Here is a 71,846-nt window from a genome sequence, read left to right as displayed (position 1 = left end):
TGTGTGGTGTGGGGTGTGTGGGGTTTGTGTAGTGCGGGGTGTGTGTGTTCATGTGTGGGGGTTGTGTGATATGTGTGTTCATGTGTAGGGTGTGTGTCTTCATGTGTGGTGTGTGTGTGGTCTATGTGATGTGTGTGTTTGTGTGTGGTGTATTTGTGTTCATGTGTGGTGAGGGTTGTGTGGGGTGTGTTTTCGTGTGTGGTGTATGTGTTGTGTGTGTTCAAGTGGGGCGTGTGTGGTGTGTGTGTGTGTTCATGCGGGGAACTGTGTGTGGTGTGTGTGTGGTGTGTGTTCATGTGTGGGGTGTGTGATGTGTGTGGTGTGTGTTCATGTGTGGCGTGTGGGGTGTATGTGTTCATGTGTGGTGTGTGGGGTGTGTGTGTTCATGTGTGGTATGTGTGGGGTGTGTGTGTTCTTGTGTGGTGTGTGTGGTGTGTGCATGTTCATGTGTAGGGTGTGTGTGTTCATGTGGGACTATGAGGAGGGTGTTTGTGTTCATGTGGGGTGAGGTATATGGTATGTGTGTTCATATGTGGGGTGTGTGTGTTCATGTGGGGGGTGTATGTAGTGTGTATGTGTTCATGTGTGGTGTGTGTGTGTTCATGTGTGGTGTATTTATGTAGGGTGTGTGGGGTGTGTGTTCATGTGTGTGGTCCATGTGGTATGTGGTGTGTGATGTGTGTTCATGTGTGGTGTGTGTGATGTGTGTGTGTTCATATGTGGTGTGTGTTCATGTGTGATGTGTGTAGTATGTGTTCGTGTGAGGGGTGTGGCATGTGTCTGTTCATGTTTGGGATGTATGTGGTGTGTGCTGTGTGTGTTCATGTGTGGTGTGTGTGTTCGTGTGTGGGGCTATGTGTGGTGTGTGGTGTGTGTTCATGTGTGGTTATGTGTGATGTGTGGTGTGTGTTCATGTGTGGTGTGTGTGTTCATGTGTGGTGTGTGTTCATGTGTGGTGTGTGTGTTCGTGTGTGGTGTGTGTGTGTTCATGTGTGGTGTGTGAGTTCATGTGTAGGGTGTATATGTTCATGTGGGGTGTGTGAAGTATGTGGTGTACATGTGTTCATGTAGGGGGTGTGAGTAGTGTGTGTGTTATGGGTGCATGTGTGATGTGTGTGTTCATGTGTGGTGTTTGTGTGTTGTGTGTGTTCATATGGGGTGAGTGTGGGGTGTGAGGTGTGTGTGTTCATGTGTTGTGTGTGGTGTGTTTGTATTCTTGTGTGATGTGTATGTGGTGTGTGTTCATGTGTGATATGTGTGTTCATTGTGGTGTGTGTGTTCATGTGGGGGTGTGTGTGGGGTGTGTGTGGTGTATGTGTTCACGTGGGGTGTATTTGCTGTGTGTGTGTTCATGTGGGGTGTATGTGTTCATGTGGGGTATGTGTGTTCATGTGGGGTATGTGTGGTGTGTGTATGGTTTGTGTCGTGTGGGGTATGTATGTTCATGTGTGGGGGTTGTGTAATGTGTTCATGTGTAGGGAGTGTGCTGTGTATGTGTTCATGTGTCGTGTGTGTGGTGTGTGTGGTGTGTGATGTGTGTTAGTGTGTGGTGTGTTTGTGTTCATGTGTGGTGTGTGTGGGTTGTGTGGGGTGTGTTTTCATGGGTGTGGTGTGGTGTGTTCAAGTGGGGGTTGTGTGTGGTGTCTCTGTGTGTTCACATGGGATTGTGTGTGGTGTGTGTGTTCATGTGGGGTGTGTGTGGTGTGTGTGTGGTGTGGGCTGTGTGAGGGGTGCGGGTTGCGGGGTGTGTGTGTTCATGTGTGGGGGTTGTGTGATGTTTGTGTTCATGTGTAGGGTATGTGTTCTGTGTGTGTGTTCATGCATATAGTGTGTCTTCATATGTCTTGTGTGGGGTGTGTGGTGTATTTGATGTGTGGGGTGTGGTATGTGTGTCCGTGTGTAGTGTGTTTGCATTCACGTGTGGTGTGTGTGGTGTGTGTGAGTAGTGTGAGATGTATTTTCGTGTATGGTGTGTTTGTTCAAGTATGGTGTGTGTGTGTTCATGTGGGGGCTGTGTAAGGTGTGTGGTGTGTGTTCATGTATGGGGTGTGTGGTGTGTGGGGTGTTGTGTGTGTTTATGTGTGCAGGGTGTGTGGTGTGTGTGTTCATGTGTGGTTTGTGTGTCCATATGTGGTGTGTGGTGTGTGTCTGGTCTGTGTAGTGTGTGTGTTCATGTGTGGTGTGTGTGCTCATGTGTGTGGGGCATGTTGTGTGTGTGTTCAGTGTGGTGTGTGTATGTTCATGTAGGGGTGGAGGGGTGTTTGTGGTGTGTGTGTTCATGCAGGGTGTGTGAGGTATGTGATGTGTTCATGTAGGGGGTGTATGTAATGTGTGTGTGTTCTTGTGTGTGTGTTTAGTGGGCATGTTCATGTGTGGTGTGTGTGTAGGGTGTGATATATGTGGTTTGTGTGTGTTCATGTGGTGTGTGTGTGATGTGTGGTGTGTGTGTTCATGAGTGAGGTGTGTGTGGTGTGTGTGTGGTGTGTGTGTTTGTGTGTGGGGCTATGTGGGGTGTGTAGTGTGTGTGTTCATGTGTGGTGTATGTGGAGTTTGTGCTCATATGTGTGGGGTTTGTGGTGTGTGTGTTCATGTGTGTGGGGTGTATGGTGTGTGGTGTGTGTGTGTTCATGTGTGGTGTGTGTGTTCATGTGCTGGGTGTGTGTGTTCATGTGTGGGGCTGTGGGGGGTGTTTGGTGTGTGTGTTCATGGGGTATGTATGGTGTGTGTGTGGGGTGTGTGGTGTGTGTGTTCATGTATGGTGTGTATGGGTTGTGTGCTTATGTGTGTGAGGTTTGTGGTGTGTGTGTGTTCATGTGTGGTGTGTGTATGGGGTGTTTGTGTTCATGTGTATGTGTGTTGTGGTGTGTGATATGTGTGCATGTTCATGTGTGGTGTGTGGGGCGTGAGGAGTGTATGTGATGTGTGTAGTGTGTGTTCATGTATGTGTGGTATGTGTGGTGTGTGTGGAGTGTGTGTGTTCGTGGGTGGGGTGTCGGGTATTTGTGTTCATGTGTAGGGTTTGTGTGATGTGTGTGGTGTGTGTGTATTAATGTGTGGTGTGTGTGGGGTGTGTGTGCTCATGTGTGTGGGGTGTGTGGGGTGTTTGTGTGTTCATGTGTGGGATGTGTGTGATGTATGAGGTGTGTGTGTGTGGTATGTGTGTTCCTGTGTGGTGTGTGAGGGTTTTGTGTGCTCGTGTGTGGGGTGTGTGGGGTGTTTGTGTGCTCATGTGTGGGGTGTGTGTGATGTGTGTGTGGTGTATGTGTGCTTATGTGTGTTGTGTGTGGTATATGTGTGTTCATGTGTGGTGTGTGTGGTGTGTATGTGCTCATATGTGGTGTGTGTGATCATGTGTAGTGTGTGTTGTGTGTCTGGGCTGTTTGTGTGTTTGTGTGTGTGATGTGTGTAAGGTGTGCATTTATGTGTGGCGTGTGTGTTCATGTGTGTGGAGTGTGTGGCATGATTGTGTGTCTATGTGTGGTGTGTGTGTGTTCATGTGTGGTGTGTGTGGTGTGTGTGTGTTCATGTGTGGTGTATGTATTTGTTCGTGTGTGGTGTGTGTGATGTGTGTGGTGGCGTGTGTGTGTTCATGTGTGGTGTGTGTGTGTTCATGTGTGGTGTATGTATTTGTTCATGTGTGTGGTGTGTGTGATGTGTGTGGTGGTGTGTGTGTGTTCATGTGTGGTGTGTTTGTTCATGTGTAGGGTGTGCATGATGTGTATGGTGTGTGTGCATTTATGTGTGGCATGTGTGTTCATGTGTGGTGTGTGTAGGGTGTATGGTGTGTGTGTTTGTGTGTGGGGAATGTGGGGGGTTTGTGGTGCATGTATTTGCAGAGCTTCCCATAGATGGAGCCAGGCCACTCTCTGTAGGCAACCAACATTTCCCAGAGGTGGATGATGCCCTCCCACAGTGCCACACCTCCCCAGTTGTGGAACTGCATTGGGTGACAGAGACTGGGCAAGAGGCCAGAAGCCTGGCCCCCTCCCCAGCAGCTCTCACATAGCAGCTGCAGAGGCTCACTCTAGCCTGTGACTTTCCAATGTTTCCCCCTTTCTGTCTGCCCCTGGCTCTGTCCTGCCTTTCTGTCTGTGTCACACACACAGACAGCAGAGGGGCCCCCAAGGAAAGCTGAGACCCCGCTGGGTACAAGGTAACACTGTGTGGTTTCCAAGCAAAGCCAGGAATTATCTAGCCCTTCCTGTTCTCGGAACTGTGCTGTTTCCTAGACAACGTATTTTGTGTAATCATGGTCAAGGCAACGTACATTTCTGCCCAGAATCAAGGTCACAGTATAATACAGATTCACCACGGCAACAGCAGACTACTCATCTGACATGGGAGATGAGATTTGCAATGAAAACCACATGCAGATTGCTAGTTGCCCAGCGACTCTGCACCACGAAATAGGTTTGACTCCAGCGGAATCTGGAATCACGTCCTTAAAAGACACAGAGCCCCTGGTAGTTCAACATATGTAACTGGCCAGCCAGAGCCAGCCAGGCACATGGCGCCACTGGTAAACAAACGTGCACATGACAGGAGCCTTTCCACCTGCCCTGGCTTCAGTAGTTTAGCTCAGTCCACAAATCCACACCAGGAACATTTCCCTCTATAAACAAGCCCTGCGATGCTCCTAGTCCATCTGAGCTCACTGTGGACCAAGGCAGGCAAATGGTAGTTCTAGAAGAAAATCTTGTCATTTAGGATTTGATCTTTTTCCTAATTTCTCAGCCCAAGATCAATTGCTGGTGACCCCCTAGCTCTCACACCTCTCTTCTCTGGCCCCCTGAAATCAGAGAGAGGCAGCAGGGCCTCCTCTATTTCGGTAAGCTTGGGCTTGGGGCCATTATGCGGTCTGTGGGTCTGAGTCCCCAAGGCCTCTGGCTTGGGCTGAAGGAGAGAAGTAGGAACTGGGGCCCTCCAGCCTGTGGGGTGAGGTCTTCATGAAGGTGAATATCTGAACCGTCTCCCCTGGGACTCCTCCAACCCCGCTGTTGCTCCCCAGGAGAAAAGGCCTTTGGTGCCTGCCTGAGGCCTTGAAAGTCAGTTTTAGGTCCCCCTCCCAGACAATGGCAGGTGATGGGTCTCTGGGGGGCCCAGGGGACAGAGAAAGAGTGAGAGTGACTGCACTGTATTCATGTCACCAGTATCCAGCCAGAAAGGAGTCCGAGATCACCTGGGGAGGTCACTCTTACCTTCTGCTGATGCCCAGAGGAGCTAGGTGACATATTTTGTCAAAAGAATCAAATAGCCCGGCGCACATCCCCATTGGGCGCCTGGTGCCCTCACAGGCCACCTCTGTCTCACCCTCTGGCCTGAAGGCCGCCCTCAGTGGCCCCTTGAAGGTCAGCTGACCTCTTTTCCACCTGCTTTGGTGGCTTCTATTGCAGAGCCCCGAGGCCTCGAGTTTGAGAACTGGGAGGATGGTCAGTGCTGACAAGGACAGCTATCATGGGTGACAGCTCGGCCAACAGAAACATGCTCTAACTCAGAGTCCTGTGACTTAGGCCGGGGCTGCCTGTCTGTGCATGGCTGCCCAGCAAGGGCTGCAGGCAGCTTCTCTGGCCATGTGGGCCAGGGATTACAGCCCGCCTGCCAGGAAACCCTCTCAGCTCCACTGCTTTGGTTACCAACTTTCCTAAACTTACAATCTGTTTGCATCTCATGGTTCAAGGAAATGCCAGAAGCGCTTTGTAGCAGATGCAGTGCTGGGCACTTTTCCTCACCTCACTTCATTTCCTCTTTATAAGCCATTCCCTTTGCTGATTCCTCGAGGGCTGGGTCCTGGGACACACTGGTAAGCTGGGTGGGTGTGGCTCCAGAGAGCCCAGGGGACACATGGAGGTGGCCATCAAAAGAGAACGGACTGGGAGAAGTGCTGTGAAGTGACCCAGCAGGACAAAGATGACTGGCGGCTGGGCTCGAGGAAGGGACTCTGAGTAGGTGACCCTAAATCTGAAACCTGAGCGAGGCAAGAGATTGCTCTACAGAAGAGGGGCTCATGGGCCACGGCCTCGTGCAGCAGGCAGGATTGAAATGGTTAGGAAACGGAGGCTCACAATGGTGAGTGTCATGAGTGGCTCTGACGTGTTGGAGTTTGTGACAGATCCCTGCTATCCTCAGAGCTCCTGTCACCAGCAAGATTACTTCAGACCCCACTTCTTTCCTGGCATGATGCCCATCTCTCTCTTGAGGCCATGAGCTTCATGAGGGTTCTCAAGGCACCCCAGCCCTTAGCCTCTGCCTCTGTGCAGTAGGTGTTAATGACACAACCATGCGTGGAGCACCCACTTGGGATGGCCCTGGGTTAGGAGCTCGGGGCACAGACATAGAACTCAGTTTGGCCAAGGAGATGGAAAACTCCCTCTAGACCCCACCCTCTGCACCCGGGTGACCCCAGTGATCCCTCCACCTTACCTCCCGGCCCTTGGAGGTGGGCACTCAGCAGTGCTCTTCCCACTACTCCCTCCCGGCCCTGCATTCTTGCCTGGGCTCCCCTCCTCCCCCAGGCTTCCCACTGTGCCCCTGCCCTTGGTCCTTGCGTCTGCCTTCTCCTCCACCTCCTGCCTTGGGCGAGGCTGGCATGCGTCCAAGGCCATGGCCCCACGTACCACAGTGGGAAGGCGAAGGGGCCAGCACCCCCTCTGCCCTGCGATGTCATGTCCAGCACTGCACTCTTCCCCTTTAGGCCTGCCCCATCTAGTCATGCTTGTCTGGAGTGTCCATGCTGTTGTTTATCCCCCTGGGTCCCCTACTCTCATGGATGCAACCTGGACCTGCCCCCGACCTCCCACTCCCAAGCACCCTCTCTCAGTGGAAGCCTCTTCCTCCTTCCTCTACATCCCCATGACCTTGATGGGAGAGAGCAACAGCCCCTGTCCCCGCCTACCTTGGCCCCAACCTCTTCCAGGCCTCCTTTCTTCACCATGCAGACTCCAGGACTGCCCCTCAACCACCCCTTCAGCACTTCCCGCCACCCCTTGTTCCCCTGCCTTCAACGTGGCCGCTCCATGAAACCGCAACTGAGGACCTACAGGCAGAGGATGAAAGCAAATGCGCCCATCCCCCACCCCCATTCACTGAGTCCCCACTGTGTGCCAGGGCAGGCACTATGCTGGGTGCTGGGGTACAGCAGTGAGCCAAGATCTGCCAGCCTCCTGCCCTTGTGGATACAGTGGTCTAGACATTAAAAAGTAACTTCCCAGTTATTTGACAATTACAAATGGTGACAGTGATGTATAGGCCAATGCCAGGTGTTCTGAGAGCAGAAAAGGAGTTCTGCTGTCATCTAGGAGGAGAAAGGGCAGAGGAGAGTCCCTGGAGGAAGGGACATTTGCACTATAATCTGCAGGGGTCCCATCTGCATTTGGGGTAGCTGCTTACCCCACCCTGTGTCACCCTTGCTGGCAGGGCCCCTATCTTGGGGCCACATGCTCAGCCCTCCCACCAGGGGCTGAATTGCCATTGTAAGGGGATTAGTTAGGCATTGCTGTGGGAGAGATTACCGCAAACTTAGCAGCTGTCACCAACACTCCTTTCTGTGGGTCAGAAGCTCTGGGCGTGAAGTGGCTGGGTCTGAGGCTCAGGGTCTCACAGGCTGCACTCCTATCTGGAGGTTCTGGGGAATAACCCACTTTCAAGTTCATGAAGGTTATTGGCCAAATTCAGCTCCTTGTGGCTATCGGACTGAGGTCCCGTTTCTTGCTGGCTGTCAACAGGGGCCACTCTGGGCTTCCCCATCTTCAAAGCTGGCAGAAGAGCTGCTGTCTCATTCAACCCCTTTCACGCCTGGACTCCCCAACTTCTCTATCTCTGGCCTCTAGACCCAGATTTCCAGGGCTCATGTGATTATGTCAGGCCTACTGAAGAGAGCTTCCCTTTCTTAAAGTCACCTGTGCCATGTACTATAACCCGATCATAGGGGTGATGGTCCCTCAGATTCACCACCTGGGGTGTCACATGGGACTTGTACCCCAGGGGATGGGGAATTGGGGGCTATCTTAGAATTCTGCTTACCACTGGAAGCCTCCTGTGGGGGTCTCATTCCATTTGCTGGTGGGTGGTTTAGGCAGGGTAGGGGTGGATCCACAGTTTATGGAGCCTAAAGTTTATGAATTTGGAGGGACCTCTTTAAGGAAAAGAATATAAAATTACAAATACAAAATCTCTGGGACCCCTCCCAGGCCCTGAGAAGAAGTCTGTGCAGTGAAGGGCCCTAAGCTCATATAGGGGGCTGTGGTGGAAGCAGAAGTCCCAAATCAGTTTCACTAGGCCACAGTTAAGATGCCAGCAGGGCCACACCCTCTCAGGAGGCTCCACGGGAGAATCCTGTTCACACCTTCTCCAGTTCACACGTCCAACACCTCTAGCCAAATTCCTTAGCTCACGGACACTTCCTCCATAATTAAAACAATTTTTGTGGGTACATACGTAGTAGGTGTATATATTTATGGGGTACATGAGATGTTTTGATACAAGCATGCAATGTGAAATAAGCACATCATGGAGAATGGGGTATCCATCCCCTCAAGCATTTATCCTTTGAGTTATAAACAATCCAATTACACTCTAAGTTATTTTAAAATGTACAATTAAGTTATTATTGACTATAGTCACCCTATTGTCCTAGCAAATAGTAGGTCTTATTTATTCTTTCTATTTTTTGTACCCATTAACGATCCCCACCTCCCCATCCAGCCCCTCACTGACCCTTCCCAGCCTCTGGTAGCCATCCTGCTACTCTCTATCTCCATGAGTTCAATTTTTTTGATTTTTAGATCCCATAAGTAAGTGGGAACGTGTGCTGTTTGTCTTTCTGTACCTGGCTTATTTCACCTAACATAATGACCTCCAGTTCCATCCATGTTGTTGCAAATGACAAGATCTCTTTCTTTTTTATGGCTTAATAGTACTCCATTGTATATGCATACCACATTTTCTTTATCCATTCTTTTGTGTTGATGGACACTTAGGTTGCTACCAAATTTTGGCTATTGTGGACAGTGCTGCCATGAACATGGGTGTGCAGATATCTCTTCGATATACTGATTTCCTTTCTTGTGGGTATATACCCAGCTGTAGGATTGCTGGATCATATGGTAGCTCAATTTTTCGTTTTTTGGAGGAACCTCCAAACTATTCTCCATAGTGGTTGTACTAATTTACATTCCCACCAACAGCGTACGAACAGTGTACTTTTCTCTACATCCTTATCAGCATTTGTTATTGCCTGTCTTTTGGATATAAGCCATTTTAACTGGGGTGAGGTGATATCACATTGTAGTTTTGATTTGCATTCCCCTGATGATTAACGATGTTGACATCTTTTCATATGCCTGTGTGTCATTTTATATTTTCCCTTGTGAAATGTCTATTCAAATCTTTTCCCCTTTTTTGATTAGATTATTAGATTTTTTTCCTGTAGAGTTTTTTGAGATCCTTATGTATTGCAAACATTTTCTCCCATTCTGTGGGTTGTCTCTTCACTTTTTTGACTGTTCCCTCTGTCTTTAAAGCCAGCAGCACCTTCTAACCTCTCTGTGTTCCATCACTTAGTCTTCTCTCTTTTATAAGGATGCGTGTGACTGTTTGGTCCACCTAGCTATCTACCCAGATAATCCACACTCATCTCCCCATCTCAAGGCCCTTAACTAAATCCCATCTGCAAAGTCTCTTTTTGCCATATAAGGTCACATTCACAGGTTCCAGGGATGAGGATGTGGACATCTTTTGGGGGCCATCGCATGTCCAGTGGACTTGGCCACATGGACCCTGAGCCTTACATGAGGGACAGAAGCCTGAGAGCACAGCCAGGGGTGAGTTTTCCCCTCTGGAAAATTCTGCTCTCTGCAGGGATCTACAGCACAATCTCAATGGAATGTCAGAACTAAGCCTAGAGGCTTTAATCCCTGCAACGGCCAAGTCCCATGTATCCAGGACTTAATTATGCTTATTTGGGAACAGGAAGGATTGGAAAGGCCCTGGCCCAGCTGGGAATCACTGAGCCCAAATTGGAGCCCACGGAGGGCAAGGCCTGCTACAGCTGCCTAGAAGGGGTGACATGGCAGATGGATCTGACCATCAGGAACTACCCTGGGGCCCAGCCAGTTAGGGGTTGAGGGAGCACTCTCATAACTGCCCTGTTTCCTATTTCATTTGCTTTCTCTGCTTATTTTGTATGAGTACACATTAAGCCATGTTGGCTTCAATATGAAATCAAGGCCACTCCTTGGTCTCCAAAGGGCTGCACACCCCAGGCCAGGTGGCTCAGACATGAGGATCTCTTTCCCACCTCCTCTCCAGCCACCTGGCTGACTTGACTTTGCCATAGGTCTCCTGACTGGGCTGGCCCTCTCTCCTCTGGACCACCCCAACTGCCTTCTCCCAGCTTGCCTGGCAGGCCAGAGTCTCCAAACCCCTCTGCCTGCAGCCACTGAGAGCCCTGGATGCTGCAAGCCATATCTGCCCTCTTGGGCTTAAAGCCACCCTGGGGAACGGGGCATGCTTCCAGAGGGCCATGCTTTGCAGGGGTGGCAGAGCTGGCCTGACTCCTCCACAGCCTCACCTGCCCCCTCCTTTGTGTGCACAGAAGCCACCAGGGTGACACACGTATGTGCCTTGGACACATGCCATCCTTGCCTATCTCAGCATTTGCTCATGCTTCTTTGATCAAAACCTTCATTTCCTTCAGGATGCTGCCTGATTCTACCTCTTGCAGGCAGCCTTCCTCATAATATCAGCCTTTCTCCCTACCAAAAGTTCTCACTGGGCTGGGCTGCTCTGGCAAGTAGACATCCCACTCTGCCTGGTACACTATGGGCTTTAGTGTCCTGTGGCTGCCAGAACAAAGCATCATAAACTGGGTGGCTCACAACAAAGGAAGTGGATCCTCTCCCAGTCCTAGAGGCCAGAAGTTCAAAATCCAGGTGTCTCAGGGCCACACTCCCCCCAGAGGCTCTAGGGAAGGCTCCTTCCTGCCTCTCCCAGCTCCAGAAGGCTCCAGGCATCCTGAGCTTGATGGCTGCCTCACTCCAGCCTCTGCTGTATGTCTTTCTCTTCTTCTGTCACTTACAAGGCCCCTTGTCATTGAATTAGGGCTCACGCTAATCCAGAATGACCTAATTTCGACATCCCTACCTTAATTATATCTGCAAAGACCCTTTTCCCAAAGGCGGTAGTCTCTTCTTCTCCTCTGTTTTACTTTCTGTGGTTTCAGTGACTTGTGGTCCAAATATATTAAATGGAAAATTCCAGAAATAATTAAAAGTTTTAAATTGTGCACCACTCTGAGTAGCATGATAAAGTCTCGTTCCGTCCTGTCCAGCATGTGAATCCTCCCTTTGTACAGTGGCTCCACGCTGTCAACGCCTCTTAGTAGCCACTTGCCAATTAGCCACTTAGTAGCCACCTTCGTTCTCAGAATGACTCTCCCGGTATCACAGTGCTTGTGTTCAAGTTACCCTTCTTTTACTTAATAATGGCCCTAAAATACATGTTGATGTTGCTAAGAGCTGCAGTAAGAACAAATCTTCCATCCATGAAACTGTGAAGAAGGAATAAGAAATTCGTGCTAGTTTTTGAAGCTGCAGAAATTATGGCTGGATAAAAGGGAGGACTCACGCTCCGGGTAGGATGGAGCAGGCTTGAGGTTTCATCATGCTACTCAGAAGGGAGCGCCATTTAAAATGGTTTATTTAATTGAATTGTTTATTTCTGGAAGTTTCCACTTAATATTTTTGGGCTGAGGTTGGCCACGGGTACTGAAACTGTGGAGAGTGAAACTGCAGATAAGCAGGGGACTACCACCCAGGCATGCTCAGGACCCCTGTGGAAAATCTCTCTCTCTGAGGACAAACTCTCAGACTGCAAGCATAAAACACACCACAAGTCCAGTGCCCTGAAAGAGAGTCCTGGGAAATTCCAAATAAAGAAAGGAGGACTAGCACCCATAGAAGAAAATTAGGAGGTCACAGAACAAAGATAGGCAGATAAGAAAGCCAAGGTGAAATCTTAGAAAGTAAAAATGCTCATTGAAATAAAATCTTAATAGATGAGTGAAACACCAGAGTGGACAGAGCTGAAAATTGGGATTCACTCAGATTTGGGAGTGGATGGATTTGTTCCAGTTGCCATAACAAAATACCACAGACTTGGGGGCTTCAACAACTGAAATGGATCCAGGTTATTGGCAAGGTGGGTTCCTTCCGGGGGCTGTGAGAGCAGGATGTGTTCCAAGCCTCTTTCCTTGGCTTGTAGATGGCCGTCTTCTCCCTGTGTCTCTTCACATCATCTTCCCTCTGGGTGTATCATCTGTGCCCCAATTTCCTTGTTATGTTCTTATAAGGACATGACTCATATTGGATACTGGTCCACTCTGATGATTTTAACTTGATTACCCATAAGGTCACTTCGGTATTTGTCACTTTGTCTCAAATCCTTTTAATCTATTTCTTCATTATTTCTTGTGCTAAGAAAAGTCCTTGCTTTCACCTTTTATGTCCCTTAATACATTATCTGTTGTGTTTTTGTGTTCCTTCCAATTTAGTTTTCATTTTTAACATTTAAAAATCTTGTTTCTAATTCTTTCCTGAGTCCTATCACCTAATTTCCGAGTTTTGCTAATTCTGATTTATGTTTTTCTTTCATGTCTTGCATTACTTTCTTAATTTCTTTCTGCTTGTTTGGGAAATCGTAATTCTAGTTTGGATTTGTTTTGAGGACATAGCTTTCTGGTGTGCTTGCTGTCTTTCCAGATAGGAATCTGTTCTTTTCAGATAGATAGGAATCTGTTCTTTATTTGCTTTTTTTTCTTACAGTACAGCTTTTTTTTTTCCCCAAACAGCTTTCATTATAAGAAAAGGTATGGGATTTTACCACGGTAGTTTTCATGTGAAATTATTTTTCTTTAACTTTCAGAAGGAGGCATGGTTCAGGATAGCTTTTCTAACTTCACCCATCTCCCTCTTTCTTTCATTGTTTTCTTTTAATGATCAAAAATGTGGTGGTGTGCCTTCTGAAGCTTCTGGTTCAATTCCTCCAGCTGACCTTGAGCTAGATCTCCTCTTTCTTTTGGCTCTGCTCTCTGTGTTTTCCTTGATTTCAGCTTCTCTCCAGCAGTTTCCCCCAGTGTGGGGCTCTATCCTAGAAGGGAGCCCTGTCTGGCAGGTTTCAGGTACTCACAGAGGCCAGACCTTACTGAGGGCCCCCTTTGTTCACTTTCCATTGCCTTCAGCAAAACCCCTCCTAGGTTGAGCTGCTGTTCTCAAATTGGCCTGCCTGGTTTTCCAATGAGCACCTGTTGACTACTTTGGTGTCCTCTGTTCTCAAGTCAGTCACCTGTCCGTTTGTTACCTGGGCTTAATATGATCGTGGCATTGTAGTTATGTTAATAGAGTATGTCTTATAGGCCCACACTTGCAATCTATGAGAGAAATCATAGGATGTCTGGACTTTGCTTCAAAATAATTCGGGAAATTCTGGGAAGATGGCAGTGGCATGAATCTTTAATCTCCCCAAATCCTCACATAAAGCAGAACCCTGCACTCAGGCTGCTCTGTGGATTTTGTGGCTCTTGGTGGTTTGCACCCACCGACTTGTATTTTGGAGCTCATTAGGAAGACCTTTCCACTTGCACTGTTGTAAATGTTGTCTTTGGAGTTTTGATTCTGCCACCGGTTCTGTTTTATGCGAGGATTTGGGGAGATTAGAGAGCTATGCCACTGCCATCTTCCCAGAATTTCCTGAAGTATTTTGAGGCAAAGTCCAGACATCCTATAATGACATGATCACACTAAGAATTAGTGATAATTTTTAATTATTGTCACATAGCCAGTCAGTATTCAAGCTCTCCATTGTCACATATTTCCTTTATAGTTTGCTTGGATAAGAAGCCATCTGAGGTTCATACACTGATTGATAATGGTTTTATGTTTTTGTTTGTTTGTTTGTTTTTTTGATAGAGTCTTGCTCTGTTTCCTAGGCTGTCATCCAGGTTCACTGCAGCCTTCATCTCCCAGGCTCAAGCCATCCTCCCACCTCAGCCTCCTGAGTAGCTGGGACCACAGGCATGTGTCATCACACCTGGCTAATTAAAAAAAAAATTTGTTTTAGAGATGGAATCTCGCTATGTTGCCCAGGCTGGTCTTGAATTCCTGGGCTCAACTGATCCTCCTGTGTTGGTCTCCCAAAGTGCTGGGATTACAGGAGTGAGCCACTGTGCCTGGCCTGGTTTTAAGTGTCTTTTAATCTACAGGTTCTCCCTCTGTCTCTTGCTTTCCCCTTGCAATGTATTTGTTGAATAAAACAGTGTTATTCGTACTGTGGCATTCCCCACAGTCTGGATATTAATGGCTGCAGCCCTGTAGGGTAGTAAACTCTGTATTTTCTGTATTGGTAGTTGGATTCAGAAGGTTAATCAGATGTGAGTTCATTTTTTTTCCAAGACTAATTCATATGCAGTGTCGGAAGACTTTAACACACCTCTGTCGGTAATTGGTAGATCAAGCAAACACAATACAATTTAGGATATGGTTTTGAGTAGGAACTGGCCGCTTAACCTAATGGGCATATGTGGAACATCACACCCAACTGCAGACTGCACATTCTCTTGGGCACACATGGAATATTCATGAAAACCAACCACAAACTGGAACTTAAAGCAAATCTTACCATGTTTCAAAGGGTTAAAATCATTCAGAGTGTGATCTCTGACCACAGTGTCATTAAGCTAGAAACCCAAGAGAAAGGGAAAATAAACAGCAGACCCTGACATTTGGAAGCTGGCCTGGCCCTTGCAGGGAGGCCATGCTGTTCTCCTATTGGACATAAACAATCTCGCAGAATACCAACCCCAGACAAGGTTACTTGGAGACCATGAGAAAATGAGACAAAGCAAGGCCACTTCATTATTTTGTCTAAGTGCAGATAAAAACAAGGTTAACATGCAACCCACAAAATACCAAATGTCCTCCTCCTGCTTGGCTAGTGTGGGTGACTGCTGCTTCTTTACAAATTACGGCTTTAGCTTTGTTCTAGCCTGCCCTCCCCAGAGAAAAGATTTACTAAGATACCCAATCATAGACTTGTCCTCACTCTCTGACAGTGCTTAGAGAAAATCCCGGCTTCTTCGGAACCTCCTCAAAATACCCCACAAAAGTCCAAATCTAATAGGTTTTTTTCTAAAGTACTTTCTCTGAGATGGCGCACATCTCCCTCACTGCAGAGAGGAAGAAGCTCACTGTATATAACTAGAAAAATCCCCACATGTTTAGAAAAGAAGAAATGCACATTGAAATCACCCAGGGCTCAAGGACAGTAACATGGGAATTAATAAATATTTTATTGAATGATAAAACATGCTACACGTCTGTAACAGCTGTCTGACAGGAAACGAATGTCACATGCAGACTGAGTAATTTGAGGAGAGTTCAAGAAATGGATTGAGGTGGCTTTGTAATGTGTCAACTTGGCTAGCCTGAACTATGTTTTCCAGAATTCCCTTTCCTATAGGTTTTGGTGAGATGGGCAACATTAGAGATTCTGATGGGAGATTTGGAGAACAGAAGGGAAACAAACATGTAACTAAGTTCTCATAACTAGAAGATAGAAGGAACAAAAAATAAGAAAAATACATAGACTACAATAGAAAAATGGGCCAAAGTCTTGAACAGACAATTCTTCACAACATATGAAAAGTGCCCGACTTCATTTGTCATTTCAGAACTGTAAGTTAATATTAGCGGGAGATACCATTACATACCCACCCGATTGGCAGAAACCAAAAAGTATCACAGTTGCAAGCTGGCGAAGCTGTGCAGCAATGGAAACTTCCCACACTGCTGGTGGAGTGTGCTTTGGGAAAAGAGTTGGCATCCCGTAGTAATATTGAAGACACACTTCCCCTATGACCCAGCAGTTCCACTGCTAAGTATACAAACTCTAGAGACACTTGTGTATGTGGGCGCCAGAAAGCAAGTGTAGATGGTTGCAATACTTTGAATGGTGCCCCCCACTCCACAACAAAAATAATATATGCCCATGTCCTAATCCCTAGGCACCATGAATGAGATCTTATTTGGGAAGATGGTCTTTGTGGATGTAATTAAGTTAAGGATCTCGAGATTACATCATCCTTGGTTATCCACGTGGGCCCTAAACCCAATGAGAAGTGTCCTTATAAAAGAAAGGCACGAGGCCATTTGAGAGAGGCTTTGTGAATATGGAAGTAGAAAGTGGAGTGATGTGGCCTCAAGCCTGGAGCACCAGAAGCTGGAGGAAGAAGCAAGAAAGAGAATCTCTCCTCAAACCCTCAGGGGAAGTGTGGCTCTGCTGATGGCTTGATCTTGGATTTCCGGCTTCCAGAACTGTGGGAGAATCCATTTTTGTTATTGTAAGTCGACCACTTTGTGGTACTTTGTTGCAGCAGCCACAGGAAAATTGTACAATGGTTCATCACAGCATTTGGTGGCTGAAAATAAAACAAATACTCAGCAGGGGTGGGATGGATAAATACATCATGGTAATGTTGTACAGTGGAATACTCTACCGGGATGCAAAGGAATACACTTTATGTATGCTATAGTAAGGATGGATTTTAAAGACACAGTGATGCATGAAAAAAGCAAGACACGCAAAAAACATACATTACAGTTACATTTATGTAAAGTTCAAAAACAGCAAAGTGGAATCATATGATTTATGGATGGATGTGTGCTTCAGTGGCAAAACTCTGATGCAAAGCAAGGAAGATTACGAAAAATTTAGTAAGAAGGCGATTGCCAGGGACACACTCTGGGCTGGGGTGGCGGCCAAGGCTCTAGCCCTTGATCTGGGGTCCAGGGGGTTAGCTGCGTATGTTCACTTTATAACTGTAGAGTTTTAAAGTGCAGAAAATGCATGTAAAAATATATATGATTTACACAGTCCTCTGTATCTAGGCTGTATTTCACAGTCTGAAAAGTTGGGACATTAGAAAGCAGAATTCAAACAATGATTATTTGCAGATTATCTATTATATATATGTCTCTGCATCAGGAAAAATCTAAGGGAATCTACTAAAAAAGTTACAAAGAGTAGGGCTGGGCGCGGTGGCTTACGCCTGTAATCCCAGCACTTTGGGAGGCTGAGGCGGGGGATCACAAGTTCAGGAGATCGAGACCATCCTGGCTAACACAGTGAAACCCCGTCTCTACTAAAAATAGAAAAAAAATAGCCAGGTGTGGTGGCACACGCCTGTAATCCCAGCTACTCGGGAGGCTGAGGCAGGAGAATGGCATGAACCCGGGAGGCAGAGCTTGCAGCGAGCCAAGATTGCACCACTGCACTCCAGCCTGAGGGACGGAGTGAGACTCTGTCTCAAAACAAACAACAACAACAACAACAGCAACAAAAACAAATTAAAAAAAAAAATGTTAGGAAGAGTAAGGAGAATTCAGTAAGTTGTATTGGTACAAAATCATTGAGACAAACAATAAGTTAGAACATATAATAAAAGAAAAGACGCCATTTAATAAAAACAATAAAATACCTTGAAATAAATTTAACAAGAAATGTGCAAGATCTATGTAAAGAAATTTTAAAATGCTCCTCAGGGCCATCAAAAAAGGCCTGAGTGAATGGAGTGGTCTATTATATTCTCAGATAGAAAAAGTGAACTTCATAAAGAAGCAAAATTTCCCTACATTAATCTCTAAATTAAAGATGATCCCACACACACAACCACAGAAAATTTCGGAATTCGTCAAGATGATTCTAACATTGGTGTAGAAAACTAAAGGAGTAAAATTAGCCAGAAGTATTCTGAAAAGGAAGACTAATGAAAGGGGCAGTAGTCCTACCAATATAATGCTTATTATAACATAATAATATATGTTTGATGTAATATTTAATATAATACTTATAACAATATATGTTTGATGTAATATTTAATAGAATACTTATATGTGTGAGGTAATATTTAATATAATACTATAACAATAATATATGTTTGATGTAATATTTAATAGAATACTTATAACAAATATATGTTTGATGTAATATTTAACACTTATAACAATAATATATGTTTGATGTAATATTTAATGCAATACTTATATGTGTGAGGTAATATTTAATATAATACTTACTATAACATAATAATATGTTTGATGTAACATTTAATATAATATTTATTATAACAATATATGCTTGATGTAATATTTAATATAATACTTATAACATATGTTTGATGTAATATTTAATATAATACTTATTATAACATAATATATGTTTGATGTAATATTTAATATAATACTTATAGCATAATAATATATGTATGATGTAATATTTAATACAATACTTATATGTGTGAGGTAATATTTAATATAATACTATAACATAATAATATATGTTTGATGTAACATTTAATATAATACTTATTATAACATAATACATGCTTGATGTAATATTTAATATAATATAATATATGTTTGATGTAATATTTAATATACTTATAACATGTTTGATGTAATATTTAATATAATATTTATAACATAATATATGTTTGATGTAATATTTAATACAATACTTATAACATATGTGTGAGGTAATATTTAATATAATACTTACTATAACATAATAATATATGTTTGACATAATATTTAATAATAATTATATTAAAATACAAATTGAGAGTAATTTAAAAGAACAGTGTAATACTAATATATGAATAGAAGACAGAACAATAGAAAAAACAGAAAGTCTAAAATACATCCAAATACAAACGAGGAATTTAGAATATGATAGAAATGTTATTTCAGTTCCTTGGGGAAAGATGGGTTATTCAATAAATGGTGTAGGGACAAGTAGGTGGCCATCTGGGAAAAATGTGAAGTTGAATCCCACCTCATAATGTGCAACCAACTAAATTCTGGATGGATCAGATTTAAAGATTAAAAAAAAGGCTATAAAAATATTGGAAGAAAATATGGGACATTTAAAATATGTTGGAAGAGAGAAGGCCTTTTAAAGTATGATAGAAGCCAAAACAGACAAGCTTGATTAATTCAGTACATAAAAACAAAAAGTTTCTTCAATACAAAACTTCCTACCAGCAAAGTCCAGGGCAAATGTTGAACCGGGAAAATTATTCGCAATTCCTGTTGGAGACAAGGAGGCTAGTTTTCCTATTATTTAATAGCTCCTACAAAATAGTAAGAAAAATGACAACAACACAAGCAAAACAGGCATAAACTAGGAATACGGTTCACTGGAGAGAAATACAAATGACTTCCAAATAAGAGAAATCCAAATCAGAATTGCCTGCTTTCATTTATCAGACTGGTGAAAATAGAAAAGTTTGATAGCACCCAATGTTGGCAAGAGTGTGGGCAAATAGGCACTGTCCTATTGTGTCTGGAATTGGTGGGTTCTTGGTCTCACTGACTTCAAGAATGAAGCCACGGACCCTCGCGGTGAGTGTTACAGCTCTTAAAGCAGTGCGTCTGGAGTTGTTCGTTCCCCCCGGTGGTCTCACTAGCTTCAGGAGTGAAGCTGCAGATCTTCGCGGTGAGTGTTACAGCTCATAAAAGCAGCGTGGACCCAAAGAGTGAGCAGTAGCAAGATTTATTATAAAGAGTGAAAGAACAAAGCTTGCACAGTGTGGAAGGGGACCCGAGCGGGTTGCCACTGATGGCTCCGGCAGCCTGCTTTTATTCTCTTATCTGGCCCCACCCACATCCTGCTGATTGGTAGAGTCAAGTGGCCTGTTTTGACAGGGCGCTGATTGGTGCATTTACAATCCCTGAGCTAGATACAAAGGTTCTCCATGTCCCCATCAGATTAGTTAGATACAGAGTTTCGACACACAGGTTCTCTAAGGCCCCACCAGAGCAGCTAGATACAGAGTATCGATTGGTGCACTCACAAACCTTGAGCTAAACACGGGGTGCTGATTGGTGTGTTTACAAACCTTGAGCTAGATACAGAGTGCCGATTGGTGTATTTACAATCCCTGAGCTAGACATAAAGGTTCTCCAAGGCCCCACCAGAGCAGCTAGATACAGAGTATCGATTGGTGCACTCACAAACCTTGAGCTAAACACAGGGTGCTGATTGGTGTGTTTACAAACCTTGAGCTAGATACAGAGTGCCGATTGGTGTGTTTACAATCCCTGAGCTAGACATAAAGGTTCTCCAAGGCCCCACCAGAGCAGCTAGCTACAGAGTGTCGATTGGTGCACTCACAAACCTTGAGCTGAATACAGGGTGCTGATTGGTGTGTTTACAATCCTTGAGCTAGATACAGAGTGCCGATTGGTGTGTTTACAATCCCTGGGCTAGATATAAAGACTCTCCACGTCCTCACCAGACTCAGGAGCCCAGCTGGCTTCACCTAGTGGATCCTGCACCCGGGGCTGCAGGTAGAGTTGCCTGCTAGTCCTGCGCCGTGTGCTTGCACTCCTCAGCCCTTGGGTGGTCCAGGGGACTGGGCGCCGTGGAGCAGGGGGCGGCGCTCGTCGGGGAGGCTCGGGCTGCATGGGAACCCACGGAGGTGGGGGAAGGCTCTGGCATGGCGGGCTGCAGTCCGGAGGCCTGCCCCGCGGGAAGGCAGCTAAGGCCCCGTGAGAAATCGAGGGCAGCGCCGGTGGGCTGGCACTGCTGGGGGACCCAGTATGCCCTCCGCAGTCGCTAGCCCGGGTGCTAAGTCCCTCATTGCCCGGGCCGGCAGGGCCGGCCGGCTGCTCCGAGTGCAGGGCCCGCCAAGCTCACGCCCACCCGAACTCCAGCTGGCCCGCAAGCGCCGCACGCAACCCCGGTTCCCGCTCGCGCCTCTCCCTCCACACCTCCCTGCAAGCTGAGGGAGTGGGCTCCGGCCTTGGCCAGCCCAGAAAGGGGCTCCCACAGTGCAGCGGTGGGCTGAAGGGCTCCTCAAGTGCCACCAAAATGGTAGCCCAGACAGAGGAGGTGCCGAGAGCAAGCGAGGGCTGTGAGGACTGCCAGCACGCTGTCACCTCTCACTATGTTACTTTTGGGAGTTGGACCTGGTACGACTTCTGTGGGGGTAATTTGACAACATCTATCAAAATTACAAATTGTGTACCTTTTGACCCAGCAATTGCACAGGCAGGAATTGATTCTACAGATATATTTTTGTGAAGAGATAAAAGAATACTAGATGGACATTAAAGAGAATGAAGAAATCAGGTGCTGATATAAACCATCTCCAACACACATTGTTAATTTAAGAAAGAAAAGCAAAGCACAGTGTGAGTAGCATGCTAGCATTTGTATAAAACAGGAATGTGCATGTTTGTGTGTGTGTGTGTGCATGTACATGCATAGAAGGTCAATGGATAATTGTTGAAGTTGGGTGGTGGGTACGTGGAGGTTCATTATACCATTTGCTATTTATGTGTATGTCTGAAATTGCCCGTTATAAAAAGTTGAAAATATACTTAAAATGATGACAGTAAAAAGAATATCTCTGGAAGAATAAACAAAAACTGGGTAATACTGGTTGCCTCCACAGGCAATGTATTAATTAGGAATTGTGTTCAATGGAGTAACAGAAAACCAGCAATGGGGATTTAAACACAAAAGAGTTTATTTTTTCCACGTATGGAGACATATGGAAGTAGGCAGTTGCTGGCTTTGGTTAGTTGCTTGAGGATGTCAAGAGAGATCTTTACGATTTTCTTGGCTTTTTTTTTCTATCTGCACCAACTAGGCTGCTGAAGCTCCAGCCATCAAGTATGTGTTCTAGGTTAGGAGAAATAGAAAGTATGGGGACCAAACGGAGCAGCTCCTGGTAATTCAGCTCACTGTCAGGAACTTTCTAGAAGCTCCACCCAATGACTTCCACTCTCATTTTACTGGCCACCCCTATCTGCAAGGAAGGATGGGAAATGTAGATTTGAAACTTGCAACACTACTACTCCCAACAAACTCAGGGTCTTTTTACAAAACAAATAATGAGAAGGGTCAAAATAAATGGATTTTAAAAATGCCGGGAAAATACTAACAGAGAGAAAGCAGGTAGAACAATACTACTATCATGTAAAATGGAGCCCAAAGCAAAAAGCTTTCTCAGGGACAAATATGACTATTCCTATATGTAAAAGACACAAGCTTAAAGGCTTGGTGCCCAATATAGTTTCATAATATGTGAAACAAAAACTTGATAGAAGTTCAAAAAAAATTGACAAGTTCATAGTCAGAGTGAAAGAGACTTACTATGCTTCTCTCAGGAACTGACAGACCAAGGAAACAACAAAATAAATAAGAATATAGAGGATCTGAATAACTCAAGTCAGGAGCTTGACGTAAGGTGCACAGTGTGTATAACTGCATCTGACAATCAGATAACACAGATTTTCTTCTCAAAAGTATATGAAACATTATCCAAGACTGACTATATATTTGGTCACAAAGAAAATCTCAAGTTCAAAGGCAGAAACCATATTTATTGAATCCAAAGCACTAAAATAAGAAATTAGTAACCAAAGGAAAGCCCCCAATACTGAAAATAATGATTAATAAAATAAATGAATTGCAAAAAGCCCAGAATAGTTGAAAAGACCAATATTTAAAAATGCACAAATTCATGGAGATATTGGTCAGGAGAAAAGAAGGTGAAAAAACAAATAAATATGATAAGAAACATGACAGGGTGTAAACTTCAGATGCAGAGTCAATTTTTCTAAAACTTGTAAGAGAATACTATATATAGGCCGGATGCAATGGAGACTGAGGTGGGCGGATCACCTGAGGTCAGGAGTTAGAGACCAGCCTGGGCAACATGGAGAAACCCCATCTCTACTAAAAATACAAAATTAGTCAGGCATGGTGGCACATGCCTGTAATCCCAGCTACTCAGGAGGCTGAGACAGGAGAATCACTTGAACCCAGGAGGTGGAGGTTGCAGTGAACCGAGATTGTGCTACTGCATTCCAGCGTGGGTGACAGAGCAAGACTCTGTCTCACACACAAAAAAAGAATACTATATATAGTTTTATGTTAATACATTAGAAAATATAGATAAAATAGAAAATTTTCTAGGAAAATATAAATTATAATAATTGGTCAAGAAGTAGAAAATCAGAATAAACCAATATCCGTAGAAGAAATGTAAAGATAGTCAAAGATCTATGCTTCAATATTGCATCAGGCCCAGGTGGTTATATGGTTAAATTCTGCTAAATCTGAATTGAAATAGGTAATTCCCATATTGTACAAACCCTTCCCTGCATTGAAAAAGATAGAAAGCATCCAAACCCATTTTATGAGGCTATTGCAATCCCGATACCAAAATTGGAATAAGAATACAGTAAAAGCACTGTGTAGATCAATCTTCTTCATGAACAAAAACACAAAGATACCTCATATCCATGAGGACATTACAAGGATCCTTTATCATGTCAAATTACAGGTTCCCTCCAAGAATGCAAAGACAAATCAATATTAACAGAGTTATTAATGTAATTCACTTCATTACTGGTTAAAGGGAAAACATAATATATTATCTCAACTGATGTAGGAAAAGCATTTGATAAAATTCAGCACCTATTCACAGCATCCTTGCCAACTTTCCGTAATGGACTCAGCCTGATCAATGCGAGACAAGAAAGAAATACAGAGTATAAATGTTGGACGAGAAAAGACTGTAATTATTCAGCTATGTTGTGCTCATTTTCTAAAGAATCTAAAAGAAGCACCTGACAAATCTTTAGTGTTCACATGAGATGTTTTCACAAGCTCTACCTTTCTAGGAATGACCAATTAACCAATATACTATTTTTAAAAACCTTGTAATCCCCAGAGCAATGCAAACTATAAAATCATTTGAACTTAAAAGGTATAAAAATGCATAAGACTGATATAAAGAAAAATATAAAAACTCACTACAGGACATAAAAGCAGCCTGAATAAATGATAAGATATGTCATGTTATTGGATAGAAAGATTCAACTTTGAAAGACGTCTGCTCTTCTGAAATTAATCTATAACTTTAATGCAACCCCAATCATAATCCTCAAAGGATTTCAATAGAACCTGTGAGGCAAATCTTAAATCAATTTGGAAGAGAAAGGTACAAGATTGGCAAAAAATCTTAAAAGAAAGAGCCTACTAGATATCAAAACTTATAAAGCAATAGTTAAAACAGTAGAGTATTGAAGCAAGAATCAGCATATTAATTGATAGGACAACAGAAATTCCAGAAACACACCCATGAAAATTTGGCTATTTAGAATTCATTCATTCATTCATTCATTCATTCATCCATCCATTCAGTTGACAAATCATGATGTGCCAGACATTATTTTAGGGGTGAGGAAAACAAAGCCTCTGCCCTCACGGAAGCATGGAGCTTACTTTCTATGTGATGAACTTGGCATTTCAAATAATCGGGGGAAGAATGGTGTTGGGACAATTGGCTATTCATGTAAGGAAAACAAAATAATAGATTCTAACTATATATCATAGAAAAGACAATATTCCTGAGTGATTAATAAAAAGTCTAAACATAAAAAACAAAACTATAAAAAACTATACAAGCAAATTTATGAAAACAAGACTAGAGGATAAAGAAGATGTTATTAAGTAAGGCACAAAATGCACACACCATAAAAGAAAAGCCTGATACATTTGAGGACATAACTGTGAAAAATATAACTTCTACAGGACAATAAATGCACCATTAACTAAGTTAAAAATAACACTGCGGGGCCGGGCGCGGTGGCTCATGCCTGTAATCCCAACACTTTGGGAGGCTGAGGCGGGCGGATCACGAGGTCAGGAGATCGAGACCATCCTGGCTAACGTGGTGAAACCCCGTCTCTACTAAAAATACAAAAAATTAGCTGGGCGTGATGGTGGGTGCCTGTAGTCCCAGCTACTCAGGAGGCTGAGGCAGGAGAATGGCGTGAACCCTGGAGGTGGAGCTTGCAGTGAGCCGAGATTGCGCCACTGCACTCCAGCCTGGGCAACAGAGCGAGACTCTGTCTCAAAAAAAACCAAAAGAAAACAAACAAACAAAAAAACACCGTGGAAGAAGCATCTACAACGTACATAACAGACAAAGGATTACTATCAAGCATATAAAAAGAACTGCATGTCCATAGGGAAATCAGCAAAGAGTATGAAAGAGCAGTTTACAGAAGATGCCATTGAATGGTCTGTAATAGTAAAAAGATGTTCAACCTGACTGCACTAGTAATCAGCGAAGTGCAAATGATAAGGAAGTACCTGCCATTTTTGCCTATTGGTTTTGGCTAGGGTAGGGGGACATGGGAACTCTTGTCACTTGGTACAGGCTTTTTTGGAGGGAAAGTTGCCAGAATCTACTTTTAAAATGCCTGTACCTTTTGAACCCAGTAAATGCCACTTCTGGAGATCTGTGGGTGAGACTGCTCATTGTCTCTCTGGCCCAACGGCTATTATTCCTGGGTGCTAGGCTGCTCAGTGAGACGAGATTACCCAGCATCCCTTGGGGTGAGTGTGGTGCCCACTCCCCACTCAAGCTCCTCCTCAAGTGGAGCTGCTATAGCAGGGTCCCTGAACCACTGTGCACCCACAAATTGTCTGTTAATGGTGGGTCCATGACCAGCGTTAACTTTTAAACAAATCTATAAATTTGGAAAGGAAAAAGGAGACTTTACTTCTTTTTAAGGGTTACAGCTTGCAAGGTGGTCATCCTGCAGGCTGGGAAGCATGCCTCTGGCCAAGACAAGAGACAGGCACTTTGAAGGAGGAGGGGTTGGGCTAGGATCTTGGTGCTGGACAGGTTAGCTAAACATACATATTCAACAGGTTACAGGAAGAGCTATGAATATTCATAAAGGGGGTCCTGACACATGTGTACTGAACAAACATGCATGTAACATATGACCCATGTTCACTTTGGGGTGGAGACTCAACATTTAAATGTATTACAGTTAGGTCCTATACATCCAAAGGTCTTTTCAGGACATGAAGTCACTCAAGCATGAAATCTCTGTAAACTGGCAAGAACAAGCATGTGGCTGCTGGTCTTATCAGGAGAAAGTTACTGACATCGATCTCTTGTCCAATCAAAGCTGTAGTTATGCCTGGTGGAACAGAGGTTCAGTTAGTCCATGTCTGAAGCTGACTGAGCTGCAATTGTTTATAATCTTGCTTATTTCAAGGCCAGTGCTTGTTTAGCTGCTAGAGAAAAAGAAAAAGCTTGTGGCAGTGAGAGCACAGTTCATTCTGTAAGTGCAGGGGTGTGGGACTTAACCTTTGCGTGGCATGGCCTTAGGTCCTGTTTATAATTTCGCATCTAATTGTCATCAAGAGTGTGTTCTGTCAGTCTTATGATCTCTATTTTAACACCAATGCAGGTTAGTTGTTGTGTTTAATCTCCAAAAGGGAGGGGGTACAATGAGGCATGTCTGACATCCTGTCTCGTCATGGCTGTGAACTCATTTTTAAGGTTTTCTAATGTCCCCCTGGCCAAGAGGGGATCTGTTCAGTCAGCTGGGGGCTTAGGATTTTATTTTTAGTTTACATTGGGTTAGTACAGATATTAAGGCTTTTATAGTAACAGAATATCACCATGGCATCTTTATTGCAAGTTAAAAAATATTTCATTCCACAATTGAATGAAATAAACTGGCTTTTCACCATAGATAGTTTGAGAAGTGCTGTCCTAGAGAAGAGAGGAAAAAGGCAATGTGAGGAGCTGGGGTCTCTGAGTGACTGTGTGGAGCAGAGCTGCCCCATCAACCAGGACTACGTGGCTCAGACTTCCATGAGAAACGATCCTCAATTTTCTCTAAGCTACTGCTTTATTGCAGGTCTCTTTGTTGAAGCAATCTAGTGTCACTCTACCTAACTCAGCATCTGTCATACAGCTCACACCTGTGCACAAGAGATCTGAGCAAGGCTCTTGCAGCATTGTTTCTATTAGCAAAACCCTGGAAAATACCTGAATATTCACCAAGAAGGGGAAGGGTCAAATAAACCTTACTATGCTCATGCTATGAAATACTGACCTGTAGTTAACAACACTCTCCCAACATTCTCCCATGCTTAGTTAAGTGAAGAAAGTAAGTTGCATGATAAGCAGCTGGCATGATAAACTGTCTATTGTGTGTGTACATATATGCAGGTAAATATGCAGAAAAACATCAGGACAGATCTTCTCAGAAAGGGGGGTGCGATTGAGAGGGGCCAGAGAGTGACTACATGGGGTTTTTATTTTATTTGTATTTGTTTAATATTTTAAAATGAGATTATATTCATGTTTTGTTTGTGTAATTAAAAATGAATATAAAATAGACAATAGTCATATTTTTTTTCTGAGACACAGTCTCATTCTGCCACTCAGGATGGAGTGCAGTGGTGCAGTCATAGCTCACTGCAACCTCTGCCTCTCAGGCTCAAGTGATCCTCCCACCTCAGCCTCCTGAGTAGCTGGGACTATGGGTGCGTGCCATCATGCCCAGCTATTTTTTTTTTTGTATTTTTGGTAGAGATGGGGTTTTGTCATGTTGCCCAGGCTGGTCTCAAACTCCTGAGCTCAAGTGATCTGCCCACCTCAGCCTCCCAAAGTGTTAGCATTACAGGAGTGAGCCACTGTGCCCGGCCTGTTCATACATTTTTAATAATAACACAGAACAGGATAAAAAATCTCACTTGATGATTTGGCACACCAGCGTTTGTAGCATTGAATGAAGGAATTTTAAGAATGGAATTTAGTTTTTACTTGTTTGACTCCATTTAAGTCATAAGTGTCTTCAGAAAGAGCACCATGGGGAATTCTCATCTTGCAAGAAAAAAAAGGAGAATCTCCAGAAGGAAAAACTCCAAAGCTGTGTACAATTGTGTCTCTGATAAATTGTCTCGAATCCCAAGAAATAAAGAATATAAAAATATAAAGAAAAAAATAAAGCATCGGAGAAAAATGTGGTTCTCAAACACGTTTTAAAAAACTTATTTATTTATTTATTTTTGAGACAGTATGTCACTCGGTCTCTCAGGCTGGAGTGCAGTCAAACACATTTTTATCTCAACTAAACAAACTTCAAGCCAGTCTTTACAGAATGCTTTAGGAAAACAATTGCTGAAAAATTTAAAGGAAATCTTGTGACTATGACTGCTATAGATGCTGGTAGTTTTCAGTAGTTAAGGGCAAAGGGTTTTTGAGATTTGACTCAACTGTTAATCCTAGGAGCCAGGTTCCTTCTGGAAAACACACCACTGAAGCCTTTCTTCTGGAATCCAGTTGGCTGCTCCAGGAGCATCAGGTGTCATGCTGCGGCCAGCAGGAAGTGGGTAAGAGCCCAATACAGGGACCCCAGGAGTCTGCTTTGGGCACCAGAGGGCCAGCTCTGAAAGTGAGGATGAAGATGGATCATTACATTATAATAACGGTTAGGTTTGGAGATTGTAATACTCTGTTTTCACCCTGCTGATAAAGACATACCAAAGACTGGGCAATTTACAAAAGGAGGAGGTTTAATGGACTTACAGTTCCACGTGGCTAGGGAGGCCTCACAATCATGGTGCAAGGTGAAAGCCATGTCTCACATGGCAGCAGACAAGAGAAGAGAGCTTGTGCAGGGAAATACCCCTTTAAAAACTATCAGATCTTGTGAGACTTATTCACTATCACGAGAACAGCACAGGAAAGACCTGCCCCCATGGTAATTGAATAATTACCTCCTGCTGAGTCCCTGCCACAACATGTGGGAATTCAAGATGAGATTTGGGTGGGGACACAGCCAAACCATAGCATTCTGCCCTCTCCCCTCCCAAATCTCATGTCCTCACATTTCAAAGTGAATCATGCCTTCCCAACAGTCCCCCAAAGTCTTAACTCATTTCAGTATTAACTCAAAAGTCCACAGTCCAAAGTCTCATCTGAGACAAGGCAAGTCCCTTCCACTTATGAGCCTGTAAAATCAAAAGCAAATTAGTTACTTCCTAGATACAACGGGGGTTCAGGCATTGAGTAAATACAGCTGATCCAAATGAAAGAAATTGGCCAGAACAAAGGGGCTACAGGCCCCATGCAAGCCTGAAATCCAGCAGGGCAGTCAAATCTTAAAACTCCAAAATGATCTCTTTTGACTCCATGTCTCATGTCTAGGTCATGCTGATGCAAGAGGTGGGCTCCCACGGACTTGGGCAGCTCCACTCCTGTGGCTTTGCAGGATACAGTTTCTCTCCTGGCTGCTTTCACAGGCTGGTGTTGAGTGTCTGCAGCTTTTCCAGGTGCACAGTGCAAGCCATCAGTGGATCTACCATTCTGGGGTGTGGAGGATGGTGGTCCTATTCTCACAGCTCCACTAGGTGGTGCCCCAGTAGAGACTCTGTGTGGAGGCTCTGACCCCACATTTCCCTTCCATACTGCCCTAGCAGAGTTCTCCATGAGGGCCCCACTCCTGCAGCAAACTTCTGCCTGGGCATCCAGGCATTTCCATACATCCTCTGAAATCTAGGTGGAGGTTCCCAAACCTCAATTTTTTTTTTTAAGATGGTGTCTTGCTCTGTCACCCAGGCTGGAGTGCAGTGGCATGATCTTGGCTCATTGCAACCTCCACCTTCTGGGTTCAAGTGATTCTCCAACCTCAACCTCCTGGGTAGCTGGGATTACAGGCTTGCACCACCACGTCCAGCTAATTTTTGTATTTTTAGTAGAAACAGGGTTTCTCCATGTTGGCCAGGCTGGTCTCCAACTCCTGACCTCAAGTGATCTACCCACGTTGGCCTCCCAAAGTATTGGGATTACAGGTGTGAGCCACCATGCCTGGCCCCAAACCTCAATTCTTGACTTCTGTGCATTCGCAGGCTCAACACCACATGGAAGTTCTCAAGGCTTGGGGTTTCCACCCTCTGAAGCAATAGCCCGAGCTATACTTTGGCCCCTTTTAGTCACAACTGGAGTGGTTAGGGCACAGGGCACCAAGTCCCTAGGCTTCACACAGCAGAGGGACCCAGGGCCTGGCCCACAAAACCATTTTTTCCTTCTAGCCCTCCAGGCCTGTGATGGGAAGGGCTGCCACAAAAGTCTCTGAAACACCCTGGAAGCATTTTCTCCAATGTCTTGGTGATTAACATTTGGCTTCTTTTTACTTATGCAAATTTCTGCAGCCAGCTTGAATTTCTCCTCAGAAAAGGGAATTTTCTTTTCTATCACATTGACAGGCTGCCAATTTTTCTAACTTTTATGCTCTGTTTCCCTTTTAAAACTGAATGCCTTTAACAGCACTCAAGTCATATCTTGAATGCTTTGCTACTTAGAAATTTCTTCCACCAGATATCCTAAATCATCTCTCTCAAATTCAAAGTTCCACAAATCTCTAGGGCAGGGGCAAAATGCTGCCAGTCTCTTTGCTAAAACATAACGAGAGTCACCTTTACTCCAATTCCCAACAAGTTTCTCATCCCCATCTGAGACCACCTCAGTCTGGATTTCATTGTTCATATAATAATTACCAGCATTTTGATCAAAGCAATTCGACAAGTCTCTAGGGAGTTTCAAACTTTCCCACATTTTTCTGTCCTCTTCTGAGCCCTTCAAAATTTGGAATCCAACCTCTGCCTTTTACCCAGTTCCAAAGTCACTTCCACATTTTTCTGTGCAGGAAATGCGTGAGGGGAGAAGAAAAGATACACACACAATACCTTTAAGGGTAAACAACCTTTATCCCATGTAAATGGCAATGCAGATATAATAAGCAAGTGATATAATAATAAGCAAATGATATAATAAGCAGATTGATACAATAAGCAAATTGCAATGGGAAGGGGAGAAGGGAATATATATATTTACACTCACCAGATTGTGGAGGATTCACCACCAGACTGGGAAGCAACATCCTGGGCTCCAGAGTTGGCCAGTCATCTGTGCACAGACAAGGAGAGGTCTCATGAAGCTTTGGTGCAGTCTGGGACCCTAGCTCTTTTTGTAACGAGTTGTTTGGCATGAGGCCCAGTCACGAGGGCCCTTCACAACTGGGCTCAAGAAACACGAATAGGTCAACTTGTTTTTGCGATTGTCTGTTGTTTTTCAATGTATAGGAATAGATTGAAATGGAGATTTCTCTGACACAGCAGTGGATGAACGTCTCAAGGGGCTCACACAACCTGTTCCGGGACTTGGTGACCATTGTTTGTGTCCATGTTCAATTGAGTTCAAATTTAATATTTAACTTTTCATCCATACACATTTTTGGGTATCTTTTCAGCAGTACCCCACTCTACTGGCACCAATTTACTGTTTTAGTCTGTTTTCATGCTGCCGATAAAGACATTCCCAAGACTGGGCAATTTACAAAAGAAGGAGGTTTAATGGACTTACAGTTCCACGTGGCTGGGGAGGCCTCACAATCGTGGTGGAATGTGAAAGGCACATCTCACATGGCAGCAAACAAGAGAAGAGAGCTTGTGCGGGGAAACGCCCCTTTTAAAAACCATCAGATCTTGTGAGACTTACTCACTATCCTGAGAACAGCATGGGAAAGACCTGCCCCCATGATAATTGAATTGAACCTCTCACTGGGTCCCTCCCACAACATGTGGGAATTCAAGACGAGATTTGGGTGGGGACACAGCCAAACCATACCAGAGATAAATTTCAGAATTATTACTGAATCTTGGAAGTTCATTCCCCGATGGTGAAATCTGGGCTTTGGCCTTGGTCATTGGCATTTGTTGCCCTTCTCAAGTGGGCTTGGTGCCCTGAGGCTTCTTGAGGTTCAGGGTCAACACCCCCAATCTCCACCATTTGGCCCCTCCCATTTGGCAGCTCCTGACCTTGGGGACCTTCTGAGCCATGGTGGAGGCCTCATCCATCCCCATTCTCCAGGCACCTGCCACTCACCTGCCACCTCCAACCAGGAGGTCAGCACCTTTGTGTGGTGGCCACCCACATGCCTGGGAGGGACTTTGATCTGGAGGGTCTCCTGCTGTCAGGCCTTGCCTAGGGCTCCGCTCCCTCCCTCCAGCCCTTGAGCCCTCCACCTTCCTCAGGTGGGGACCTCCCTATGTCTCTCTCCAGGTGTGTAAAGCCCGAGGACACCCTGGGGAGTTGGGGAGTGGAGGGCCCCCTGCTGCCCAGGTCCCTAGGCCCCCCCAACCTGCATGAGCTGCAGAATCCTCCAAGTGCACCAGTTCCCCAGCTCTGTGTATTTGCCTGCCAGTTCCTTGTCTGCCTCCCTGAGCTGCTCTGCCAGGTTCAGCAGCATCATGGACAATGCCATGGGCTCTGTGGCCGGGGCCCCCTGGAGCTGGGGCTGGCCCAGTCCTGACGAGTCCTCCCACACCCAGTAGACGATCTGATCCATCATCTCCACCACTTCCATCTGGGGGTGCAGGAGGTGAGGGGAGGCCCAGGCTTAGGCTACATTCTGTCCCACCTGTCCCATCCCCAAGGACATGGCCCTGGGTGGGAGAGCCAATTCCTCTCATGAATTCCAAAGACATCTTCATCCAGGGCCCCAGTGTCCAGTGGGGTCCAGGGAGATCTGCCCCACCTTACCTAGGGGGCTCCCAGTCTGGGGTTGCAGCCCCTCCCAGGCTGTGGGGTCAGGGTCTGGCAGCACAGGGAGCCCAGGGAGGAGGGAGGGGCCTCTTCCCGGTTGGGGGCAGGGTGTGGTTAGGGCCCTCTCTGTCTGGACCCCTGTGGCATCCAGCAGGTGGGTGTTCAAAGGTGAAGGAGACTTCTGTGGGGGAAGGGAGACACCTGTAGACACCAATGACGAACAGCTCAATAAGGGGTGGTGGTGCCAGAAGCCCCTGGACTGTAGAGGCCCAGAGGAAACACCTCAGGAGTGCAGAATTTACGATAGGGAAGAAAGGGATGAACAGACTTAAACTTGTGGGGGAAGCTGGCTTGTTGGAGGAGATGGGGCAGAGGACTGGGATGGACAGAGAATTAGCAGCACAGTATCCCAGGAGTGATGTAGCCCAGCCAGCTCACAGCACCCTGAGGTGCCGGCCCCACCCACCTTTGAAAGTGCTGAAGTGACAGGCCGACCTTACAGTAAAGAACTCTCTGTAGCACGGTGGGGCCTGCTGGGCTCGGGTGAGGATCACCCCATTGGAGCTGCCTTCCTCCCCCAGAGGTCAACAGGTGCAGAGTGGAACATGGACTGGTTCCAGAAAGGCAAGGCAAGGCAAGGTAAAGAGGCAGGGATGCCAGTGAGGCTGATGGAGCAGGGCTGGGGCAAGGATGGAGAGGTGCCAGAGAGGAATGTATTAATAAAACCCCATAGCATCTGAGGAGGGAGTGGGGGGATTTATCCACTAATGTTGTATGTATTTGGCTTGGTAGTTGTTGTGTAACCTGCCTCCACTCAAGTGCACAAATCCTACCCAGGAGCACAGCTTGGTGAACATTTACATAGGCCCCACTTGTGGTGACATTTTGGCTGCATGTCTGTTTCTCTCTGGCACTCTGTCCTTGAGGGCAGGGACCTTGTCACTTGCTTTTACATCTCTGGGGCCCAGCACAGAGCAGGTGCTCAATAAATACTTGTTGAATAAAGGTCAGAAAAGGGATGACAGAGCAGAGAGTTTTTCTGACACATCTTGCCCGAAAAAAATTTGAGGCCATGTTTTTTATTGTGCAGGGAGCTTTTGAATGAAATGCATTTTAGCCCAGAAGGTGCATCACGTCTACTGGAGACTAGTGAGGGTGGACAAAGACACAGCTCTGGAAGCTTCAGGAAAATAGGCTGGGAGAGTATTGGGGAGGGGAAGCTAAAATGCAGTGTCCTTCCTGTAATGAGAGGTAGGCTGGGGCAGAGAGCTGTGATGGGGAATTTGGGCTAGAGGAATCAGGGCTGCAGACACTGGCCCAGAGATTAGGGTTTTGGGACTGTGAATCTCAGGCCAGCAAGAGACTTCTAGGGTGTAGCACATGATCTTTCCACTAATCTTGGATTTTTTAATGTTCCACCAGGGAGGAGAGCCAAAAGGCACATCCCGTTTCCTCAGATGCCTTCTTGTTTGCTCTACAGAGGGTGGTGTTGGAAGAGCTACAGTGCTGAGGGGAACTACGAGAGAGGCAGGAGAGAATATTCTCAATCCTCCACTAGGGGATTATAGGATCCCCAGAGAAAACCCCATGCTGTCCCCTCCTGCCTTGGGTGCAGTGTCAACTGTCCAAATGGACCCATGCACATCTGAGGCTTGTCAGAACAGCTTGCACACATTTTAAGAAAAAACAAACAGGTAGAATTCTCAGTAACAAGCACATAATGATGTTTTTCCAGCAACTAAGTGACTTGCAAGCGGCAAGGGCTGGGCCAGGCCGGGTCAGGCATTGGCTGGGGTTGGATGCACCGGGAGGTGGCTGCCTTGCTAAGTAGGAAGCAACCCTCAAGGGGGGCGGTATCGCTCCACCCACCCAGAGCTGCACCTGGGGTAGGAGAATCGACAGTTGTGATGAGCATGGGCCCCTGCCAGAAGCCAGGGAGACTGGGGCAGTGGAGAGAGTCACGTTGTCTCCTCCTGTTGGCTCCCATCGGGACGTGCATCCCGGAGCCCGAGGGATGGGATGTCCTTCTGCCGTTGGGCTGCTGCCTCCACAGCTGAGCCGTTGGCATTTAGAAGGGCCAGGAAACTGGGGCCTGCTCCTGCCCCTGACTTCTCTGAGGCAGTGGTCACCAGGCAGAGGGCCAGCCACAGGCCACCAAGAGGACTGAACTCCTGCTCCCAACCCTACGCAGCCTAGCGATGATTCTCAAGTCCCAAAGCCATGTTATCCCATTCCCAGTCCCTGAGGGAGGAGCTGAGGATCTGGCCTTGTCTTCTGCTCCCACCTGGAATTCCGATTTGGGGAGCCCTAGCTGCGGTGAGGGGGGGCTGAGTGAAAGACCCCTTTCTGCCAAGGGAGAGCTCAGAGTTCCAGGCAAACCAGCCTCCCCATCAGGGTGCTTCCTCTTCCCTCCAAGTGCCCAGCAAGCACTGGAATAACCATTCCCAGCAGGGGCCACAACAGCACCTGGACCCCAGGAGGGGGCAGTTTCCAAGTGCAAGGACAAGTATAGAACCCCATGGCATGGAGAAAGGAGCAAGGGAAGTGGTAAATGAAGCTTTGACAAAAGAAGTCAAGGAAGACCAATGCCATTTAACATATATTTATTGAAATCTACTTGATGCAAGGCACTGTGCTAGATTTGGTAGGGGATCAGACACGAAAGGCCACCCCTGTCTTCTAAGAGCTCACAATTTAATGGGTGGGTGAGGGCTGAGGAGGAGGGGGTGAAGCCAAGTCCACAAACAGCTCTAGTGCAAGACTGATTATAGTGAGTGCCAGAAAACAGACAAGGTAATGAGATGGGGGGAATGAGAAAAAAGTGCCAACAACCAACGGAAATACAGACTGGGGTGGGACATAGCTATTGTTCTCAGAGATACGCAAATGACATTGAGGGCCAAGTTTAAAGAGACAGTTTCTGCTTTTCAAAGTAAACATCCAAAGTGATGCAATGAGAACTACAGAATGTAAGTACATGAGTAAGAGAGAAGTTAGCAATCCCCCCATCTGATGGACATGCTGGAAATCGTGAAACACTTCAAAAATAAGAGAACAGGGTGCACTGTGACTTCACTCATTTTATGGCCCGCACGTGGTGGGTTCCGTAAAGGAACAATATACCTAGACATAAAATCACAGGTTAAATTCACTGAGACTAGAAGGCATCAACTTTCACCCATCTTAGAGAACAGAGAACACACGTTTGAACAGGTATTCACGCAGTCAGGTGCAACTTGGCCAGGAAGCAGCCAAGTGGCAAAACAATAGAAAAGAGTAGAGACCCACTCAAGCTGGCTCAAGTCAAGGAGTCTGTAGTGGGGACGCACGTGGACCAGTGAGGGCTGCTGCCAGAAATCCAAGAACATACCATGGCCAGGCCTTCCTCCCAGCAGGCGCCAAGCTCCTCACTCCTCTGAGTACTGTGCTGCTCCCCACACCTTCTGATGCCTAGAAGCTTCTGTTTCCTTGTTTGCATTTCAGATCTGGAAGGCCTGGTGGTGTCCGTGGTCCATCGTGTTCTGCCAGCTCTATGCTCTGATGATTGCTTGCTGCCCTTGGGTCAGGTGTTCAGTTCTGGCTGAATTAATAGGGCCTAGAAGGGGGGTGGCAAATCACATGGTACACAACTAGGCCACAACCCAGGGCTGCAGGTAGGGCAGGCGCTGTGCCAGTTCTAGCACAAAATCAAGCACATGGAATGCAATACCACTCGAGAAACATGCCCGCTGCAATCGGGTAGGGACTATTCTGGAAATGCAAGAGTGGGGTGACACAGCTAATGGACACAGCTCATTGTAATAAGCAGCAAAAATGGTAAACAATTACTTTCTTTTGAAAATTTTCACAAGTATTCAAAACTCAAATAAAAGCAATGGAGGATTTCTTTTTTCAAATGGTAGGAAAATAACACATTTTTTTTTTTCTTTTTCCATGCCAGGCGGGTAATGTGCCGACATAGTAACAAGGTTTGAAGGAGGCACATCTCACGCACGTGCGTGGAAACCCAATTGTCACGTGTATGAACTACAAAAGGATCGGGAAAAGAACACATTCCCTCGCAATAGGAATACATGAGATTAGAAAGAAAACCGGAATGAGGTAGATGCGTGAATGCACAGACAAGGATATGTGACAGGAAGCTGGGTGACATTTTGCATCTGACATAGCAGTACACCTAGAGAGTCCAAGGAAATCCACCCCCAAGTTACCAGAGGCGAGAAATGAACTTGGCGAAATTACAGGACACACGTTAAAGCCACAGACTGCATTGAAAGAGAACACGGGTTTCACTGCAAACACCATGAACAGCTGTTCTGTCAACCTTGATGGCAAAGACCAGATCTTTAGTGTTAACTCTAAAAGAGCATTTGTTTGAGAGAAAATTATAGAACTGAAGATGGGAAAGACTCAAGGACGGCAGGAAGGGATGCCAAGACACCACATCCCAGCTGGGAGCAGTGACAACTTTATGCTACGTTCTAAGTTAATGCTGCATTCAATAGGATCCCTTCATAAAAGGGATCTACTTCAATGGGATCCCTCATGAAACCCAACAAACGATGAATGAACGGGCAAGACATGGCAGAGTACTTCTAGGTAAAGGTGCCAGACTTGCCCCTGGTAGAGGTCAACCTTATCAAATGACAGCTGTACAAAACACATCCTAACAACTCGAAAAGAGAAAACGGATCAGAGAAGAAAGTAGTGATTTCAGACACAGATTCACAACTACTGCAAGAACTGAGGCCCACAGGGCAAAAGGAATCACTATGTAACAAGTGCTTTTGGCTCCTCTCCAGCCTGGGGGTCAGGGTGGAGATGTCGCATAGTGCCACTGTGGTGGCCTGGGTCCATTTGAGAGGACCTTCTGGCCAAGGTCACAGGGGTCATTGTAGGACCTTGCTTCCCAGGTTGGGGGCCTCAGAAGCCCTTCCAAGTTGTGTCTGCTAGGAAGCTCTGCCTCAGCCTTGGTGGGCCCACGAGAAGGGCACACTTCCTTGCCAGGCCCTCTTAGTGTCCCTGTCCCCAGCCACAGCTGCTGGGAAGTCACAGCACAGCCCTGGTGGGGCTGGCTTCTATCTGTGGCTTCTGTGGGCCACTGGAGGGGCAGGTTCCTCGCTAGCCCTTGCTGCTGTTCCTCTTGGGGGAGCCCGCTGGAAATGGTAGCTGACACCCAGGAGGACCAGCTTCTACTTCTATGCCACACAGGCTTTCAGAAGGGTTCCACTGCCCTCCAAACCTTTGCTTTAGTGCTCCTCCTGGGCATGGCTGTTGCAAGTCATAGCCCAGGGCAGTGCTGCCAGCTTCTATCAGCATAACGCGCAAGCCATCAGAGGGGCAGGGTTTCTCTCCGAGCCTCTGCTCTGTTGCCCTCGCTTAGGTGTGGCTATAGGAAGTGATGCCAGAACACATGGGTGAATTTTCTCCTAGCTGCCCACAGCAGAAGCCTATGAACCAATCTCTTTCTAGTTCTAGAGTCACCGGCTGAAAGGAGGATGTGGTCTAGGCGAGTCTTCTTGTGTCCAAGGAGATGTTTCTTGGGTGAATCTGCTGCTCAGTCACTGAATCCACTCCGAGCATTGCCAAGGCTCCCAGGAGCTCAAAGGATGGCTGGGCTGCTTGCTCCCAGACCAAGTTTGGATCGCTCCATTGATCTAGGTGAGGCCAAGCCCTGCTGCTGCTGGCGGGGTCTATATTGATGAGCAGTCACAGAGTTCTGGCTAATCTATGATGGGAGCATCTCCAGTGTGCCGCAGTGGCCAGGTTGGATAGTCAAGTGGTGCCCACAGATAGACACGGAGTCTGCATCTCGGATGAAGAAAGAGCCTGCTTCTCTGGCCCATTTCCATCCAGCCTGCCCATCTGGTGTACTCACCTGCTGATGGGCAGGGGTTGCAGCTTTTTGTTTGTAATTAAAATTCTAGAGAAAATGTCATCATATCTAGCTACAGACGCAATGAAAGTTATGACTGAGTAGACAAAAAATGAATGCTTGGATATGTAAAAATTAAAAGCTTTCACAACAAAAACATAATAAAACTGCTACAAAGAGCAAAGCAATAAAATTGGACAAGAGAACATCACCATCAATATAGAAAGAACTGCTACGTAAAGTTAATATATCCGAAGGTAAGTTGATAACTAGTCAAAGGAGATGAACAGACAATTTGCATGCAAAAAACAGAAACAGCATTTAAGTCATCGCATAAGAGAAAGATGAGACTGGTGGTCAGGAGGCCTGGGGTCTATCCCCAGTTCTGGAATTGACAAGCCACAGAATGACGGCAATAACTATGACAATGACAGCAGATGGCCTTCACTGAGTGTGTACCTCCGTGCCAGGTTGGTGGTCCTGGCACTCTGCAGGCACGATGGCAGTCCTCGTGATAACCTTCAGAGGTAGGTGCTGTGATCACCCCCATTTTATAGAGCAAGAAACGGAAGGCTGGAGAAGTACCATCTAGGCCTGATACCAGGAGAGGCTCGTTTCCAAAAGGAGGCGTCACCCTGCACTTGAGTCCTTGAGATGTATCTCTTCTTAGGGGCATGCTCTCAACTATTTTATTTTGAACAAAATAGTGCTGCTTGAGGACAAGACCCATTAGTTCAAAACAACCTCAATCGATGCTAGTTTTGGATATGTATGGGGACACCAAATTGAAATGGTTTAAGAAAAAAAGATACATTTAATCCAGATTCAGTAACTGTTACTAGGCGTTTGGCCTCACAATGACATTTTGGGTGCTTTAAAAGAAAAGACGTTTAAAGGTTGTTTGAAAAAGTATGACCTCAAGTGGTTATGTTGTAGAGTCACAGGACAGATTAAAAAACGACAAGAGAAATCGTCCTAATGTTCTGCAAATATGGTCTTCTGGCTTGGGAGAAAATTTCTAATGAGAGCCTCATGAAGGGATCGTCACTGAGCTACCGTGCAGAGCTCGGATGGAAGTGACTGGGTGTGTCTTGAAACTGTCTGATGACTCAAACAGGGTTCCCATGTTGGTGAAGACGGTGAGGAGTCAGAGTAAAATGATTTCGTGAAAGGGAGGGTGGCAAAAATGGGGTATTTTCTAAATTAATATATTATTTTATATAATATGTGATTTACAGTATGTATGTATAACTAAATTAATAAATTAAATATTTTAAGACATTTGAGTGTTCTATTTACATCCCTAAAAATTTATAAATTCAAGTAGGCCAAAAATCATGAGGGCAACGTTCTCTTCAGGAAAGCTGGGATCACATTATAAGGACGCCATCGTGGAATAGCTCTGTGTGTTTCTCTGGGGCGGGGGGAGCTTGGAGTTGATGACCTCTAAGCCCCTCCCTACCCCACATCCAGATTTGTCCTCTCTCATTCTTGGATTCAAGGCATGTGGACTGAAATACCTTGATGGTACTTCCTACCAGTTAAACTAGCCAAACTAAGTTAAATGGTACAAGCTACTCTTGATGGGCATAACGTAACACTTATAAATTGCTGGTGGCAGTATAAATCGGTCTCAACCTTTTGGAAGACAAAATATATAAGCGCTACAAAACTGTTCATCTCCTTTGACTCTGCCATCCCCTCTGGGGACTCCGTCCCTGTCCCGCGGGACCACGGGGCGTTTCTACTCGTGGTGGGTTGGCTGATGCTTCTGCAGTGCGGAGCGCCTCTTGAACACGCGGCCACACTGGCTGCATTCGCAGCGCCGCGCCCCGCTGTGGATCCGCCGGTGGCGACTGAGGCCGGAGCTCCGGCGGAAGGCCTTGCCGCATTTGTCGCACTCATAGGGTTTCAGTCCGCTGTGGATGCGCCGGTGCTTGATGAGGTCAGAGGGCCCGCGGAAGGCCTTGCCGCACTCGCCGCACGCGTAGGGCCGCTCGCCACTGTGGATGCGTGCGTGCTCCAGGAGGCTGGAGCTCTGGCGGAAGGCCTTGCCGCATTGGCCGCAGGCGTAGGGCTTCTCGCCCGTGTGGATCCGCCGGTGCTTGGTAAGCTCCGAGCTCCTTCGGAAGAGCTTGCCGCAGTGGGGACACCCATATGGCTTGGCCCCACTGTGGATGCGCTGGTGCTCGGCCAGCCCGTTGACCCCTCGGAAGGACTTGCCGCAGTCGTCGCAGTCGAAGGGCAGGTGGCCAGTGTGCATGCGCTGGTGCTTGAGAAGCTCCTGGCGATCCAGGAAATCCCTGCTGCACGCCTTGCAGGCGAAAGGCTTTTCCGAAGTGTGAAGTTTCTGATGTCGGAAGAGGTGGGTGTTGACTTTGAAGGACCGCCCGCACTCCTCGCAATCAAAGGGCTTCTCTCTGCTGTGGACCCTCAGATGCTGACTCAGGCCTGCATTCTTCTTAAACCGTTTTCCGCACTCCTCGCACTCGAAGGGCTTCGCCTCCCTCTCCATCTGCTCCCTCTTCTCTGCGGCGTTCTCCAGGGCCCTACTGGGGCCGGGCCGGGGCTCCGCAGCTACGTGGCTTTTCCTGTGCTCATTAAACTCCGCCACCCCCCTAAAGACCTTCCCACAGTCGCCACATTCCCAGCCCTTCTCCTCACTGTGGACTCTCTGGTGCTGGACAAGCAGGACTTTAAGCCGAAAGGTGTCCCCACACTCTTTACAAGCAAAATGATGTTCTATGGGCAGATTCTGTGGGCTCCCTCTCTTCCCGTCAGAGTCCCCGTGCTGTCTGAATTCAGGACTGGGACCACTGGCCCTTGGGGAGCTTGTGGATGCCATCTCCTGTGGCTGGGCGTCTTCCCCCTTCATCTGGTGTCGGGTCGCGGAGGTGCTTTCTGAAACGATAAACACAAGGCAGTGTAGTCTGCAGAGGACGAAGGAGGGAAGGGCCTCTCCTTCGTCAAGAATCTTTTTCTTTCTGAGACAGCCACTGAGCACGGGGCCTGGGCCCGGAAGCCACCAGAAGCAAGGACTGCAGAAGCCAGGGGCAGAGGGACCTCATTCTGGACACTCTCTACCCCAGTGGTGCTGAGGAGGTCACCCCTTCTGTGACCAGAGAGCAGCCATACACATCCCCAAAGGCTCAGCTGGGACCCCCAACCCTAACCTCAACCCCAAGAGCTCAGCTGGGATCCCCAAACATAACTTGAATCTCCAAAGGGCCCTGCTGATCCTCAACCTAACCTCACCGTCAAGAGCTCAGCTGGGGCCCCAAACCCTAACTAGAACCCCAAAAGCTCAGCTGGGACCCCCAACCCTAACTTTAACTCCAAGAGCTCAGCTGGGATCTCCAAACATAACCCGAATCTCCAAAGGGCCCTGCTGATCCTCTCAACCCTAACCTCACCATCAAGAGCTCAGCTGGGGCCCCAAGCCCTAACCAGAACCCCAAAAGCTCAACTGAGCCCTCCCAACCTTAACTTCAACTCCAAGAGCTCAGCTGGGCCCCCCAATCCTAACTTCAACTCCAAGAACTCAGCAGGGCTCCCAAACTTAACCTCAACCCCAAGAGCTCAGCTGGGGTCCTAACTTTAACCCGAATGCCCAGAGAGCCCAGCTGATCCTCTCAATCCTAACCTCAACCCCAGGAGCTCAAATGGGCCCCTCTACTCCTAACCTCAACCTCAAAAGTTCAGCTGGACCCCCTAACCCTAACCTCAACCCCAAGAGCTCAGCTGGGTCCTTCAACCCTAACCCGAACCCAAGAGCTCAGCTGGAACCCCCCAACTCTAACTCAAAACCTCCAAGAGGCCAGCTGATCCTCTCAACCCTAACCTCAACCCCAAAAGCTCAGCTGGGCCCCCAACCCTAACCCAAACCCCTGAGAGCTCAGCTGTTTCTCTCAACCCTAACCTCAAGCCCAAGAGCTCAGCAGGGCCCTCAAACCCTAACCTCAACCCCAAGAGCTCAGCTGGGACCCCCAACCCTAACCTGAAGCCTAACAGCTCAGCTGGGCCCTCCAACCCTAACCCAAGCCCCATAGCAGCTTGGTTGGGTCTCCCCCAATTTCCTCACATTTCTTTTTCACTCACCAGAGTACTTAGCGGGGTCAGTGTTGGGCAATGGGTCTGATACCAATAGCACTTGTCCTTGTGCCAGGTGAGGGACCAAGGCAGGATTCAAAACAGGAACACCTGCTCATGGGAAAGGAGATTGGTTACGGCGACAGCCAGAGATGACATGAGAATAGTGGAGGAACACAGGCAAGGCCTTTGAAGGGGAACCCCCTTCAATCTTCAAAGACCAGGCTTTAGGCAAGTCATTCATTCAGTTCAAAGGTGTTTCCCAAGGTCAGGCTCCTTCCAGGAGCTTGAGGAAGGCAGGCTCTGGGCCCACCTGGGGGAGGCTCTGTGGAGTATCAAGTGGCCACCCTGAGGAGGTGATCCTCACCCTGCCTTCTCCCTGTCCGCCCACTCAGAGCTCACACATTTAACTTCATGCTCTTCCCAGACACGTGGACTTCCACAGCTCCCAAATCTGACTCCCAACAGTCTCTCCTCCTAAAACCTCCTCCCCACTGCACACATGCAGACCCCTAATGGGTGAACAAGATCTTGATCACGTCAACCTTTCTCATAAATAAACTCAAACCAAATGGCCATGCAATTTGCATAATTTGTGCATTAAAATGAAAAGGGCATTCTACATTGCAGTGGCAGTGTTCTAATTTCTTTCCCAATAAAAGACTGAGAGGGGTTCTTTCTATGCCAAGAGGAGTTGGGGGAGCTCATACTACTTTGACATATCAGGTGTGGCAGACCCATTGTGTTTCCCCACAACCCAAGGAGAAGGTGAGCTTCTGTGGGGGTAGCCACGTGCCCCCTGCCCCACTCCAAGAAGGTGGTGAATTTGAGGAAGGGCTGGGACATCCTTACCCACAGAGGTCACGTTCCCATAATATTCCAGTGCCCTCTGTTCAGGGTCCAGCTTAAACCACTCCCTTGTGGTGAGGTACCATGCCACATCATCAAATGTCACCAAATCCTGAAAGAATTCCCAGGGCTAATCAGTCTTTCCATCTATTTTAGAATGAGCAAGGGCAGCGCCAGTAATGCCAGGGACAAGAGGTGAGGGTCTGGAGTGGGTGTCTGTTGCTAACATGGAGGCCTAACCACAGCTCCAGTTAGTCCTGAAAAGAGAACCTGATCAAGCGCTAGGATCCCTGGGCCATGGACCTGGCCTCTCGTCTTTCCAAGGGACCTCCATTCAATCACTTTCCTGGATGGAAACTCAGCTTCCCCACCTGGATGATTGGAACTCCAAGCCCAGTGGATATCCAATCCTTGGTAGCCTCCAGAAGAGAAGCAGAGGGAGGGCAGGAAGGCAGCAGCTGGGGTTCATACCCTGCTGTGTGTCATGCTGGGGCAAGAGACAGAGGCTGAGGCCAGATTCAGGGAGCGGTGAGAGAATCCCAAGCAAGGCAGAGGGAAGCACAGCTCACCTGGGCCTCTGGCATCTCAAGAGGGACTGCCAGGACCTGGTTTCCTGGGGCTCCATCCTGGGGAGGGTAAGACCTTGGGGAGTAGGTGGAACTAAAGAAAGTGAAAAAGGCCATGAGTGACGACAGCCCTGTCCCTGGGAAGAGACTGGTGATTTCCTCTTCCTTGGTTTCTCATCTTGTTGAGTCTTCTCTCACATGCTGGCTGAATGACGAGCCAGGGCACGGAGATGCCTGAGAAAACACACCTTGAACAATGGGGAAAGTAGCCTGGCAAAGAATGAACAGAGGCAGGCCAGAGGGAGCCAAGACAAGACCAGCAGATGCCAGCCCAGGCACAGCTAGGAGAAGACAGACCTAGACAGAGAGCCAAGGGCCGGGAGACTGGCAAGCCTAGAAGTCCATGCTGATGCTGTACAGGAAGGAGGCACACCAAGGTCATCAGAAGAAATAACCAGGAAATGAGAGACCCTTTCCAACTTTGTAGAGGCAACAAAAAACCGGATCAAGATGCCGGAGGGAAGAGAGCAGGAATGGGGGCTTCTAGACCAGCAGTGAGGCCCTTAAAAGCCACAGGCCACTGACACAAGGAGCCCGGTGACAGCGAGACAGGTACACATGACAGCAGTTCTCTAATGTGTTCAACCAAATGAAAAGTGGAACAAAACAGCTGGAAAAATAAGCCTCAAAGAAAAGATCTTCAAACACTAAACTGTTAAGTAAAAGAGCTGAATGATTTGTACAAATTATCTTCTTCTTCCAAATTGCAAAATATGTGAAAGATTCAACCACCGACATCCATGCCTCACAGGCCTCCCACTTCAGTGAATTCTAAGAAACAGCTACACAGTTCCTGTTGTGATGACAATTCAATTCAATTCAACTCATAATTCAGTGAAAAGGAAGGCTTTTTACACTGGCTCAAGGCCCACAAAATCCAGCTACTCCAGAAAGACTCTTATATAAAATTAAAGATGTTATGTTAAAAAGAATGGACAGAAACTTCCACGTTTGGCTGCAATGGAGTAACAAGGAACAGATTTCACATCCTGCCATAAATAAGTAGAAAAAAATGGAGAAAATATATGTGAAACAAGTTTTCGGACACTGGACAGCAGGAAGCACAGAATCATGATCCCCAAGAGAAGAGAAACAGATGACGGGAGCCCTATCATTGCCCCAGCTCTCTGCCTGGAGGCAATTTCCAGATCGAGACTGTGTGCTGGGGTGGGCGAGAACCAAATAGAGCTTAGTGGCTTCGCCAAGTTGAGGAGACACAGGCCAGCATTCAGAGCAGCTGAGGCAGCTGGAAGTTGCAGAGCAGAGTTCCAGAAAGGAGTTAGTTATGCAGTAAAAAGAGCTTCAAAAAATCTGTATAAGCCTCCCCTTGAGTCTTTCCTGACTACTAGGCCATGCATGCATAGAGTGAAACTCCAAAAGCCCAAGAAAAGGGTGACCAGGAAGCTGTAAGCTGAACAATTCTCAGGACACACAAAGGTAGGGAGACCTTCAAGGTCTGACCAACCAGTATAGAGAGTCCTCTGTGATCACCTGGGACATGCGGTAAAGAATCCAGAGGCCTTAGTAGTAGGGCTGATCTATTCCTAGAGCCAAAGCTACACAAGACCTGTCTCAAAGAAAGCTTAAAAATAGGCCTCAAAGGGATCATACTGATCCACAAGTAACTACCACCCCAAATCCAGACACTCAATAATATAATCTTTATAATACCCAACATCCAATCAGAAGTTACTGAAATGCCAAGAAGCACAGAAATGTGGCCAGGACAAGGAGAATAATCAGTTAATAAAAACACACAGAAATGACCAGTGACGACTCACAGACAAGGATAACAGCGAGTTTAATGATGTACAAGCATTAAAAGAAAAACAGTAATATAGTGAGAGAAACAGAAGATATAAAAAGAACCAAATGGAACTTCTGGAGGTGAGAACTATAATATTTAAAGTGAAAATTTTACTAGATGTGATTAACAGCAGATTAGATACCACACAAAAAAAATTAGAGAACTTGATGACATAGCAATAGAAATGATCTCAAATGAAGCTCAGAGAGAAAAAGAGTTTTTAAAAACAAACAGCATCTCAATGACCTGGGGTAAGAGAAAGTGGTCTAACACCTATATAACTGGAACCTGAGAAGGTGAGGAAAAGTGGGGGGAGGGATAAAAAATACAGTGGAAGAAATAATGGCAGGGCAGTTTTCCAAATTTGATGAAAACTATAAGCTCACACATCCAAGAAAGTCAATCAACCCCTAGCAAGACTTTAAAAGACCCATAATAATCAGACTGCTGAAAAACCAGTGATAAAGAGAAAGTCTTCAAATAGCCAGAGGAAAGAAATGATGTTGCTGTGTGGAGAGGAGCAAAGAGTAATTACTAACTTATTATCAGAGAATGTGCAAGTCAGAAAACCAGTGCATGACATTTTTAAAGTGCTAAAAGAAAAACAAAACTGTCAACTTAGAATTCTATATTCAAGGAAAATTTCCTTCCAAAATGAAGGCAAAATAAAGTTTGTTTTCAGATAAAAGCTAAGAGAATTCATCACCAGCAGATCTCTATTATAGGAAATACTAAAGGAAATCTTTCGGGTTGAAGGAAAATGATAGTAGGTGGAAAGATGCATCTACACAAAGGCATGAAGAACACCAGGAATGTAAATATGTGGGGAAATATACAATGCTTTTACCCACCTCACTTTTAAATCTTTTAAAAAAATTAATCAATCATTTAAAGCAAAAATAATAAAAAGCTAGTGTGGGGTTTATAACATCAAAAGTAAAACATATGATTGCGTGTTCTGGCAAGTCCTCCAAGACTCTGATACATGCTAATAAGCCAACAGCAGAGATCAAATATGTACTAAAAATAATCTAAAAGAAGAAAGGTAAAGAAAAAGAGGGGAAAAAAGAATGGAAGAGGCAAATAAAAACAAATAGCAAGATGGCAAACTTAAACCCAACCACGTGGATAGTTAAGGTAAGTGTAAATGGACTAAACACTTGGATCAAAAGGCAGAGATTGTCAGGCTGTAATAAAAACAAGACATACTGTCTACAAGAAACTTTAAATATAAAGACACGGATAAGTTAAAAGTAAATGGATGGAGAATGGAAAACATGATACTATAACCAACAGAAAGAGTCTAAAAAATCCCAATGTCATAAAAAAGTGGGGGAAAGAATGAATGACAGATGTGGCTAAGAGCTCTGGAGACACTACCAGAGTCCTAGAACTCAGCAGGAAGAAAACTGGAGGGTTTCAATATAAAATCAACAGGTGCCAACGTAGGATGATGTGCTGCAGATGACAAAAATGTGAATCCTTTGTAGATGATACAGGCAGACATAGTTACTTCTCCCTTGAAAACCTAAAGAGGGTAAGGGAAGGGGAGGAGATGGCTAAGTATATATTTGCATTTTAGGAGAAAAAAGGAAAAAAGTGAGAGTGACTTGTAGCTAGAATAAGCACATCTCTAATGTGTATGTGACCACATGAGGTTGGAGTTGGGGAGAGTCAAGGTCTAGAAAGATCTGCTTTCTTTTTCTGTAATGTGAGAATTTTTAGTAACCAAGCTGAATTTTGTTGGTATCAGAAAAGCATAACAATTGTAAAATATTTTGGTTTTAAAAGACTTTGAGTAAGAAAGCTGCTCAGCATGTGAGAAGCCAAGGGCTGAGGCCAAGGAGTCAATGGGGAGCAGCCCTTCCGCTTGGGTAAAAAACCCAGCATTTCCTGGGATCCCTACACAGCAAGCCAAGTGCAGGGGAGAAGGGCTGGCAGGAATTTGTGGGCGGTCCATGAAGGGCAATGACCAGAAAGCCTAGAGACAGGCCCATGGGGTTGTGACTTCCTGGGCTCCTCCCTGCAAGCTATCAGCACCTAAGAAGTGCAGGCAGAAGGCCTCATCTAGCCCCAGAGTCCAAGGCAGCCCCATTTCCATCTTTAACTGGCTGTCTGGCACAGGGGCTTCCCCAGTATGAGATCGTGTTCATCCTCAGGTGCTCAGCAGCCACACCCTCTCTGTCCCACTGTCACCTGGGCAGGGCCCTGCTGGTCCGTTGGATTCCTCTGGTATGCATTCGATGTCTGATTTGACTTTGGCTTCCAGTACAAAATGAACTGGTCATGAATTACTTACACAATTCATTTAAAAAAATTCACTTCCAATTGACATTGACGTTTGGCTGCCAAATGGAATGTAGAGGGGGATATTGTGGATACACCTTTTGAGAAAGAGGACCTGTTAGTGACCTCTTCTCGCTGACCTCAGGCCAGAGACCTAAGAACTTAGCCTTCTGACAACGCCCTGGCCCAGCCCCCCAATTCCTTATCTTGCCCTGCCACTTCGCAGTGACATCCAGACACACTGGCCTTCATTCAGTCCTCGATAGGCCAAGACTGTGGCCTTCAAGGCCTCTGAAACTGCTGAGAGTACCATGGGCTTCTCATGGATGGCTCCTTCTGAGAATTCGGGCCTCAACTCTATTTTTATTTTTCTGAGACAGGGTCTCACTCTGTCACCCAGGCTGGAGTGTAGTGGTGCCATCACAGTTCACTGCATCCTCAACCTCCCAAGCTCAAGTGACCCTCCTGCCTCAGCCTCCTGAGTAGCTGGGACTACAGCTGCGTGCCACCATGCCCAGCTAATTTTTTAAATTAAAAAAAAAAATTGTAGAGATGGAGTCTCACTGTGCTGCCTAGACTGTCTCGAACTTCTGGGCTCAAGCCATCTTCCCACCTCAACCTCCAAATGCTGACTACAGGTGCGGGTGAGGCTTAGTGTCATCTAGGCCTAATGGTATATATGGGTGTCTGGCTGCTGCCTTTAAACCATCCTGTTAACATGACCTCACTGCACGAGACATGTCATTCCTCTCTCTCTTTCTTCATCTCTCTCTGTCTCTTACACACACACACACACACACAGTCCTCCCAAGCCACCCACATTTAATTGAGTGAATCCTCCTGAAGTGTTCAATTTAATTGGGCAAATCCTACTGAAGTGTTTTTACTTAATTGGCATGATTAACTGTTGAAATCCTGGAGCCACAACCCCCAAATGAATTGTTAATAATCCTTTCCTGTGCAGCAACAGGAGTGCCCCTTCCTGTAGCAGCTCACGCAGGGGACTTAGCCTGAGAGTACTTTAGCTCTCAGTGGCTGCGTGATCACCACCCACAGTGACAGAGCCCCTGGACATGGAGATCATTTAAAAGGTACTCATAAAAATGGGAGGAAAGAAGTGGGCCCTGCTTCCACAAAAGGAAACGAAACTCTGCATAATTAATCAATCAAGTATATCACGTAAAAGAGCTGCATGAGAAGCAAAGGAAGATCATTAAAAAAAGATAACACATTAATCCCTACTGCAGTTCAAAATAAAATTATCATCAATCCTAGAGACAATCAGATCATTTAGGGTACATGTTGCACAACTCTTCTATTTTAAAATGGTGGAACTAATCAGGAAAAGAAGCTGGATGCTGTGACAAAAGTGACAAACACAGGTGTCCACTGCCTTCTGACAGTGGATCTTGGGGAATCAAGGTCGAAGGAATTCCAGACAGAACATGCAAATCATTGTAATGCACACCCAATGGACACACAGGGTAATGCTGACCTTGAAGTAAGGCACTTTCACTCACAGCACAAAAGCATGTCCTGAATCTCATAGGGTGCACTCCTACATACAACTGGGAAATATGAAAGCTCAAAAAAATACTGTGGGAAAACACATTTCCAACCCTTAACGTAAGTGGTATTACTCTCCTTCTTTCAATGGGATCTGAAGATAGTCTAAAGACTATAAACTCCCAGCAAAGGCCCCGACAAGGTCAGCTGTGAATTGCACACTGGACCTAGGCAAGCGCCATTACACTGCAGCTGTTTAACAAACATCTACTAGAATAAATGGAAAATAGTGATGTCAATGATCATTTGAAAAACATGAGAGCTCAGTGAGTGAACAAATCTTCCTGCTAACGTGCTTTAGATCACGATGTAAATTTTAACCGACTTATTTAAATCAAATTTACGGCATGGAAGCAGAAAATACTAAGAGACTCAAAATAATCATTCCACTTTGATGTGGAAGAACAGAAATGAAGAGTTGAACTCAACAGAGACAAAAAACAACCCACGTCACAAAATGTAGTAATAATGAGATGTTTTCTGGTTGCCTTTGGATTAAGGACATCCCTGCCTCACTGCTGGATGTTTGGCTACTGGCTAACGGTAGCTTCTGAGCCTAAAGACCAGCGTTCAACTGATTTTATCGCACAAATAGCCAAGCAACATTCTCTAACAGGTGCGCTGTCCTTCCCTGGGCAGGGGAAAGGCAGCAAGGCCACCCAAATAAGGCTCCTCTGGAAGGTTCCAGAAGCTTCCAAGGGGTGCCAGAAACACCTGGACTCTCTGAAGCATCTAAATAAAGACCTGGAGCAGAATGTCCTCAGGCCCTAAAGCTTGAGTTTACCCAGAAGACAACAGGTGGCTTGTGTTCTGTTCAGTTCTAGGCCAGAGCAACGGGTGTCTTCAAAGGTTTCCACTCACGAGAGATCCAATTCAGATGGATGCCTTCAGCTCCCTCTCCCATCCAAAAGGGAGATTAGACTCCACATTCTCTTTCCTGAATATCTTTTCTCCTGTGAGTTGTGTTGCTTGGATTGAGAGAACTGTCTCTGGGCAAAGACAGTTCAGCAACACTGGCACGGATGAAAATATAAGTGCTTCTGGAACCAAAATGATACTCCTCACCATGTTGTAACCCCACCTATAGGGTCTTCTGATAGCATGCCCAGCATCAAGGCCAGCAGACACCATGCATAAACACCCAGACTTACCCAAAAGAGACACACACGGATGACTCATCATGCCTCAGAACTACTCCAAGGGATCAGCCTGGCAGGTAAGGCCCCACCTGTTGGATTGCAATAATTCAGGTGAACAGAAGCAGACCTGTGTGCACCTCCCAGGAAACTGTCCCCCACATTTTGGGGGATGTACTGAACTGGGCCAGATACAGGGTTCAACTGAATATATACTGCCACGATCTGGATCCATCCCAGCCAGGCTAGGATGCAACCCTTGAGCCAAGCCCTGGGCCACACTGAGCCTGGCCTTCATGTTCTTTCCACCTGACAGGCCAGGAGGCGGAAGTGAAGGCCCCATGTAGGCCCACCCCGTCCCGTCCCAAAGCAGCAAACAGGCTGCTACTCGAAGTAGCAGAATCCTGAAGGGCCTAAAGAGAGGGCGTCTCACCAGGAAAGTCTCTCTCTCTTGGGGTATTTGTGTCTGTGTGTGCCTTTTTCTGTATGTGTGGGTGGGAAGGCATCTGTTTCCTCTCACTTTGCCTGGGCACCTGTCTCTTTCTGTTTGGGTTTCTATCTTATTTCCTTTCTATAAAAAGCCAGAAGGTAGACCAGAAGGGGATTTTGTAGTGTTTGTTGTACTTAATTGAGGAAAGCTTTGTGTTCCCATTTCCCCAAGAAGATTCATGGCATCTTACTAAAAATCGAAATAAATTGTAAGTATAGCTTCCTTCAGGTAACACCGCCTGGATACAAAGGATTTGAAATTGGGGGTGGCGTGGGATGCTATGCAAATTGCAAAGGGCCCAGGGCCATCCAAGGAGCCCAGGCAGGTTTGGGTAAGGGCTGGATCACTGGGTGAGAAAGTTGGTGTGGAGTTCACTAAGAACTCATGTGGGAGTGTCGCAGGTTTGGGAGAGACCAAAGAGTCTGCATTTTTCAACAAGCACCCTAGGAGATTATGATGCAGAGCTGCACCTCCTTAACACTGGGCCTGTCTAGAATCTGGAGGTTCCCGGATTCTCCAACTCTCAGAATCTCTGTCACTGACAGGATTCCTGCCCAGGAACCTGCTGAAATGGGAGCCCACTATCTCTGAGTCTGTGCTGATGGTTAGAAGAGAATTCACATGTTCTAGTAGATTTCCAAGGGGTCCCTCACAGACAGAAGGCTACAAATCACTGCTCAATAGGGTTCTATATATAAAACCCAGTGTCTGACCGAGTTCAGTACATCCCCCTAGTAACATTTTGGGGGGATGTACTGAACTGGGCCAGACACTGTGCAAGTGGCTTCTACTTGAAGGTCCAATGTTGCGGGGTGGGGGGACGGTGAGGGTGGGGAGGGGCTGAGGCAGCATTAGTACCTAGGGGAGGTGCTGTTCCAGCAATCCCATCTGAAATTCTCTTGTAAAGGAAAAATGTCGGGCTGAGGTTGAAGAGGAAATGTTTCATTGACCAAGGAGACTGGAGGGGGCCGCATGCCCAGCTACGCCAAGGCTGGCTGGAGGGCTTCAGTTGGAACAAGGTGGCAGGGTGGGACCTCTGGGAAGTGGGCCACGAATGGGGGCAGGGGATTGTTTTAAAGGGACCATGGACTTTGGGCGGCAGGTGAGTGGGGGGGGGTGTGTGGAAAAGATATGTAATTAATCACCCAAATATAGACTGGAGGAGCCAGCAAAGGAGTTTAAGGGGGCGGGGGCACTGAAGTGGGAGATGGCGGCCCCCAGCAGGGCGACAGAAAAAGACTGGTTCAGACAGAGGGCCTTGAGCTCGGCTCACCGCCCCCTTTCCCCTGCCTCTCCACAGCTCTCTCTCTAGGCTACTTACCTGCCCCCATTCTCCCCGCCAAGCTGAGGCTTAACCGCAACCCTCCCCCGCCCCACTCAAAAGGAAAGGAGGGACTCCCCAGCGGGAACTGTTCCCACCTGGCCCACCCTCCCAGCTCCCAGACTGCGGCTCAGCCCCTCCCCTAGACCAGGGAAAAGTCCTTTAACCCCCACCCCTACAATGCCCCCTCCAGATCGGGCCCCTAGGCGCTAGGGGCAGGGGTCCTTTCTCTCAGGCCCTGAGCGGTTCCCATCTCCTAGCGACCCCAAAGAACAGAGCAGGCCTCTGCACTTTAGCGATTCCCACCCGGGACCGCCGCCCCCCGCCCGCCTCGGGAAGGCCTTCGGGCCTCTTGGTACTCGTCATCCGGGACCCGTTCCCTGCTCTGGCCCGCCCAAGGCCGAGCAGCTCTCCAACCGCCCAGAGACGCCCCCTCCCTCCACCGTGCACTCTTCTGCGGCCCGCACACTCGCTCCAGCCCCGCACACGGTCCTGCGCCCCCTGCACATCCTCTCGCGGCCCTGCACGCTCACTCAGGCCCGCACGTCCTCCTGCCGCCCCTACGATCACCTCCGCCCTGCGGCCCCTCCAGCGCCCCCCGCACATCCTCCCGCGGCCCGCACACTCACCCAGGCCCGGCGGCGGCCGACGCGCGGCCCTCGGTGGAGCGGCGCTGGCGCGGCCCAGGCAGGCCTGGCGTGGCAGGAAGCGCCACGGAGCCGCCCGTGCCCAGCCGAGCTAACAGCCCCGCGGCGCGTTTCCGGAGCCGTGAGCGCCGCCGAGGGTTCTGAGGGAGCGAGGCCCCGCCCCGGCCCCAGTCTCGTCCCCGATTGGCCCGGAAAAGGGGGGCGTGGCTGAAAGGGGGCGGGGTTTGGGCGGGGCGGACTGGGCAGGCAAGTCTGATCAGCCTGCGGGGGAGCGGCGCGCGCGGGCTGGACGCTTGGGTGGAGGTGGGGAGGAGTGGAATGAGCGTGCGAATGAATGAATGAACGAGCGAACAAATCGACCAGCAGACGAAGGAAGGAACGAAGGAACGGAAGGGACCTCTCCCCCTTGGGCGTCTTCAAGATGGTGGTGGGGAGAGTGAGGAGTCGGGAACTGAGGGCGAAGACCAGGAAAGCCACTATTCTGTATGAATGGAATCAGATCGTATGTACTATTGTGTGTCTGGATTCTTTCATTCAACGCGAGGTTTTTAAGATTTATCTATGTTGTTGAATGTGCTATTGCTGAGTAGTATGCTATTGTTTGGATATATCAGAGTTGGTTTGTTCATTCACCAGGTTATGATCTGGGCTGTTTCCAGTTTGGGTGATTATAAATAAAGCTACTATGAATATTCATGTACACATCTTTGTGTGGACATATGCTTTCATTTTTCTTGGGCAAATACCTAAGAGATGAATTGCCACATCATAGGATAGTTTTATGTTTTATAAGAAACTGCCAGAATGTATTCCAAAGTGGTTGTGCAATTTACATTCCCACCAGAAATGTATGCAAGCTCCTTTTCTTTCCCATCCTCATCAACATTTGAGGTTGTCAGCCTTTATTTTTAGCCATTTGAGAGGGCGGGAAGTGGTATCTCATTGTTATTTCAATTATCATCTCCCTGATGACTAATTATGTTGAGTACGCGTTTATGTGCTCACTGGCCATTTCTATATCTTTCTTTGTAAAGTGTCTGTTCAAGTAGTTTGCCCAATGTTATGTGCAGTATATATATGTATATATATGTGTGTGTATATATATAGAGAGAGAGAGACAAAAGAGAAAGCTAGCCCATTATGTGCAATGTGTGTGTATATATGTGTGTGTGTGTATGTATGTATATATATATACACACACATTTAGTTCCTGAGAAATTTTATGTTTTCAACTTTCATTTTAGATTTAGGGGGTACATGTGCAGGCTTGTTGCCTGGGTATAGTGTGTGATGTTGAGGTTTGGGGTACGAATGATCCTGTCATCCAAGTACTGAACATAGTACCCAATAGTTAGTTTTTAAACCCTTGACCCCTCCCTCCCTCCCTGACCCCTCTTGTAGTTCCCGTTGTCTGTTGTTCCCATCTTTATGTCCACAAGTACCCGATGTTTAGCTCCCACTTATAAATGAGAATGTGTGGCATTTGGTTTTATGTTCCTGCATTAATTCACTTAGGATAACAGCCTCTAGCTGCATCCATGTTGCTGCAAAGGACATGATTTCATTCTTTTTTTTATGGCTGCATAGCATTCTGTGGTGAATGCCTACCACATTTTCTTTATCCAGTCCACCACCGATGATCACCTAGGTTGATTCCACGTCTTTGCTATCGTGAATAGTGCTGTGATGACCATATAGGTGCGTGTGTCTTGGTGGTAGAATGATCTATTTTCCTTTGAGTATATACCCAGTACTGGGATTGCTGGGTCAAATGGTAGCTCTGTTATAAGTTGTTTGAGAAATCTCCAAACTGCTTTCCACAGTGGCTGAAATAATTTACATTCCCATCAGCAGTGTATAAGTATCCCCTTTTCTCCACAGTTTCTCCAGCATCTCTTATTTTTTGACTTTTAAATAATGGCCATTCTCACTGGAGTGAGATAGTGTCCCATCGTGGTTTTGATTTGCATTTCTCTGATGATTAGTGATGACAGCATTTTTTTCATATGTTTTTTGGCCACTTGTATGTCTTCTTTTGAGAAGTGTCTGTTCATGTCTTTTGCCCATTTTTTGATGGGGTTATATTCTGGATATTAGACTTTTGTCAGGTGATTTTCTCCCATTCTGTAGGTTGACTGTTTACACTGAGATATATTTGACAGACAATAAACTGTGAATTTGTCATGTTTCAGCTAAACAACTTGATAAGCTTTCACACACACACACACACACACACACACACGTATGAAACCATCACCACAATCAAGGCAATAAGGATTTCCATCACCTTCAAAGTTTCCTCATGCCCATGACTATCCCTTTCTCCTCTCCTGTCCCCAGGCAACCAATGATCTGCATTCTGTCACTATAGGGTATTTTCTAGAGTTTTATATAATAAAATGTTATAATAAGTCTTCTTTTGTGTTTGGTTCCTTTCACTCAACAAAATTATTTGGAAATTGTCTTAGTCCATTTGCACTGCCATGACAAAATGCCTGAGACTGGATGTTGTGGCTTGAATGTATCCCTTCCAAAATTCAGGTGTTGCCAATGTGATATTATTAAGAGGTAAGGCATTGTCATTGTCTACTTCATATAGTATTAAATGGACGGAAGGAAGAAGAGAGAGAGACCCAGATCTATTAAAAGGTGATTAGGCCAGAGGGCTACTCCCTTGGAATGGAATTAAGGCCCTTATAAAAGAGGCTTCATGCAGCATCTGGTTAGCTTGCTGTTTTGCGTCTGCCTTCCACCATATGAGGACATGGTAAGAAGGCCCTCACCACACACCAAACTCTGAGATGATCATTAGCATTTTTAGCAATAAAATATTTTAAAATTAAGATGAGTACTTTTTTTCAGACATAATACTATTGTACACTTAATAGGCTATAGCTTTTGTATGCACTGGGAAACCAAAACACTTGGGTAACTGGCTTATTGTGATTTTTGCTTTATTGCCCTGGTCTGGAACAGAAGGCATACTATCTCGGAGGTATGCCTGTATCTATTTCTCTTTCACTGAGCTTTGCTATTTGTATCTTTCAAGAAATTTGCCCATTTCATGTAAGTTGCCAAATTTATTAATATAAAATTGTACACAATGTTCTATTATTATCTGCAGTGATAACACCACCCTGATTCCTAATATTGGTAATCTGTGTGTTTTATTTGTTTCTTAATCTGTGTTTCTCTTCTTTCTTCTGTCCATTTAATACCATATAAAGTAGACAATGACAATCATTTTTATATTAACCATTCTCTGTTTGGGGCATTGCCCCATCCCACGAAGTAGAGTTTGCCTCCCACTCTAGATCCCAAAGATGGTTAGTATTCACTCTCCCAGCTTCCTTTGTAGCTACAGCGTGGGCACCTAACTCAGGCTCCACCAGTCACATGAATCCACCACCCACTGAGTCTGAGACCCGAGGTGGGAAGAAGCAGGGTCCCCACAGATTTCACTCAGGCTGGGCTGCTGGTGGCAGGCGTCGTGCCACCCATTCCCTGAGAAGCACTGGTAGCCGTGGTTCTCTTGGCAGCATCCTGAGTCTTGCAATGTCCGCCCAGTCATTGGTGGGAGCCACAGGGGAGCCTGAACTGCTGAGCACTGAGGTGAGGTTTGTCATCTTGTTCCTCTCTGCAAAGGTGAGTTTCTTGCTTGTCCGCATGTGAGTGTGGGCCACAGAGGATGCTATGCTGGGTGGCTAAAACTCAGAGACCCAGAGAGCAGATTTTAGGGTGGCCATGGCAGAGGGAAAGCAGGAGGGGCAATACCTGGGAGCAGAGAAGCACCGTGTTGACGAGCTCCATGTTTGGCCTGTACACTCTGCCCAAATCTCAGGTTGACCCTGGAGCTATGCATGCACAGGGCTGAGTCCAAGAAAAGAACTGAGCAGAGGTTTCAGCTGATGCCCAATACCAAGGAAACGGAGTCTGGAGATTGCAGTTGGTACCCAATACAGAGGAGACTTCATGTGAGTTTAGCTAGTTTAGTTGTCTACTAAGACAACAAGCCACCACCACCACCACCACAACAACAACAATAACAAACAAAGACCCATCTTTGGAGAAATATAACAGAAACCAAGAAGCCAAATCTACTAGAATTCATTATGGACAGTGTCCAGGATATAATGCTAGATTGCTAAAAGAAACAAGAATTGTTCTGATACTCAAGGAAAAAAGCATCCAAGGGAAACTCACCCTGGGCTGACCATAGTCAAGAACATAAAGCATGCTCATAATGATTTTTATATTGATATATGTGCTTCTTCATTAACAAGTAAAACAGCAGTACTTAAAAGTTCTTTACCAATGTCATAAATTGATGAAATGTTATTTCCAGCAAATGTGTCTAGCTATTGGCAATAACTGTAATGTGATATGAAAATATTTATTTCTGTCGGTGACAAAGTCACATGTACTGCCGATACTGTTGTGGTTTGTTGCCTACATTCATAATTGAAGGAAACACTAAAGTTTAGTTATTTTAGTAAAAATAAGGATGCATTTTTCCCCATATGATTCATAGATCCTTTGAGATCTTAACACCAGGTTAAGGTCTTAAGACCATAGATATTGATTTCTCCCTGATAGTACCAAAAAACATGCCTGGCACATAGTAGATGCTTCATAAATATTTCTCAAATAAATGAATGCATCTGTGTTACAATCTAGTGATTGAGGGGTTAAAATTAATTCTCTAGTTTTTCATATCCATTAAAACAATAAATTGATAATAAAGGCTATTATTTGATGATTGTTTGCTGTGTGCCAGACATTGTTTTATAAATATTATCTCATCTAATTCTTACAATAGTCCTGAGGCAGGTCCTACTATTACTTCTGTTTCATGGTTATGGAAATTGAGCCAAACAGAGTTTAAATAATTTGTTCAATGCCACATGGCTGGCCTTAGAACTTTGCTCTGTCTGAGTCCAGAGCCTGCGTCCTTAAAGTATAAAGGTAAAACTTGCTCTGAATGTCTCAGGCTTGGCTTCTGGCCCTCAGTTTCAACAAATTCTTTTCTGGTCTCCTTCACTGACTAAGGCTCAGAACAACTCTGTTTCACCCACATCCTCTTAGGCTACCTGTGGTGCCATCTGGGGATATCAGCTCCTCACCCAGTGATATGGTTTGGCTGTGTCCCCACCCGAATCTCATCTTGAATTGTAGCTCCATAATTCTAACGTGTTGTAGGAGGGACCTGGTGGGAGATAATTAAATCATGGAGGCAGTTTTCCCCATACTGTTCTCATGGTAGTGAATAAGTCCCATGAGATCTGATGTTTTATAAGGGACTTCCCCTTTTGCTTGATTCTCATTTTCTTTCTTACCTGCTGCCATGTAAGATGTGCCTTTCACCCCCTGCCATGATTGTGAGGCCTCCCAGCCACGTGGAACTGTGAGTCCATCAAACCTCCTTTTCTTTATAAATTACCTAGTCTCGGGTATGTCTTTATCAGCAGCATGAAAACAGACTAATACACCCAGCTTCACACAACCACCTTAAGGCTAAATGCCATCAGGTTTGGCTCTCTGGGACCAACTTCTGCTTTCTAAATCTCAATGTCCACCTGCTCACTGGACACCTCTCCCTGATGTTCTTCAAGCCATTTGATGATTGTTTGCTACGTTTTTGATATGTACCTCTATCTTTCCTCCTCTATCCTAATGCAAGGTGTACCTTCCCTGTGAGGACTTTCCTGACCCTTTCCAGGTATGACCTGCCCACTTGGTATCCCCCTGTACTCTGTACATACCCTATCACTATCCCCAGTAAATTGTATTACTAAATTTGTTTACATGCCTGCCTCTTCTTACCATTCTGGCAGCTCCTTAAGAACAGAGACTATTTCTAATTTGTCTCTAAATTTCTAGGACTTAGAATAATGCCTGACACAGTAGGTGCACTGTAAATCCTTGTTGAATGGGTGGATCTATGAATAAATTAATGAATGAATTATATACACCAACCTACTTATCACTTTGGCTGTTGTGTTTATTATGATTTACACAAAGCCAATTGTGTAGTGTAGAAATGTAAATGTTATGTGTAAAATGTAAAAGATAAAAGTGTAAAAATGTAAAATATATACAAACATGGCCCAAGAGAATAACAATGAAGTTTTAAATAGGAAATTTTAGTAGAGAAAAAGAAACTATTGAAAAGAACCAATTGGGGGAGTGGCCAAGATGGCTGACTAGAAGCAGGTAGTATGTGTGGCTCTCACAGAGAGGAACAAAAGGGGTGAGTAAATACACCACCTTCAACTGAAACATCCAGGTACTTGCATTGGGATTAATGAAGGAAACAACTTGACCCACAGAGAACGAAGAAAACAAGATAGAACAATGGCCCACCTGGGAGCAATACGGAGCCAGGGGATCCTCCCCTACCCAGGAAAGTGGTTACTGAATGAGCGACCCTAGGAAACCACGCTTCTCCCACAGATCTTTGCAACACGCGGGTCAGCAGATCTCCTTGTGAACCCACTCCACCAGGGCCTTTCAGTTTTCAGTCTGACAGACAGAGCCACGTGGAGTCTTGGCAGAGCAGCCACTCAGGCATGTGTGGAGAACCTGGAACCTTAGATACTTGGGCTTTCCGGCAAAAGTAGCTGAAGCTTCGGCAAACTGGAAGGTTAGACTCCTGTACATACCCCTAGGAAAGAGGCTGAATCTAGGGGGGCTGAGCAGCAACAGCCTGCAGCCCCCACTTCCACAGCACCTCACAAGATAAAACCCACTGGCTTGAAATTCCAAGAGTTGGTTTTTTGAAAAAATTAATAAAATAGGCCACCAGCTCGATGAATTAAGAAGAAGAGAGAAGATCCAAATAAACACAATTAGAAATGATAAAGGGAATGTTACTACTGACCCCACAAAAATAAGAACAACCATCAGAAACTACTACAAGACCTCTATGCACACAAATTAGAAAACCTGGAAGAGATGGATAAATTTCTGGACCCATACATCCACCCAAAACTGAGCCAGGAAGACACTGATTCCCTGAACAGATCAATAATAAGCTCTGAAATTGAATCACTAATAAATAGCCTACCAACCAAAAAAGGCCTAGGGCTTGATAGATTCACAGACAAATTGTACCAGATGTACAAAGACAATCTGTTACCATTCCTATAGAAATTATTCCAAAAAATTAAGGATGAGGGACTTCTCCCCAACTCATTCTATGAGGCCAGCATAATCTTGATACCAAAATCTGGCAGAGACACAACAAAAAAAGAAAACATCAGGCCGGTATCCTTGATGAACATCAATGCAAAAATCCTCAACAGAATACTTGCAAACCAAATCCAGCAGCACATCAAAAATCTAATCCACCATGATCAAGTAGGCTTCATCCCTAGGATGCAAGTTTGGCTCAACATATGAAAACCAGTAAATGTGATTCATCACATAAACAGAACTAAAGACAAAAACCACATGGTTATCTCAATAAATGCAGAAAAGACTTTTGATAAAATTCGACATCACTTCATGTTAAAAACTCTCAATAAACTAGATATTGAAGGAACATAACTCAAAATAATAAGAACCACAGCCAACATTATACTGAATGGGCAAAAGCTGGAAGCATTCCTCTCTTGAAAACCAGCACAAGACAAGGATACATTTTTTCACCACTTGTATTCAACATAGTATTGGAAGTCCTAGCCAGAGCAATCAGGCAATAGAAAGAAATAAAGGGCATCCAAATAGGAAGAGAGAAAGTCACCCTATCTCTATCTGCAGACAGCATGATTCTATATCTAGAAAATCCCATAGTCTTGGCCCCTAAGCTCCTTCAGCTGATAAAAAAAATCAGCAAAGTTGCAGGATACAAAATCAATGCACAAAAATCAGAAGCATTCCTATACACCAACAATAACCAAACTGAGGGCCAAATCAGAAAGGCAATCCCATTCACAGTTGCCACAAAAATATAAAATACCTAGGAATTCCAATTTCATCCATTGTCTCAGTAAACTATCGCAAGGACAAAAAACCAAACACTGAATGTTCTCACTCATAGATGGGAATTGAACAATGAGAACACATGGACACAGGAAGGGGAACATCACACTCTGGGGACTGTTGTGGGGTGGGGGGTGGGGGGAGGGGGGAGGGATAGCATTAGGAGATATACCTAATGCTAAATGATGAGTTAATGGGTGCAGCACACCAGCATGGCACATGTATACATATGTAACTAACCTGCACATTGTGCACATGTACCCTAAAACTTAAAGTATAATAAAGAAAAAAAAATTAAAAAACAGACAAACAAACAAAACAAACAAACAAACAAATAAACAAAATACCTAGGAATACAGCTAACCAGGAAGGTGAAAGAGCTCTACAATGAGAATTACAAAACACTGGTCAAATAAATTACAGAAGACAAAAACAAATGGAAAAACATTCCATGCTCATGTATAGGAAGAATCAATATCATTAAAATGGCTATACTGCCCAAAGCAATTTACAGATTCAATGCTATTCCTATCAAACTATCAATGACATTCTTCACAGAACTAGAAATTATTTTAAAATTTATATGGAACCAAAATAGAGTATGAATGGCCAAGACAATCCTAAGCAAAAAGAACAAAGCTGGATGGATCACATTACCTGACTTCAAACTATACTACAAGACTACAGTGACTAAAACAGCATGGTACTGGTACAAAAACAAAAAAATGGAACAGAATAGAGAGCCCAGAAATAAGCTTGTACACCTACGACCATCTGATCTTTGACAAAGCTGACAAAAACAAACAATGGGGAAAAGACTCCCTATTCAGTAAATAGTGCTAGGATAACTGGCTAGCCATGTGCAGAAGATTGAAGCTGGACCCCTTGCTTACACTGTGTGCAAAAATCAACTCAATATGAATTAAAGACTTAAATCTAAAACCGCATACTATAAAAACCCTGGAAGACAACTTAGGCAATTACCATCCCGGACATAGAAACAGACAAAGATTTCATGACAAAGAAACCAAAATCAATCTAAACAAAAACAAAAATTGACAAGTGGGATCTAATTAAACTTAAGAACTTCTGCACAGCAAAAGAAACTATCAACAGAGTAAACAGATAACCTACAGAATGGGAGAAAATATTTGCAAACTGTGCACCTGACAAAGGTCTAGTATCCAGAATCTGTAGGGAAATTAAATAAACTTACAAGAGGAAAACAACCCATTTGCCCATTAAAAAGTGGGCAGAAGACATGAACAGACACTTCTCAAAAGAAGACATACATGTGGCCAAAAAGCATATGAAAAAAAGCTCAATATCACTGATCATTAGAGAAATGGAAATGAAAACCACAACGAAATGCCATCTCACATCAGTCAGAATGGCTATTATTAAAAAGTCAAAAAATAGCAGATGCTGGTGAGGTTGTGGAGAAAAGGGAACCCTTATACACTGTTGGTGAGAGTGTAAATTAGTTCAACCATTGTGGAAAACAGTATGGTGATTCCTCAAAGAGCTAAAAGCAGAACTACCATTCAACCTAGCAATCTCATTACTGGGTATATACCCAGAGGAATATAAAGCATTCTTCCCTAAAGACACATGCACGTGAATGTTTGCTGCAGCACTATTCACAATAGCAAAGATACAGAATCAAACTAAATGCCTATCAATGACAGACTGGATAAATAATATATGGTACATATACATGACAGAATATTATGCAGCCATAAAAAGAACAAGAGCATGTCTTTTGCAGGAACATGGATGAGGCTGGAGGCTATCATCCTTAGCAAACTGACACAGGAACAGAATACCAAATACTGCGTGTTCTCACTTATAAGTGGGAGCTAAATGATAAGAACTTATGAACACAAAGGAGGAAACAACAGATGCTGGGGTCTACTTGAGGATAGAGGGTGGGTGAAGGGAGAGGAACAGAAAAGATAACTATTGGGTATGAGCTTAATACCTGGGTAATGTAATAATATGTACAATAAACCCATATGACGTGTTTATCTATGCAACAAACCTTCACATGTACCCCTAAGCCTAAAATAAAAATTTAAAAAAGAGAAACAAACCAACTGTAATTCCAGAACTGAAAAACATAAAGTGAAAAATTCAATGGATTGTCTTAATAACAGATTTCAGATGACAGAAGAGTCATGAACTTGAAGCTAGATCAATAGAAATGATCTATTTGGATAAACCAAGAGGAACAACAATAGAAAGGAATGGAACCTCAGTGGTCTGTGGGACAATATATAAAGGTCAAATGTGTATTTTGAGTGCCAGGATGGGATAGAGAAAATGGAGAAGGAAAGCTATCTGAAGAAATAATGGCTGAAAAATTCCTCTAGTATCATTTTTCTTAGGAAATCCATTATTTACAAATTTAATGAAACTCGGTGAACCACAAAGAGGATAATTACAAAGGAAAGCAACATCTAGGCACATTGTAGTCAAGCTACTGAAAACAAAGAAGGGTAAGAAAAATCTTGAAAGTAGTCAGAGTAAAATGACTCTACATATGGGATTATATTAAGAACTTAATTCTCATCAGAAACAATGGAAGCCTGGAGACAGTGGAGCAACATCTCTAAAACAGTGAAAGAAAAAAAAAACCTTCCAATCCAGAACTCTATATCTAGGGAAATAGAACAAATTAAAGAATGAAGGTGAAGTAAGTATCTTTTGAGATATATGAAAGCTAAGAAAATTCATCAACAGAACTGCACTAAAAGAAATACTAAAGGAAGTCTTTCAATCTGAAGAAAAATGAAACTAGAGGAAATCTTTGATCTTTGGGTGGAAATGAAGAACACAGGAAATGATAAATGTGTGGGTAAATATTAATGAATAGTTATTTGCTCTTAATTTCTTTATAATAATATGACTTTAAAGTAAACAGTTTAATAGTATATACTAGGGTTTGGCAACTCATAAAGGATGAGGTGGAATGGAAGTGAATCTATATGATGGAGAGTTTCTTACATTTATGTACAATATTAACTTTAAGTCGACAGTGAAAAGTTCAAGATATATATTGTAATCTCTAGAGTGAGCACTACAAAAATGCAAAGAGGTATAGCTAAGAAGATAACAGATACATTAAAAGTGAATTATAAAAAATATTTGATTAATCCAGGCAGGAAATGGGGAACATGGGAACAAAAATCAGATGGAGCAAATAGTAAAAGGATAGACCTAAATCCAAACATATCAAACATAACATTCAATGTAAATGGGCTAAACACTCCAATTAAAAGGCAGAGATTGTCAGAATGAATAAAAGAGCAAGACTTTTGCTGTCTCCAAGAAATGCAATTTTAATAAAGAGACTCAGATGGGTTGATAGTAAGAGGTTGTAAATTATATACCATGCAAGGGGCAAGCATAAGAAAGTGAGAATGTCTATGTTAATAGCAGACAAAGTGGAGTTCCAAAGAGTATCACCTGATATAAAGGTAATAATTATATAAGGTTCAATTAATCAGAAACACATAGAACTCAAAAATATGTTTGCACCCAATAACAGAGCCTCAAAATATATGAAACAAAAATTGACAGTATAAAGGAACAACTAGGCATTTCCACAATTATAGTTGGAGATTTCATCATCTCTGCCTCAGCAACTGATATAACCACTAGACAAGAAATCAGTAAATATATAAAACATATTTAATATTTAATATAAATCAGTAAATATACAAAACATTCCACCTAAAGAAGCTAGAAAAGGAATAGCAAAGTAAATCTCGACTAAGTAGAAGGAAGGAGATAATAGAGATACAAGAGCAGTAATCAACAAAATAGAAAACAAACTAAAAGTAAGCAAATCATACATATTTTAAAAGAGCAACCAAATGTGTAGCCCTTAGGAAGGCTAATCAAGAAAAAAGAAAATAATCATTAATATCAGCCATGAAAGAGTGATATCATTAGAGGTTATATAGGCATTAAAAGAATAGTGAGGGAATATTAACTTTATGACAATAATTTTGACAACTTAGATAAAATTGACACATGTATTGGAAACAAAGCAATTTACGGAAACTTCCAATGGATTGAATAGAAAAAACACATAGCCCTATACTTCATAAATATATTTATTAACAAGAAACTTTTCTAAAAATAAAACAAAACAAAAATCCATGCTCAGATGATTTCATGGGTGAACTCCAGCAAATATTTAAGGAACAAAAATTGCCAATTTTACACAACAGTTTCAGAAAATAGAGGAGCAGGGAACAATTCTTAACTCAGTTTATGGGGCCAGTACAAACCTAAATCCTGATAAAAAGATGATATAAAACCAGAAAATTACAGAAAAATATCCCTCACAAACAGTATAGCAAAACTATTTATTAGAAATCCATATCCAGCAATATATAAAAAGGCAAATGTTTTATTGCCCATTTCCAGATGATGGGCATACATGTTCACTGACAGATATAGGCCACCCAGCTGTTAGGTGAGGCTGCATCTGTTTGACTGAAAGCCCACACGCTTTCCTAGGCAATGGCTGCCCAGGTGGTTGAAGGCCGGCCTCCAGCCGGTAAAGAGCTGTGATGAGGAACACAGCCAGCAATCAATCTATGTTGCAGGGATTCCAGGCCTGAGCAGGGCAGGCTGTGAATACCCTGGGGACCTGGTCTTAGGATCTTCTCCTCGTGACTTCTAGTCCACCCCATCCCAGCAATTTGCCACAGTTACTGATGGAGGTCATTTTGATGGTGGAGGGCCAATCGGTGGGCCTGTTGCTCCCAGAGGCTCCAAGCCTTGGAACATTAAGCCCTTACCATGCAGGTCCCGTTGCCAGGGCAACACAGATGTCTCCTCCTGTCTAGCCACTTGTCTTCCACAGAGACTACGAAATCTTTCTTCCTCATCTACCTGGGGCTTCTGGGAGAAGCGGGAAGCCCTGTGGTCTTAGCACAGCTGGCTGTGGAGACCCCTGCGCTGCGCAGCGCGGCCGCGTGACTGAGGCGCGATCTTCCACCCTTCTGCTCCAGGGCCTCTAGGCGGCCTCCAGAGTGGGCTCCACAGCTTGAAGGCGGCATTTTTCCGCGGGTGGTCGCAGCGTCCGCAGAGTCGGAGAAAGTGAGCAGGCGCCAGCGGGACCCCAGAGTGACCGCGGGCGCCCTGGACAGGTGCCAGATCGCTGCCTCCGCAGACAGTGGGCGCGAGAGAGGGTCCCGGTCCGCCCCAGGGCCCGCAGAGAGAGGAGGAGGGGGCTCCTGGCTGCAGAAGTCTGGTGGGGCGGGGCGGGGGTGGGTGGGTAGGTGGGCTGCCGTTGCAGAGGTGCAGGGGACGGTGGGAGAGAGGGGGGCTCTGGCTTTCGGGGGAGGAAGGGGACTTCTGGCTGCAGGTGTGGGGGGCGCGGAGGGGGTTGCCAGGTTACACGGAAGATCAAAAGAGGAAGATGAAAAGAGGGAGGGGGCTCCTGGTTTGGCGCCAGAAAAGAGAGGAGGGAGGTCTCTCTGCTTCCCTTCCGCAGTTTGGGTAAGGAAGGACTCCAGGCTGCGAAGATCTGTGTAGGGGAGGACTCCTGGCCGCAGGGATTCTGGCTGGGGGGAGAGCTACCTGTTGCAGGGGCTTGGATAGGGGAGGACTCCTGGCTGCAATGTTACAGATGATGGTGGGAGGGGGAGATGCACTTGTTGTGGTGTGATAAGGGGACATCAGCTCAGGCAAAAGGGGATCTCCCAATAGAGGTGGTGGGTGTGTGCCAAGGGATTAAGTGTCACCAACTGGGGGAGGGCTTTGGGGGTGCATGGGCTGCAGCAGTGGGAGGGAGTGGATCCCTGGCTGCTGCAGTGCTTGGGAGGGGAGGGCAAAGGCCTGTAGTGGGGGTGGGTTGATTGACAGCAACGTCCCTCTCTCCCCTTTGCACTCACAGGCTGCGTCAGAGACTGCAACAGTCAGCACACATTCCTGTCTGATCAGGCTCCCTCCCTCAAGTCCTCTGCGATGGCTCTGGCGATGCTTCACGACTGGTGCAGGAGGATGGGTGTGAACGCAGAGCGCTCTCTGCTCATCCTGGATATCCCTGATGACTGCGAGGAACATGAGTTCCAGGAGGCCGTGCGGGCTGCCCTGTCGCCCCTGGGCAGGTACCGAGTGCTCATCAAGGTCTTCAGAAAGGAGCTTGGGGCCAGGGCAGCCTTGGTGGAATTTGCTGAGGGTTTAAACCGAAGCTTGATTCCCCGCCAAATAGCAGGCAAAGGGGGACCCTGGAAAGTGATCTCCCTGCCCCAGGCCCTTGATGCTGAGTTTCAGGATATACCCAGTTTCCCTGCACAGCCCCAGTGGCAAGCAGTGGCCAAAGGTGCAGGTGAGGCAGGAGCTGCAGGTGAGGCAGGATCTGTAGGTGAAGCAGGAGGTGTGAATGACGAAAGATCTGCAGGTGAAGATGAGGCAGGAGGTGTAGGTGAGGCAGGAGGTGCAGGTGAGGCAGGAGCTGCAGGTGAGGCAGGAGCAGCAGGTGAGGCAGGAGCAGCAGGTGAGGCAGGAGCAGCAGGTGAGGCAGGAGGTGCAGGTGAGGCAGGAGGCGCAGATGAGGCAGTAGGTGCAGGTGTGGTGGAGGCCTGGACCCAGTCATGGCGCCAGACCCTGCGGCCTCTGGTGAAAACTATGGCCTACCGGGAACTGAAACCCTTTTCCGGGAGGGAGCAGCCAGGCTGCGTGGAAGAGTCCTTTGAGAGCTGGTTGGAGGACGCCAAGGATATGCTGCAGCTGTGGTGCCACGCGTCGGAAGGGGAGAGAAGGAGGCGGCTGCTGGACAGCTTGGATGGCCTGGCCCTGGATATCGTGAGCAGCCTCCTGGAGGAAGATCCAGACTTCTCTGCGCAGGACTGCCTGACGGCGCTGGGGCAGGTGTTTAGGAGCCGGGATACATGGATGACCTCGCGGATGAAGTTCCTGACCTGCACGCAGGGGCCCCAGGAGGGGCTGTTTGCCTTCGTGGTGCGCCTGGAAGGCCTGCTGCAGAAGGCCGTGGAGAAGGGGGCCGTCCACCCAGCCATGGCCAACCACCTGCGACTGCGGCAGGTGCTGTCTCGGGCCCGCCCCATCGAGGCACTCCAGGATACCCTGAGGAGGATGCAGCTGGAGAGGAGGCCACCCGGCTTCCTGAGGCTGCTGCGGCTCATCCGGGACATGGAGGCGTGGGCAGCCTCCCTAGCGAGGAGCCAGCAGGGTGTGGCCTGGGCAGTGGCCCCAGTGGAGAGTGAAGACCCAGCTGCTGCCCAGGCCTCCTCAGCCCAGGGGGATGCCAGCGAGGCTGATCCCGGAGCAGAAGATGCTGCTGAGGCTGCTTCCACCACCAAAGAGGCCACCAGGGGTGCCCCTGCCACTGGGGGAGATGAAAATGCCCCTGCAGGCCTTGAAGGCCTAGGTCAGGCAAGGTTCCCCGACGCCCCTGGGGGCCTCCCAGCCAGGATGGGCAGTGCAGTCGACATGGCCCCAGGAGGTCCCATCTGGGAGCCAGAGGGCCTTGTCCAGGTCGGAGGCCAGGAGGCTGAGGAGCCTCCCCAGGAGGGGCTCAAGCCCATCTTAGAGGAGTCAGAAAACGAGGATGAGGATGGGGCTGGGGAGGCAGGCAAGCCTAAGTCCCCCCAGGACAAATAGGCTCTGAGGGCCCTGAGGGCTCCTCTCCTCTCAGGCAGCAGCACCCTGGAGGCAGACGGAGGCCAGGCCAGGGCCGGTCCCTCACCCCATGTTGGGAGCTGTGCCTCCCACCTTCCCTAATAGGCCCTGGCCACCACCACCCAGCCCTTCCCAGTGACCCAGATGACCACATTTGATACCAAATGGGGAGCTGGCCTGGAGGGAGCCCTGAGCGGCCAGCCTGAAGATGTCTGTCCCCCACCCCTTGTCCTGTGTTGGGAGAGATGGGGGAAAGAGGCCCTCTCAAGGGTGACAGCTGCCTGCATCTCCCAAGAGGTGGCCCCCACTTGCCATCCCTGGGGCACACTGCCCCCTGTTCCGGGAAGCCCACCCTCACCTCTGTAGGCCCCATAGTGACCCACGTGTCCAGCAGACGCCCACTCACCCACGGCTAGCCATTGTTCCTACACAAAGTTGTATGCTGTGCACCCATCGGTGCGGCTGCCTCTGGGCCTGGGGCACATGCTGTGAGCTTCCTGCTAGCTCAGGCTGTGCTAGCTGCTATCTGTCCCTTGTCGTGAGCACCACCTCTGCTTTCCTGGTGTAGATCTAGGCCAGGGGCTGCTTGTTCTCGTGGAGCTGTGTGTGTTCTTCTCTGAGCAGCTCCTCCCCGGAGGCCCCCAGCACAGTCCTGGGAGATGGTGGAAGGAGGCGCCAGGGCACGATGGATGCTCATCCTGTGATCACTATGGTGAGCATGACCACGATAGTGCCCGTGACCATGATGGTGACCATGACTGTGGGAGGAAGAACTGGACCTAGGACAGAGCAGAGTTGCCCTGCCTGAGGCTCCCCGGGGAGCTTTGTGCTTTGGCGTTCTACTCCTGTTGTTACTCGTGACTCAGTTTCCTTGACTTGGGGGGAGTGTTCCCTGCTGTGTTTTCAGTGTCCTGTGAGGGCTATAGGGCAGGGCCCTGCCCCAGCGGATGGGCTCGGGAGGGGGCTAGCTGAAGCCAGTGGACACTGCCAGAGTCCACCATCCTGGCAAGAGGCGGAACCTGGGGCCCTCAGGAAGGGGGGAGGTGGCAGCAGGGTCGGCAGCAGGAGGTGGGGTAGACAAGGCGCCTTGCCAGGAACCCCAGGAGGAGGGAGCCCGGGACCTGTGTGGGACCTGTGTCCTGTGGTGGCCATTTGCAGTTTCTCTCTGTGTTGTGATTCCCTTCTCTTCAATGGTTTCAGTACATGTTTCTCTTCAATAAACTTCATTCAGTGTTCCAGCCGGCCTTGCCTCTGCTGTGGGAAACTGGGGGTGAGGTTTGCTGGGGATGGGGTTGGGTGGGGTGAGGGCCACAGTGGCCAGGCTGACACTGGGGTGCGTGCAGGGCAGGGTCCCTGAAGGCCTGTGGGGTTCTTTGGGCTGCATGGAGCCTGGCGACAGGATGCTGGTTTTCATGGGCAGTGGCCGATTGAATCCCCAGGGCAGCAATCCTCCTTGAGCACTGTGGCCAGAGGGGCAGTTCTTGGTGGGGGCCTGAGGATCCTGGAACCCGCCCTCTTGAGCCCTCCTGGGACTGGCTCTCTCTCCCAACAGGCCAGGGAGCTCACCACAAATGGAGGGTAGTCCTCGATCAGCCATTTAACTAACCCAGAGTCTGTGGGAGACAGAACTGGGACAAGTGATAGGCCCCTCCCTGCACATGTGTGGGGAGGGGACGGGATCATTGACTTGGACATGGCGAGGGTCTCCCAGGGCTCACTCAGTCTGTGTCCACACACTTCCTCCGGCTGTTCTGGAGCACAGAGCCTCCGGCCATCCCCATGGCTCAGATGATAGCCAGGGTCCCCCAAAGCAGCCTCAGAGCCAATGCTGGGAATGGGTGGCTGCCCACCTGGGCTGAGGAATCCTAGATCTAGGCGACCTGTCTGCTTGAGCAGAGCTGCAGTCAGCAGGTCTGCAGGGTGGCAGGGGCCCTGGGAGACACTAGGCATACACAGGCGAGTGCAGGCATGGGAGGGGTAGTTTTGCGGGGCTGTCGGGGAGGGGCAGGGGGCGGCAGGTCCCTGGGGCTGGGCGTGCAGCCTCCTCGGCCTGAAGGTGCTTAACCAGTGTCTCAGGGACCCTTGTAGTGTGTCCCATCGGGGTGCCCTGCAGGCATGCCTGGGGCCCCCACTGTGCTCTGTTCTCTCTGCCTTCTTCAGGCTGGGCACAACCCCAGCATGTCCGTCCCTTGTGTCTCAGCAGGGCCAAGTCAACTGCTCACTTTCCAAGGGCCCCCCCAGATTTTGGGGACAGGACAAGAGGAGAGGGCATAGAGCTTGGCTGACTTTGCCAGGGCCTGTCAGGGCTCCTTGGTTTTCCCTGTTCAGAGTAGACCTGTGTGTGCCGTGATTCCCTAGCAGGTGTGAGTGTGAGTGAGCGGGTGTGTTTGAGCGTGTGCGTGTGTGTGTCAGTGTGAGCATGTGCATGAGTTTCTGAGAATGTGTGTGTGAATCCAAGTGACAGCATGTGACTGCAACACTGAGCGTGTGTGAGTGGGAGGGTGTGGGGGAATGAGGCTGTGCCATTGTGGGTGAGCAAGCATGTCGCTGAATGTGTGTGACACTGTGAGTGTGTAAATGTGTGTCAGTGTGTGTGTGAGTTTGTGAGTCATTGTGCTTGCGTGTGCTGACTGCAGATGTGGGTGTGTCAATGAGCAGGCATGAATGTGTCATTCAATGTGTGTCACTCAATGTGTGTGCACATGTGAGTGTATCTGGAACGTGAGTGTGTGAGTGAATGTGTGTGTGACTGTGTCAGTGGGCATGTGAGCACACATGCTGGACAGTTGGGTTGTGAAACCTGGAAGGGATCTAGCCAGGGAGTCTGGAAGGAGGTACCGGGAGAAACCAGTTGCTTCCCCACCAGCCCAGAGCAAGGAGACTTTGTTGGGGCTGAAGGATGGGCTCCCCCGTGGAGCCACCTGTCCCCTTCATCCCGGCCAGGCCCTTGGCGCGTGCCGGCTGGCAGAGCTCCTACCATGCATTGTGTTTCGCTGCACAGTCCTCACCAAGTGCCCCTGA

At 46.4% G+C, this 71,846-nt stretch overlaps 2 protein-coding genes and 1 non-coding gene across 3 annotated transcripts; 1 reads left to right on the top strand and 2 right to left on the bottom strand.

Moving 5' to 3' along the window:
- Positions 1-35,074: 35,074 nt before the first annotated feature.
- On the bottom strand, positions 35,075-47,835 carry ZNF275 (zinc finger protein 275). The gene is given in 6 exon segments (XM_054544201.2): positions 35,075-41,264; positions 42,462-42,563; positions 43,305-43,413; positions 43,871-43,935; positions 43,938-43,961; positions 47,775-47,835. Coding segments are annotated over 6 exon segments (1,518 nt in total). The 3' UTR covers positions 35,075-40,107.
- Positions 36,423-36,526, bottom strand: LOC112131191 (small nucleolar RNA U13). The gene has a single exon (XR_002913325.1). It is a non-coding gene; the product is annotated as a small nucleolar RNA U13 (small nucleolar RNA).
- An 18,195-nt stretch (positions 47,836-66,030) lies between the features above and the next one.
- Positions 66,031-70,056, top strand: PNMA6F (PNMA family member 6F). Its single transcript, XM_024240457.2, has 2 exons — positions 66,031-66,328; positions 67,078-70,056. Exon 2 carries the CDS (start codon positions 67,149-67,151, stop codon positions 68,805-68,807), a length of 1,659 nt encoding a protein of 552 aa, XP_024096225.2. The 5' UTR covers positions 66,031-66,328; positions 67,078-67,148; the 3' UTR covers positions 68,808-70,056.
- The last annotated feature ends 1,790 nt before the right edge of the window (positions 70,057-71,846 follow it).

This window comes from Pongo abelii, chromosome X (assembly GCF_028885655.2).
Source record: "Pongo abelii isolate AG06213 chromosome X, NHGRI_mPonAbe1-v2.0_pri, whole genome shotgun sequence".
Taxonomy (NCBI): Eukaryota; Metazoa; Chordata; class Mammalia; order Primates; family Hominidae; genus Pongo; species Pongo abelii.
This window is presented reverse-complemented; position numbering and strand designations above follow the sequence as displayed.

What these genes read in the sequence shown, in the direction of transcription:
- PNMA6F (XM_024240457.2), top strand. Translation starts at nt 67,149, where the DNA reads ATGGCTCTGGCGATGCTTCACGACTGGTGCAGGAGGATGGGTGTGAAC.